The sequence below is a fragment of the Gossypium hirsutum genome, chromosome D03, assembly GCF_007990345.1.
Source record: "Gossypium hirsutum isolate 1008001.06 chromosome D03, Gossypium_hirsutum_v2.1, whole genome shotgun sequence".
Classification (NCBI taxonomy): domain Eukaryota; kingdom Viridiplantae; phylum Streptophyta; class Magnoliopsida; order Malvales; family Malvaceae; genus Gossypium; species Gossypium hirsutum.
Window position 1 is genome coordinate 42,675,183 of NC_053439.1, and position 72,089 is coordinate 42,747,271.

Here is a 72,089-nt window from a genome sequence, read left to right on the forward strand (position 1 = left end):
ACATCAACCAAATGAGATTTAAGTCAAATCCACATATATGTATACATATAGCTTCAAATGGTGAAACACCAACTTCAACTCAAAATATATCATGAATTCATTATTTAATTTATCACCTTGTTCACATTCACCATTCAAATTTGTATCATATACCCTTATCATAAACATTCATTTGCCAACATCAAGTTGCATATCTTCATATTTTCATCCTTTTACTTCTACTAGATGAAACATCGTAAAAGAACTCAATACACAGGTGAAAGTAATAGTGTCTAGTTACCAGTATGGGTTAAACCTACACAATATTTATCAATTTCTCATTTGAGCTAATCATGAATAATAGTGTCTAGTCACTCGTTCGGGTTGAACCTATACAACAAGTATCAATTACTCGTCCGAGCTAATCATAAACAATAATGCATGGTTACCCATTTGGGTTAAACCTACAGAAAAAGTAGCCTGGACAGGGCTTAATATACATGTACCTTCGAGTCTGCAACAAATGTTGAAGCTTGGTATGTACCATCAGGCATCAACTCGTAACCTCATATAGAAGACCTTTACTAAGTTCATCGGGATTTGACCTCAAATTATATCTAAATTCAAAAATATTAACAAACCACCATTTCATATTTAAGTATAAAAAAACAACAACATAATCTTAGTTATACAATATGAACTTACCTGACAAAACAATAGCCGTTTAGATGATAAGGATTATTCGATAATTTTCCTTTTTTCTCGTAAGTCCTTCGGTGGTTGTATTTCTTGATCTAAACCATAATTCAATTCAATATTCTATCCTAAATATATCTTAACAATATATTGAAGTTAAATAATAGCTCAATCCCATCTATGCAACATTTCTTTAACTTTTGCGTTTATTTCAATTTAGTCCCTAAAATTGAAAATACCATAACTTTCAAATTTGAGCTTCGATTTCAAAATAAGTCTCAATTCTATCCTCCAAAAGTCCAATAGAATTCATAATTTCAAAATTTTTATGCACACTTCAAATTTATTGCATTTTAGTCCCTAAGCTCAAGACTAATAACTTTTTGCTTTACAAACTAGTATCTTAATATATCTAAGCTTCAAAACTAACCAAATAACCACAAAAGATTCAATAAAAAATCAATGAAATCTTCTAAAAACTTTAAAATTTTCACGACATAGTCATTGGGCTAGCTAAATCAAGCTGTTGAGGTTTTAAAAATATAAAAATTACAAGAAACGAGCTAGGAACCATTTACCAAATTAGAGCTGAAGAGCTTGAAGTTGAAAAGAATGGTTGTTAAGTATTTTTTTGGTTAGGGACAGTGAGGAAGATGATAGAAAAAGAAAATAAAACCTTGTTTTTACCTTTTTACCTATTTGTTTATTATTTTAAACATAATTTTTTAACGTAAAAATTACTTAATAAACACATCCAACCGTGCACCCACTTTTAAAGTGGTCAAATTTCCACTTTGAACCCTAATGTAAATATAATTACCCTTATAATAGTTGAAAATCAATAGTGATAAACTTTTACAATTTTTATGATTTAGTCCCTATACTTAATTACCCATTCAATAACCCAAAATTAGCATATCAAAACTCAACTCAAACCTAATATAGAATCATTAATATTAAATAATATTATTAACTGACTCGATCATTGGAATACGGGGTTCCAAAACCACCATTTTTGATACCACTAAAATAGGGCTGTTACACATTTTTTTATATAGTACACCTTTTAACATGAATATCTAAAGGTGGTAGATTTAAATAATTTTAGCTAAGTGAAAGCTAGATAATTTTTAGGTACGAAAATGTATTAAATGTAAATAATAATGTCATACCTCGTTGTTTTATGTTGTATCTTGGTTAACTCTTTCTTTCTCAACTATTGACTTCCCCTTACAAGGCTTTTATAATGGGAGTCATCCATGTTTGTTCCTGATTTGAATCAAGTACCTGTTGGTTGTCGTAGCTTGGGGTGGCTCTATGCTCTAGAAAAATTTCCCTGATGGAGGATGCTAATTTGGATAAAGTGTAAGCCTTTGTATTTTTTGCCTTGGATAATTGTTGAACTTCTGCCTACAGTTCTCTAAGCCTTTGTATTTTTTGCCTTGGACAATTGTTGGACTTCCGCTTACAGTTCGCTAACTATGGCATGGTATCTCTTTAGACTAGGCTCTTTTACTTCGTATCCTTCGATCATTTGCTTCGCTACCAACTGAGAATGAGTGAATATTATCAATTCATTTGCTCCCAATTGTTTAGCTAACTGTAGTTTAGAAATTAGTGTTTGATACTCTGCCATGCTGTTCGACGGTTGGAAGCCAAATGAGAGTTCATATTTCCACTTGTTCTCATTAGGATCTATAAGGAGGACATCCATTCCAAATCCCTTCTTTGTTGTTGAACCATCTACATACACTATCTAACGTTTTGACTTCGCGGTTGGGCTATTTTGTCCTTGAGGTGAGCTAACAACTACATCTTGTATAATAAAAAAAATCAAATGCATATTAAAATGAAATATTGCGAGGAAAAGAGCATATTGTCATATAAAATTTCAATAAACACTGTGATATTTTAGTATATAATGCATGTAAGTCACGTAACCTCGAATTAGTAAGTTACCTACAGGGGTTGGTGATCTATCAAAAGAGCATTCTACCATAAAGTCAGCAAAAATTTGAGCTTTGATTGCCTTCCGCGAGGAATATTCTATTCCAAACTTTTCTAACTCAATTCCCCACTTTGTCATCCTACTGAAGTGTCCACTCTAGATAGGATGTGCTTAAATGGTTGATCTATTATGACCCTTACGTGATGGGTCTAGAAATATGGTCGTACCTTATGGGCTGCCACTACCAAAGAAAAAATTATCTTCATTGTCTTTTAATATCTTTGCTCGTCATTTTTTAATATCTTACCAACATAATAAACGGGAAACTGGCAAACTCCCTCTGTTTTGATTAGGACCGCTGCAATTGTTTCTTCAGATGTGGCCAAATAAAGAGAAAGAGTTTCCCTGTTCATGGTGACATCAAAAGTCACGGAGGAGTTAGATGCAATTTGAGTTGTTCAAAAGAAGCCTGACATTCCTCTATCAAACTAAAAGAAGTCCTTAATGCTTTGAAGAAATGTAAGCACTTATCTACTATTCTGGACACAAACCTATTTAGGGCTACCACTTTTCCTGTTAAGAGTTGAATGTCTTTGATTGTCTTCAGGGAAGGCATATCCAAAATAGCCTTAATCTTCTTAAGGTTCGCCTCGATACCTCTTTTTAAAACCATGAAACCTAGAAACTCGTCTTCTCTCACCCCAAAAACACACTTTTCTGGATTCAACCTCATATTGTAGGCTCACAAAATGGTAAAAGCTTCAGATAGATCTTCAATCCGCCCGTTTAAAGTACTACTCTTCACTAACATATCATCCACATAAACCTCGATGCTGTGACCAATCTTCTCCTTAAAAATCTTATTCATGAGTCACTGATATGTTGTTCCTGTATTTTTTAAACCAAAAGGCATAGCCCTATAACAAAACAAACCCTTTTTTGTAACAAAGATGGTCTTATCCTGGTTCTCTGATGCCATAAAAATCTGATTGTACCCTAAAAATACATCCATGAAACTCATGAACTTATGATTTGCTAAAGCATCCACTACCCTATCAATAGAGGGTAAAGGAAAACTATAATTTAGGCATGTTTTATTAAGACTGGTAAAATCAATACACATCCTTTATTTGTTGTTAGCCTTCTTTATCATAACCATATTTGAGACCCATTCAGGGTACGCCACCTTTCGAATAAACCCTGTCGAGAGTAACTTTCCTACTTCCTGTCTGATAGCCTTCACAACCTGTTAAGCGAACCTTCTTCGCTTTTGCTTAACTGGCTTAACATCAGGACATATGTTCAGCCGATGTACAATCACCTTTGGGTCCACAACAGATATATCTCCGTTGACTATACAAAGATATCTGAATTCTTTCTCAAACATCGTACTAAGTCCCTCCTCTCTTCCTCTATCAATGCTGACGAAATCCTGACAAATTTTTCTGTGTAATCATAAAATAATTACAGAGTCTCAATTACCTCCGCTTCTTCTGGTTTGTGAACCCTCTCTTCACTTCTCACATCCAAACTATCCAAGTCTAGAATCTGACTAACTACAACTTTTTGCTGCGAACTTTGGCCTTGTACTTCTTGCTTGTATGTCTACTTGACTGGCAATATGTGACATTGCCTAGGCAAACGTTGATCAGACTTAATCAACCCTACACCTATTTTGGTAGGAAATTTGAATTTCATGTAGAAAGTGGCGATCATTATCTTAGCTATCTGCATAATAAGGCTCCAAAAAATGGCGTTACAGGCCATAGGATGGTTTACCATAAAAAATTGGACATACTCCGTAGTAGTATGTTCACCATGTCCTAGAGTAATAAGTAAAGGGATACATCCTTTGACTTTGATCGGATGGTTGGTGAAGCCATACAGAGGGCTCGTCCTTTTCAAAGCCTGCTCCTTCAATCCTATCTTTTGGTGTACTTCCCAAGTCAGTACCTCAACATGTTGGAAATGTGTTCATATTGTAGTAAACATGTAATTGTTTTTTATGTATTTGAATGATGAATAAATAAGTTTCACATTTTACTGTTATGTCTTTTGTATTTCTGTATTTCATATTTGCATGCATAGCAAAATTGTGACAAGAAAATATTAGCTCATTGATTTTCTAAGTTCAAACTGATGATAAGTGGCATTGTAAGAACGTTATTGCGAGAAAGATAACTTGCTTTAGTAGATAATCTAAATGAGTCAGTAATCCCGTAAAAGAATCAAAGTGAGCATTTGATTCAAATATTGAGAAGGATTATTGTGTAGGTTACAATTCCAATTGAGGAGATGGCTAGTCTTGGCTATCAGAGCAGTTGACTCCACGGGTAGAGACATAAATGTATTCAGGGGAAGAATGATACATTGGACTAGACTTAAGATGAATTAATTTTGAATCCATTTGTGTTCACTTGTGACATTCATGGTGTGATTTACCTGAATCCTGAATTAGTCACTGACCATGCGTTTGTAACTCATGTGCTTTGATATAAATGGAAGCTTATGCTCTAAAGATGATCAAGCCGATAGTCGATATGTTGGGTACATCACTTGTGTATGACATGGCTTTACTTGCAACAGGAGTTAACTATATCCTCTTATTAGCATTGTGTGGATTGATAAATACAGAACGTGACCACGGGTTGCTTGTTCTCAAACGAACAATTTATCACATTCATTTGTTGACAGTGGTCGTATTGATCATTAAGAAGATACAATGGTGATAATAAGATAAAATAGGATTGTATTGAGTGAACGAATTTAACTCAAAGGAATTAAGGATATCATATGAGGATAACACACACATGACGAGGTCATTGGACAAAACAGTTGGATGAATTACTTTCGTAAAGAGTATACAATAATGAGTTTTCAAACATGGTACTTCTTGTGGACTGACTCCATGATTAAGTAATTGCAAATTATCAGAATGATGCTTCTGGATATAATTGCAATTACTAGAGCCTAATTGTATATGTCCGATTGGTCCCTTCGCTAGTTCATCAAAAGCTCAATCAGACTACATTTGGATTAAAAGAAAATTTAAGACTTTAGAAATAATTTAATTGAGTCAATTTGTTCGACATGGAATTAAATTGGACGGTTGTAAGAATTGTTCAACTAGAGAATTTAATTAAAGAATTTTCTTCAAAAATTAATTTGGAAAATTTAATTGATTTTTGGGAAAATTAATTTTGATCAAGTCAAATTAATTAAAATTAATATGATATTTTTTAAAATTAATTTTCAAGTCAAAAAATTGACCCAATGGGTAATTGAACTTGAAAATTGGACCTGAGATCGTAAATTGGGCCTGGGAGCCTAAAACCAATACCAAGACCCAAAAACTAGTCGAACCAGGCCTGGTATTTTAAACCGAGTTAACGGTCCAACCGGTGGTTAGATCGGATCAGTCGGGCCGTCATTAGTTCAGATCGAACAGGCAGAAACTGAACCAGCTTGAGGTGTTGGAGACTGTGATGGTGGCATTCCGGTGGCTAGAAAATGGTCGACAACGGTGAGTTTTCAGTGGTTGAGCAGCGGAAGAATTATACTCCTACTGGGACTCTATCCAAGAATTTGATTTCAGATTAGCTGTTCCAAAAATAATATTATTTTAATATGTTTAATATTAAATTTAATCTAATATTTATCTTGATAAGTATTATATTTAATATTAAAGTGATTAAGATTAATAATAGTTGAACTCTTTAAACTCTCCCTATATAAAGAGAGCCTTGGGTAATTATTTTACACACACTTAAATTTAAGAAAAAATTGTGGAGAGAAAATTCTCTAAAGAAATTATTTAATAAAATTTCTAGAAATGTTTTTCTTATTTACAACTTGGCCTAAAAGTTTAGAAAAATTGCGAAATTACCCTACTGACAATTTTTGTGAAAATTTTTCTAATTAAAAGCGAGCCCACACTAGGTAGACGTGAGCTTGAGGATAGTGGAGAAGACTATTCAGTCGAAACGTTCATCTTAGACGAATCGAAAAAGTATAATTTTGATTAAGTGTTTATTACTTTAGATATCACAACCAAGTTCTTATTTTGGAAATTTCTTTTAGAACTTTGATTTTTCCCTAAATTTATTTTTCGTTGCGCTTTCCAAACTTGATTTTCCAATAGGCCCTTGAATTAAACCTCAATTGCTCGCCACATAGGTGGTGGACTGGACAAAATTCCTAAGCTTCTCATTTTGTTAAGAATGTATGCACACAAAACATTTAAAAGGGTGTAAAATTCAAATTTTCTACGAGAACATACTTTCTCCTATGCTCACCCTTGGGCCTCTGAAATGCCTTGGATGACTCATTTTGCAAATAACTCACTTATTGTCCCCCACCTTGGACCCGTAGGTTTTGAGAAGAAGGACCTTGCTGGCCACGTGCACTCTGATGACTTCTAAACTGCCTATCATCCCTCTAAAAGGTACCACGAGTTGCTCTCTTAATTTTCTCAGCCTCGACAAACTTGTGTGTCCTCTCATATAAGTCTGCCAAACTGCGCAGTCTATTATCAATAAATGAGTATTGAACATGCTCATTTTGAACTCCTATAATGAAGGCATCAATAACACATTAATCTTCTAAATTCTTTGTGTTCAACATGGTTGCATGGAAGCGCTTAACGTAATCCTGGAAAGATTCTCCTTCCCTTTGCCGCATTGACATTAACCTCATTGGGGTGCTCATTATAACTCTATGGGTACATAACCTACCCAAAAACATTTGGCCCAACTGTGAGAAGCTTCGAATGGAACCTTGCAATAATGAGAAGCATCAATCCTTTGCACTTCCCCTAAGAGTTGTCGAGAAAGCCTTACACTTTGCCACACCAGAAGCTTCCAACACATTCATGTAATCGTTGTATTGCACGGGATGTGCTCTTAGGTCCCTTTTACCTTTAAACATCTTCTTTGGTACTTTGAATTTTGATGGTAACCCTACGACTGCGACCTTTGGAGCCAAAAGGTTGTTAGAACAAAACAACTAATCCATGTCCTACACTCGGGGTTCAATGCCTGTACGTCCCTACGTAAAGCGTCCATCTCAATTTTCCATGACTTGCACGAGCTCCAACAGCCTCCTCCTAGAGAGGTGCAACATTGTCCTGGAGATCAGAATGGTCGAATTGCATCTTTCTCCTTAATTCCTGATTTTGTCTTAACAGCTTCTGGTGAAACAACTACTATAGCTCGAACTTGATATTCTGCTTGTTCTTTCATTAGTCGTAGCTACTCTTGTAAAGCAAATAATTGCTATGGTGATACTCTCTAATTAGAGGGAAATGATGGCCATTGGCTAGAAAGAACATTGAGATCAAAGGAATTAGAAGCACCTCGTTGGCTTGAGTTACTTAAGTTTTCTAGTTGATCAGCAAACCAGCAAGCCAAGAGGTTCGTCCCTCTAGGTTGATTTCTGGTGTCAAAACCTCTAACTTGATCTGATGGGAAGTTGCTATGAAAATTCTCGTTAGGGTGAGTCATCTTTTCTCTGATTTTTTTTATGGTTGGAAGTCTGTTCACGCACATCGCACCAAATTGTTGAGTATTTCTGTGTCCTTCTCATGGGAGCCAATTTCCTATTTATATGGCACGGTTCCATGATTTGACGTACTAAAATTAGGTAGGCCCCCATACAAGGCAACACGTATCCTACTATAGTGTGAACACGTATCCTATTTATATATTAGTGAGCTAGACATGTTAGCTAAATTGTGGGTTGGTATGGAAACCGAATTAGTCCGAGAATCTAGTAGAAGTGAATACCCATTCTTAATAGCATCTTGTATAGCTAGCTTAGGTTATTTGATTGCGTTTTTCAGGAAATAAAATGTAAAAATAAGTAAGTCGACTTTATATTCTATATAAAATAATGTTGTAACAGAAAAGAGGATTAGATTTTGTAAAGATTATATAAGTAACTACTTTGAGTAGGAAATGGTTGCCCTAAGAAAATCATTGCTATAAATAAGAAGGATTTATATTAATGGCAATTGGAGTTGGAAACTGACCACAAACAACGCCGCTTTAAAGGAAGCTTGGATTTCCTAGATATCAACCCTGACTTTGTCTACTCTCTCCTCCATTACCCCAAGGTTTAATAACCAATTCTCTTTTTTAAATTTGCCAATTAATCTCTAGATTCGGGTACAGCTTTAGTTAGTAGCATATACTTTTACTTATAAGTTTTGATTGAACACAGTGAATTAATTGTAGAATTATAAACAGATATTAATTTGATAGGGATGAAATCAACGACCCATTACCGACCAACGACCACTTAGTCATAACTGAAAGTGACGACACACTCACACATGGCTAAGGCCCACCTTGTTACAGGTGTCAGCAATGCCTTCAACTTACCAAATTATATTAACCAATAAATCATACAAATCGCTGGTGAAGTTTACATAGAAAGGAGAGTATGGGAAATCCAAATTGAAGGTGTTTTCTTATGTTTCCTGATTCAACAACCGGGATTTTGATTTGCAAATCACATTTTGTCTCTATAAATAAACAAAAGCTATAAAAAGTTGTTTCCTTCACGTTCTCTGCGATTTCTTCTCCTGTTCAGGTGATTATAAATTTATGATCTTCTCCTTCTCCTTCTCTCTCGTCAACTCACGTTTTTTTTTGCTTCTTTTTTGGCCGGCGGGAAAGGTAAAATCAAGGCTCTCATTTAGTTTACTTCATTACGACGTCGTCAATTTCTTAACTCAGGCTTTCTTTACATTTCTTGAACAAGGAAATGGCGCGTTAAACTTTTTGTTGATTACCTTTTCTCTCTTTTCAACTTCTCTATTTCGCGGCGTGCGTTTGGCTTCATTTCTTCGTTGCTGTGTGATTTCCAGGTTTCTCAGCTTGGTGCACGGTTTTATTTTATGATTCTGTTTCGATCCTTGTTTGGCTTTTCTATGTAATGTCGTCCCGTTGATTGGCTCTTTTAAGTTATCGCCACTAATAATCTCTGCTTTTTCGAGTTTTTAAACAAATGTGGCATTATTATAATTCAAGACTTTATGTGGATGTCATAAATTTCAATCAAGTTCCTTTCCTTTCTTTTTCTTTAAAAAATGTAGGGTTTTTTTCTTTCTTTTTCTTTTTTTTTTTTTGTCAAAACCAATTTCCTTATATATATATATATATGGGTGGTTTTCTTGTTTTCTTTGAATAGATATATACATTTTCTTTTGTTTGGGTCAGATGTTTGCATGATTGGTTAGTTCAGTTTATTTTACTGCAAACAAATGCTGCCAATGTCTATTCCAATTTGCCCTTATACTTGTGTTTGGTTGTGCTGATGTAATATTCCCTTTCTTTTCTTTTTCTTTTTATGTATCTATTGTCAACCTCTCCCATTGCTATTATATGAATGTGGTTATTTTCAATAGTTGAATCTTCAAATCTTCCAAAAAAATAGAACGGCCCCGTCCATGACTTATCTGGTACTCATTGATGGGCAACATAAGCATGGTGGGATTTGTTTTCCAACACTGCTTTAATTCAATTACTGATTCCTAACGTGCTTGGGTCCATTGTGTTTTAGCTGTTTTTTCCATACCCGTTCTGTTTGGTTGCGTTTTTCGTGTTTTCGCTCTCCACTATGTGGGGGTATTAATGGCTTTTTTTATCAACACAACCACCATTTCCTTATTTTTCTATACCAATTATGCCAATTTCATTTTATGAATGGATGCTGCTGTTTCGATTTTCCTTTTGTGTATATTCAGGCTTTGCTACATTTTTGCTTGCTTAGTTTGACTCTGATGTAGGTGATTGTTAATCTTTTTTTCTCCCCTACACTTACGGATTTTGGTTTTGTGTAATTTCCTGGTGGTGATATCTTACTTCATGATGTCATCGATATCGAATCATGTATGTTTGTAGTTTCGTTTAAGCTTTATCAAATCTCTGTGCCGTTAACATGGCAATGTTGGCTTGTACAGTGATGTTTTCTGCATTCATGGAAAGATTGTAAGCACCAGTTCATGTATAAAATATTGGATTATGTGATGCATGTAGGCAACCGATGTTTTGAAAATTATATAAAGTCGGTGGTGTTTTTTAAGGCAAAAAATATTAAACTGCGTAGTGCTAGAATTAGATAAATCAGTAGGATTGATTGGATAAGACATTTCATTGGAAACAATGTGCCTTGAATCATAAGAATCAAGGTCTACCTAGATGTATACATGTTTTATCATGATGCTTCAGCGACATGCACTTCAACCAAAAATATCACAACAGCTTTCAACAGATTCGTATGCATATATTTGACTCCATTGGGGTCACAAGATTTCTTTCCCCCTGTGAATCTTTTGCCCCACTTATGTTTTTATGAAATTCATTGGTTGGTGAGGCATATTTCATACCGCGTGTTCATCATTTTGTGTAGTTTGGATAATTTTCTTTTTGTTTTACTGGTCACTGTTTCATTCTCACTCCTTACAGATGTTATTCCAGACATGAATCTTAACCATACCTCTTATTCCTATAATATGCAGATCTTGTTTACGCACACCGATTATAGCTGAGTAACCTAGAGAGATGAACAGGTTCAATTCAGATAAGAATATCTTTTGAAAACAAAATGATACGAACTTGAGCGTCATTGTGCCAATTCTAACATTTCCTTTTGATATCAGTATTCAGGACTTGTGTGCTTGATGGACTGCTTGCCGAACAACAGTGATAATAAAACATTGAAGAGGTGGTTTTTTATTAATAAAAGTGCTGGCTGAAAAGGGTTGTTGAGATCGAACATTGAAATTTGTTTCTTTGCACTTGAGTGGATTGTTTGTTAAAGGAATCTAATAGCTTTTACAGTTTAAGTAGTGATAGGAGGCTGGATTCAATGGACTTGAAATCCAACCACACTGCTCTTGTTCTTGCTGATCCTGCACCACTAAACAAGTCAACGCTTCGAGTATCTTCCGGTCTGTTGCCATACTCAGGAGCAACTCTCTCTCAGAATCTATTTCTAACTGTTCCTACGATGAAAGCTGGAATTCTTGATATTCGTGCCAGCAATTGTCTGGATTCTATGGAATCCTCATCCCCTCCTGATAAGAAATCTAGGGATTTCAATAATGACCTTGAATCAACTGATACAGATGTTGCATATTGTGCATGGCTGGTAGTAGATTTTCTTTGCTTATCTGACTTTATTTTTGATACAATCAGAGGGGTTATTAATCTACTCTACGTACTCTATCCTTTGCTTTGCAGCTTAAATATCCCTCTGCACTCGCATCTTTTGATCAAATTACAAATCCTGCAAAAGGCAAGAGAATAGCATTGTTTCTGGACTATGATGGGACTCTTTCACCAATTGTGGACAACCCGGATTGTGCCTTTATGTCTAATGATGTAAGAGTCGTTCTTAGTCAAGGATCTCACTTTTTCTTTCTTCTGTACTGATTACATACTAACCGAAACGGTTTTATTTAGATGCGAGCTGCAGTAAAAAATGTGGCGCAATTCTTTCCAACTGCAATAATTAGTGGCAGAAGCCGTGACAAGGTGATTTGAAGACCATGATTTAAAATAATTTTGACACCTTCGTTGGCGCTGTTTTTCATATTACTTGTTATATTGCCTCTTTGACAATATATATTTTATTCGTCTTTGTTTATTCAGGTATATGAGTTTGTAGGGCTATCAGAGCTCAATTATGCTGGAAGTCATGGAATGGACATCATGGGTCCTGTTAGGCAATCTTTTGATGACCACTCTAACTGCATTAGATCTACTGATAATCAGGTCTAGGGCTACAAATTTTCTATCCTTTTTTGCACAGTACCTTGTGTTTCTTTCCTACCATCCCTTGAGTATTTTTTTTTTCATCTTGTTTCTCTTTAATTTAGGGCAAAGAAGTTAATTTATTCCAGCCTGCTAGTGAATTCTTACCTATGATTGATGAGGTGTGTATCTTTCTTAAGAGTGCCATACATGCCCTGACCTTTCCATCTCTGTTCTAACGTAGAATTCTCGTCCGTCTCAGGTTTTTAACTCACTTATCAATAACACCAAGGATATCCGAGGAGCAAAAGTTGAAAACAATAAATTTTGTGTCTCTGTCCATTACCGAAACGTAGATGAGAAGGTGAGAGAGTAGTTGAAATTCCCTTAGCATTAGAGGCCTTTATTATTTTCTTCTGTTGTTGGTAATGGTTATGAAGAGCATTGAAGTACGTTTTCCTTACATAGTGATAAGTTAACTTGAAGGCATTTTCCTTTCAGGATTGGACAGTAGTTGCACAACGAGTCCATGATGTCATCAGAAACTACCCTCGTCTACGGTTGACTCATGGGCGGAAGGTGATCTTTAAAGACTAGGTTTCTTTTCTGCTTTGAGTTATTTAAAATATTATTCATTATTTTTCTTAAAATTATTTGCATAAATTAGGTTGTAGAGGTTCGGCCTGTGATCAACTGGGATAAGGGGAAAGCTGTTACATTTCTTCTTGAATCACTTGGTAAGTATGTCCTTTTAACCTATTGTCATGAGTATGTAGTATTTTCTATGGTTAAAAACATGAGACGAAGAATAATAAAAACGCTTTAGGGCTTAGCAATTGTGAGGATGTGCTTCCCATTTATGTTGGAGATGACCAGACAGATGAAGATGCGTTTAAGGTAAGATATAGATGGCGAAATTCTTGAGATTTCTTTTTGTATTAATACATATAGAGAGTTCATTGGTTTATACAGGTTCTTAGAGAGGGAAATTGTGGATATGGCATTTTAGTTTCATCCGTGCCCAAGGAGAGTAATGCATTTTTTTCCCTCAAGGATCCACAAGAGGTACTTCTGTTTTACTTTCTAGGACTAGAGGTGTTTGATTGTGTTATAGATGGTCATACACATACATCAAATTTCTTCAATCGACCATAGAATGGGAAGTAAAATTGCATGTGCCACAGTTTTTTTATTCCTCTACTAATTTATTGACTCGGTTGGGTTTTGAAGGTTATGGAGTTCCTCAAATCACTGGTGGTATGGAAGAAGACAAGTACCCTCTGCAACAAATAATATAGAGGAGAAGAAAATTTGTGTGATACATAGAATAAGATAGCCTAAGCTATTTATGTATTTCTTAGTTAACACACGAATGGGAATTGCACAGAGGAACTCCATTAGTCTCCAAGACTGTTTCTTTTCAATGCTGCCATGTCTTTAAGTGTATATTCCTGCCTTAACATATCTTTCTGATCTTCAGTTTTGGTCAGTCCTTCTAAATCTTTGTTTTTTCATTCTTTTCTTCTTTGAGAAATATAATAAACCCCTCTTGGCTCCTTCTCTATTATAATTTTACCATTTCTCTTTTGGGGTAATGCAAGTGCAAGGGCACATTGAGGTTTTCTGAAAGTAGTACATGTGTTGGGTGACCCAGCTTGTAAGTTAAAATGGCCGCCTTCCATCAGCTTAGTTCTGTTTCTATTTATAAGAGTAATGGAAAAATAAAATCAAAAACTGATTTGAATTTAGGTGTTTACACCATTTATAAAAATGCAGAGTTAAAAAATCGTGCATCAGAATCGAATTTTATTTTATTTATAATTAATTTAATTTTTATTTAAATAAGTGCAAATAAATTACAATGTTTATATATTTTTTTATATATAAGAGTGGTAAATTATTCTTTTATTTACTTGAAAAATTAATATTTTAAAAGTATTTATGAAAATACTTTAAGATTCTATCAAATAATGTGAAAAAAGTTATAAAATAAAGTCTGTTTTATCAGAATAAATACAACACTTAAAACACAAAATTACTATGGAAAAACAAAAAAAAATTGATTTCAACCCAACTCAACCCTAGAAACCGATCTCCGACCACTTATTGCTTCACGTTTGGCTTCGTAAGAAGAAATACCTTTGTTTTCATTTTGCAAAATGAGGAACCCATTAAAAAACACTTGTTTGATTGTAAAAACTGAACAAATATATTTTTTTGAAAAAAAAATTAATTATGAATTTCATCCCAATACAAATATTGATTAAAATCAAAATAAAAAATTAATTAAAATTAAATTAACTAAAATTGAGTTAAATTTCGCTTCGCCCTTCCATCTTCCCCCTTCCATATCTTAACCTAGAGCATTTTCCAAAGAAGCTGAAGGATGTCAAGGTGGAAGCTCAAAATATCTCATATTGGTTCAAGCAACGTTTACTGTTACTGTAAATTGAGGGCACCAATTTGTAGTTTCAATATGCCTTGGAGTAAATTTGGTTGTTCATATTTAATGTTTATTTGGGTTTTATATTTGAACTGAGAATTGGGTATTTATTTCATTGAAATTTGGATTTATGATTTTATCCCAAATTGTAGTTTCATTTTATTTTTTAAATTGTTTGAGGTTACAATTAATTTGTTAGTTTGTATTGGGATCGACTCGAGTAAACAACGAGCAACTAAAACAGAGAAGATCAAACACACAAATTTATGTGGAAAAATATTCCTCAAAAGAGAATAAAAATTCATGGGCAAAGGAGACTTCACACTAATAAGCAAAACTGAAATAGTACAAGATGAAGAATCAAAACAAATTCGAACCCAAAATAGAAATTTCTCACAAAATTCCCACAAAACTCTCTCTTAATATTTTTCTCTCCTTCTGTATTTTCTGTATATAAGTTTTAGTGTTACATGGCCTTTAAATAGGCTAAAATTCGTGACCTAGTATGACTAGAATTATGTTGGAGTAATTAGAGTTTAATTGGAAAAAGTAACCCTACTTTGTTGTAAAACACAGATGAGTTACTTGTGGAAAAAGTCGAGTCGTCCTAACATCGTATTCACCCTTGTCGTGACATCGGAAACATCTTCGTCGCGACGTTGTTGCCTGTTGGAGGTGTTGCGAATCTGACATCCTCATGTCGTGATATGGGTAACGGTAAGTGCTTGAAAGGGTTCGAAAATGCGAGACACACTTCACAGTTTATTTGAAATTGGTAAATTAAAGATAAGTTAGAGATTTTTTTGGGTTGATGATATAGAAGTAATATTATTTTTTTTCATGTTTGATTTCTATTTGATGTAAAGGAGTGGTTGTGAATTCTTTGAATGGATTAAAAAAGGATTAAGGGTATGAGAATGTTGTAGTGGATGAATTGAGAGGTCAACTTCAAATGGTATTAAATGAAAATCGAGAAATTCATATTAAAAACGCTGAGTTGAAGAAAATGTTGAAGTTGAACGAGCTCCAAACTTTTTTGAAGGTTGACAAAAAAAAGGGACAAATTAAGAGCATAGAAGCTCATAATGGTAAAGAGTAGGAGAAAAGCATTATTTTATAAGAGTGTCATGGATTGTTTTCGTTGTAATAATATTTTTACTTTAATTTCTTAGATCACTGTCAATTTATGTCATGAAAAATTGTCATAAAAGCAGTTGAAAAGGAAATATATGTTATCAATTTATGTTGTTGTGTATAATTTGACTTGGTGGATTATTATTAGATGTTGTTATCAACTGTTATGAATTGTCCTAATTGATTATAGAGTTCCAGAAATAAATGAACTCCAAATGATGACAACTCTAACCTCAATAAATAATTTAAATGAACTTTCCTTTTTCATTCCCTTGTATATGCAAGTCATAAATGAGAAAGAAGCTTTCTAACTTCAATCCAAAACAGTTCACAAAATAGAAATGGCAAAAACACACATATTTCCTAAATTTCTTTCAAACTTGTCAATTGTTCCCATGCACACAAAAAATTGAATCCAACAAAGACATGTGACAAACATAACAAGTTCATATAATTACAATCTCTACATGGTTGCTTTAGGGATTGTATTTATTGGAGTAAGCTTTGAGGCTCTACCCAATCTATCATCTAGTTGAGATGATGGTGGATGAACCTTAAGTCATTGTAACAGGCTTAGTAGTGGTAGGAAGCAAACTGGTTGCAAGAATCTGAGTGGTTGCATGCTAGTTTAGGGCCCTAATTATTGATGCATGAGGCTTAGTAGTGGCAGGAGACAAATTGGTTGTAAGAGTTTGGGTGGTTACTTGCTGGTTTAAGGCCTTAGTGGTTGATGCAAGAAGCTTAATGGTGGTAGGAGGCCGATTGGTTGTAGGAGTTTGAGTGATTGCTTGCTGGTTTAGGGCCTCAATTGTTGCTACACGAGGCTTAGTGGTGGTAGGAGGCAAATTGGTTGCAAGAATTTGAGTGGTTGCTTGTCGGCTTGTTTAGGGTTTTAACAGTGGTAGGTGGCATACTGGTTGCATGCTGAGCTTGCTTTGCCACTTCTTGCTTGGTGTGAGGTTGATTGCTCATTAATTCTTACTTAAAACAACTTAAATATTTCATAATTTAAAGCATGACAAACAGCAAGGTTATTTGTTTTAAGTATTCCCAGGATCATTCCTCCATAGGGAGTGACAATGTATTGTGATTTAATCGATTACTTCACTTCTAAGTAACTACCAACTTTCTCAAATTTTGAATTATTAGTGCAACCGATTTAAAGATCACAAGAACTAAGCTACACCACTTAATGCTTACACTACCTATAATTTGCTCTCTTTTCCATTTTAGAAAAATGTAATGAATAAAACAATGGTCAATTGGTTAATTAGTTTCTAAGATCATTAATATGCATGATTCAATTCAATTGATTGCTACTCATAAGTGAGAATCTCCTCTAAGTCTCATCCTAGCTTATATTTTTATTATTTAATGGAATATATATATTTCATATATATATTTGAAGACGAATTACTACAACACTTATTGTGAGCTTAAATAATACTTACCGTGAACTTAAATAAAGGTAAAAGAATAACTCTATCTTGAAAATTTATGTAAAAATCTTAAAGATTGAATTTAAAAAAAAATTAAGTAAATATCTTAAAAATTGAATTCAAAACTAATTATGATTTTAATGTATTAAAATTATTGAATTAACTATTAATTTTTAAATTTAATATTAAAGCATTAATTATAGTTTTTAGTTTTAATATTTAATTTTTTTCAACATTTTATATTTTAAATATTTTCCTATTCTAAAACCAAATAACAACGTTAGTAATTAAAAAAAGAAAAATTGAAATTGTATTAAATATAATCAAATTAAATTTTATGAATCTTATTCAAAATTAACTTATATAATTGGGATGACATTATTATAATATATATTTCAATTTTATAATAGTTTATGGAAGTTCTTAAATGATACTTGCAATCAAATTCGAGTAGTGCCAAAAGTAGTGCTTAAGACTAGTGCCAATTGCTTTAGGCACTAAGTATGAACACGGTTGAAAATAAAGAACACACGATATACTTACCTAGTTCAGTTTCTCTGAGTCTACAAGGTCTTATCCAAAAAGATAATTCACTATCTCAGCAACAAGTCCAACAAGTGATTACAACATTTAACACTTACCTAATTATACTTCCCACTTTTGTACCTAAGATCTAGACAACTCTCCTCTAAGTTTTTCCTTTGAAAACTTAGGACATTAACCAAGTAACACACTTGATTTTTCAATCAATGCACTCACGAGAAACATTCCTTAATGAACAACAATAAGTGCTTTCAAATTAGTACATTATTTATACTAGTCTCCTTAATTTATAAGAAATCGAGATTAGCTAACATACTATATCAATTACAATCAATCTTCCCACAAAACCAACAAGATAATAAGCATAAATAATATCTTCAATGAGCTCAGGATAAGACTTGAATCTTCAATTTATGCATCCAAGCTTTTACCTAATTCGATCCAATCTCGTTAAAGTTGGGAAGTTGATTTCCTTTATCCAAATCCAAACCAATCCCTAAGATCTGTTACTATATGTAGTTTGGATCCAAAGGATGGGTTTGTGGTTGCCAAAAATATCAGCAAATTTTAAACAAAATCGTTCTAGGAGAACATACTTAAAAGATCCAAATGCTCCCCCTAAGTAACTTCCCCTTAATCAATCATACTTAACTATTCTATATTAATATTGATGTTTTGGTAAATAAATTTAAATAAAATAGTTTTTATTATTTAATTTGAAATTAGATCAAGCAAACCCAATCCATGACAAAATTATATATTTTAAGCTAAAGGGGTATATAAGCTCCTAAACTTTGATGAAAAAAATCAATTAAGTTTCTTACCAAAAACATGCTCAATTAAGCACTCAAACTCTCAAATTGCATAAATTAAACCCTTTGACTAATGTTTTCTATATTTGAGCATTACAACATTGATGTGACTATTAATGACGCTGATGTGGCACTCTAAGTGAGCTACAGTTGTTGATGTAGTACCCTATAATCAAAAATAAAAAATTCAAATTTTTAAAAAATTATTTTTTTACAATTTTTACTAGAATAAACCTAAACAAATGGTCATCTAGGTTGATTCATTTGAAACTTATTTTTTTTAAAATTATAAAAAATATTTTTTTTAAATATCTTTAAAAAATTTTATAGGGAATCTAATCTTTTACATTATTACAAAAATCACACAATTATTACATTTCAGACTATTATTACAATTGCAGAGAATATATTCTCTTATTACAAAACTTTTGCAGAGAATCTTCACTCTTAATCTCCGTCTTTTCTTTGCAGATAATCTTTACTATTGATCTCCATCTTTTCTTTGCAGAGAATCTTTATTGTTGATTAGACCTGTCCATGGGCGGGGCGGCCCAGCCCGACGGCCCGCCCGAAATATGGGAGGGTTCGGGTAAAAATATAGGCCCGAAATATGGGCTTGGGCAAAAAAACGATGCCCGTTTAAAAAACAGACCAAGCATCGGGCACCACTTTTTTGGCCTGGGCCTGGCCCGGCCCGAATATAATAAATATATATTTTTTATTTTTATTTTTTAATTTTAAAATACTTTTAAATTTTTTATTTTTTTATTTTTAAAATAATTTTTTAATGTTTATTAAAAAACGGGCCGGGTCGGGCCGGGCTCGGGCTTATGATATTTTTCCCGGGCCGGGCCTGGGAAAAATTCCAGGCCCATATTTCGGGCTGGGCTGAGCCCGAGCCTAGGAGGCGGGCCGAAAATTTTTTTCGGGCTCGGCCTGGCCCATGGACAGGTCTATTGTTGATCTCCATTTTTTCTTTGCTTGTCTTGGCTTTGCAAGGAACCACCCCAGTTCATTTCTATCTTTACTTTGCAAGGAATGACCCTTATTTATCTTCATCTTTGCTTTGTTGCAAAACAATTCATTTTTTTTTCTTTTTTTTTGTATTCCATTAAGCTGTGTAGTTGAATCATGAGTTTTTTGTATTCCTTTTTTTGTTTTGGCTTGAGCCAACAATGCATTGGCATTTGATTTGGGTTGAAGAGATTTTGCAATACTGTGGTCCGAGACAATTGAGCTGTATAATCTTGGGTGTTAAAAAAAATCATCCAAATACTTGAAATTACATTTTTCATCATTAAATTTGTTTCACCATTTTGTTCTAAAATTTCGAACTAACAATGAGATTATCATATATGGATCCTATTCATAAGAATAATTACAGGAAACAATCTAAAAAATACACAATTTTGAGAAGAAATGGATAGTTCGGCGGATGTGTTTTTGATTCGATTTTGGCTGGAATTTGTCGAAGAACTTGGGTTATAAATTTTGAATTTTTGTTGGTAGGATATCGAAAGAAGATGGTTCATACCAATTCCACTAATCTTGAAACGAATTTGGGAATTTGAATTGGGAGTCATACTTAAAATAGATATGAGCCAAGAATGTCTCATATGTTAATTGTTAATAAGGAAAGAGTTGTATCAGGTTGTTTGATAATCCCAATATGTAAAATATGGGTGGTAGTTTGTTTTGGTGGTAAATTTGGCTGGGAATTTCTTTGGAGAGTTTGGTTTTTCACCCTAATCTATTGGTCTAAGAATTTTAATTATTTGGACTGTCAAATGGGTAATAAAATTAGGATCTTTTGGATTTGTGTAATGTTTGAACAATACTGATCCAATTTGAATCAGTATGTTTTCATAATATTGTTAGGTTTTTTAGGAGTCTAATGGCTTAAAATGTCATCATTTGAAAAATTCTTTGATAATAATATGTGGAGGTTTTTAAAAAAATTCTTCCTCCATAGCAAATTTTTTTTTGAAACATTTGTTTGAAAAATATTGTAAGGATTTTTGTGTAGCAGTCTGTGAAAATGTTACTTCTTTTGAAAAAACCTCTTAAAAAGATGTTTCTTTTGAAATATTTTTGAGAGATTTTGATTTGTGTAAAACAATTTTTCTATTTTTTTTCGAAATTTTGGTTGCTTCAACAACAATTTGTTTGAGAGGAGTTTCCTCTTTTGATAGGTGCATTTGTCTTAGTTAGATTTTTAGTTAGTTTACGACGCATCAATTAGTGAAACCATAAAATTTGAATAACAATTAAAATGTATTGGGCCTGTAAAAAATTATAAAAAATTGTAAATGAAATTCATAAAGTTCAAAAATTAAAAATTAATAAAAAAAACCTATTTAAAAGTTAAGGATCTAGACAAATAGTTTTCCAAATTTAAACCAAATGTCAAGATTCATGGAAGATAGTTTTTCTAAATTATATAAAGTTTAAAAAATATTAAAAACTACTTTTCTTTAAAAATATGATATATGTATAGATGTTTCAAATCTATTGGTACCTTTTAGGATATACAAAAAATTAAAAATAGAAAATAAATAAATAAATAAAAATAAATTTTAATTTTATTAATTTTACATGTAAAGTTTTTTTTAAAGTGTGAATATAGTTATATTTATTTATAGAAAATTTAAAAATAAATTTAAAATGGTTTTTATTAATTTAAATTTTTTTTGAAAACTTTGAAATTTATTTAATATTTTTTTTTATAAATTTTAATAATGTTTTACAAATTTATAAAAAAATATTTTTTTATAATTTTTAAAAAATTAAATTTGAAATGAATGAACGGTTGATTCCGGTAAATATATTTTTTATTTTTAATAAATTTAAGTTTTTTTACTAATGTGGCAACAACATAGCATTGCCACATCAAAATTGTAGTTAATGCGGAGTGCCATGCCAGCGTTATTAATGGTCACATCAACATTGCAACGGTTAAAGACAAAATGTTGACCAATGAGTTCAATTGAAAGTATTTTTTCGAAGAGGAATTAATTAAAAATTATATCAAAGTTCAAGAAGTTATATACCTTTAGCCTATATTTTACAAAATTAGAACATGTAAATCCATAAACCAATTGATGTTTATGAAGTAAAACTTAAAATTAATTCAATTTGAAACAATATTTTGGCAATATAAAACTAAGGTGTCAAGTTTATTAGATGAGGGATCACAAGGAGCGGGTGATTGGGTTCAAAGGAAAAGGAAGGATGGTTGGTTGTGTGCGAAAACCATTTCGGCATGACACAACCCTAATTTACTCCGCTTTTAATTGGCTGCCTGCAATTTGATTGTCAACCACCCAATTTATTGGTCACCAATTAATGTCCCCTTTCAATTCATCCATGCTCCTCTCTCCTCACCCACTTCATCTTCTCTGAGTTGTTTATGTTACATTAAAATCCTTAATTATGCCTGTGATACAAAATTAAGTGAGTATTAAAGTGTTATGAAAATAATGTGTAGATATTATAAGTTGTATTTATAATTTGATGAAGGGCCAAATTATAAATGCTCAAAATTGATTTAATAATCAACTATTTAAAGAGGTAATGGTCTCCAAGAAATATGATTATCTCATATGTCTTTTCCATCCCCATCAGAAAATTATACTAAGAGAAAAATTATTTTTTTGAAAGATCAAAATTTTCTGGGCAATCTCCAACAATGGATTCAGGTACGCTTACGCATATAGTCTTGTTCTTGATTATCTAACATGACAGATCTTGATTTTATTAAGTTTTGTATCAAGATCTTGTTTTACGATTCTAACCGTCTATCCATTGATTTTTTGTACGTTAATAATCTTCATTACAATCATTACCCATTAAGTGAGGATTCATCTATAAGTTATGCACATTAAATTTAGGATTTTTTTTTAGATGGACGTTTATTTTTAGTGTAATGTGTTTATCTTTTCTTTTGTCTCATATTACAATACTAATATAATATCTAATTTCACTGTTAACCGTTATTTTTATACTAGCCATAAATACCGTCCATCAAAAAAGGTGTTAAAGAATTGCAATTCAATTTGTATTGAATTAATGATAAGTTGAGCCAACTCTATTTGTTGTTATCCTCTCTCTCCATTTATGATGCATAATTTATATAAGAAAATTTCACCTTTCCTAATCCAATTTGATTTAAATTAAATTTTAATTTTTTTTCCCTCATATAAGATTTATAAATTATATATATGATTGAAAATGATATTTTAATTAATAAAATATTTTTATTTAATTTCAATATTGAGATTAGTTAAAATATATTAAAGAACAAATATGGGTTAAAGCCAACATTTTTGGACACTAAATTTAGTTCATCATTGGTAAAGACAACAAAACAAATAATAGTATAGGTAAATTAGATTATATCACGTTGAAGATGTGAGTGAAAAAAAAATATTTTATGTAAAAAGTAATTTAACAATAATTATAGGTGGAGTGATAAAAAAAATTGTATATAACTCTTATTAAACATGTGTTGGATTCTTAGGTGTTTTATGGCAAAACCTGAAATTCAGTATTAAAAGGAGGGAGATTTTTGCTTAAAAAGATTTAAATTAAATACATTATAATTGAGAGGGAGTAAAGTTGGTATTATTCCATTTAATTAAGGGGCTCCATCGATATTCCTAACACTAAACTGTCAAGTTCACAAGCATTTCAAACGATCTACTCTAGGTTTGGTTTTTTTTTTTATGGTAAACATTTTTGTTTTCTTTTCTCAAAAAATGATTAAATATTAAAATGGTAACAAAGAAGATATAAAAATATTAAAACCAAATTATGTTGCTACATAGGTCAAAACATTAAAATACATCTCAACTCTTTCAAAATTTACAATTTTCAATTTTTAATTTTATTTTCAAGAATTTTTTTTCAGATATCAAAATTCACATCTAAATATTAACACAATTAATTTTTTTTATAAAATCAAATTTATTATAACGTCGTTATGCAATTACATGGCTATTAAATGAGTATTTTTTTAATTTTAAAATGTCACATCAACAAATTTAACAAAAAATAATATTAGTGTTAACAATTGAACTTGAATTTTAAAATTTGAAAACTATAGAGATTCAATTCTTAAAAATAAAAATACAGGGACTAAATTTTAAATTTTTTAAAAAGTATAGGGAGTTATGGTATATTTTAACATATATATATTTCCATAAAAAAGTACCCTTCGAGAAAAAAGTGAAGTATTGGGGAGAAGAGTTATGATAGTGAATAGTTTTAAGAAATAATATTTAATGATTAATTGATGCTTAAATCTCATACATTATTAGTGAATAGTAACATGACACTTCATCATTAACAGAATGTTGTTCATAGAAAATGATATACGAAAAATATTTTCAGCATTTTCCTATGTATGTTTCATGGAAGAATGCTTGGTCAATGAGGAATAACTAATAGCTCAACAGAATTGACTTTTCATTTTGAAAAACACAAGTCATTTTTGAAAAGAATTTCTTTGTTAATTATCTTGAATCAAGCCTAAAATTATTATATTAATGATAACTTTTTTGTTTTAATTTTTAAAATATTGTGAAATATTAGAATTGTCAATATTATTAAATATACATACTTAATTATTTATATTTAATAATATAATAAAATTGTAACACCCTTAATTCATTTCTATTGCTAGATTAAGGTTACGGGATATTACAACATTTAACAAAACTGATAATATCTCAAAATAGTTCAAAAATCAATTTAAATATCAATAATCAATATCCAATCATTATTCATAGCATCTATGCGAAAACAGAACTTAAATCAAGCCTACGAAACCTAAAAATCAATCCGGAAACAAGTAGGGATTAATATGAAACAAAACAAAAAAATGTGGAAAAATTGTAAACAGGGGTCACACGGCTGTGTAGCCAGGCTGTGTAGCGAGGCCACACACCCTTGTCCTCAAACCATGTATAACTCGATGTTGTGAAATATAGGGTCACACAGTTGTGTCGCCAGGCTGTGTAACAAACTGGGACTGTGTGAAACATCCTACACCTAAAATCAAACAGACCACACGGTTGTGTGGGGTAACCGTGTGTGACACATAATCGTGTGGTAAATCGTGTCACAGGTAATGTGTACCTAAAAGTGCCTTCAAAACCAAACAATTTCAATCCAAAACATTTGGCCACTAGTCATACCATTTCCATCTCTTAAACCTACCTAAAATACACCAAAACATGCCAAAATATACCATATAACATTCAACCTAAGTGCCTAACCAATGTGCTCTCATTGAAACCACAATTCAAACATTTAAAATCCAATTCACATACATCATTTACCAAATAAAAAAACATGTAACCAAGCATATCAAGAGCATGAATCATAACATTTATGTATACTTAACTATACCAAAACAAAAGTATCTATCAGGTAGTACCTTAACCATTTTTATAAAGTTAAACATACATAATATGGTTATATACATTTATACTTATAAACTCTTAGTACATGCCATTTATAACCTAAACCAAAATGATCATTCCATAATAAATGATCAAGATAGGCATCAAGTGATAAGCTACCAAATTCAAGTCACCAAAACACCAAAAACGTGATTTCATCTCAAAAGGTACAAAACATCCCAAGATACCTATTAACATAAACATATCAAAATAACTATTCAAAATACATTTAGATTCCTAATCATGGATTAACCATCACACACCACAACCAACCAAAATACCAATTAGAATTCACATCAATACACATACTCTATACTTCAAATGGCACAAAATATAACCATAGTGCTTATAACAGATATAACCAAAACCTTATTTACATGTCACTTATAACTAGTCCAAAATGAACAATTAATTACTGAATAAGATGTCGGATAATGTGATCTCTAAAACCAATCCAATTGACAGCTCGAATCCGACGATTTACAAGGAAGAAAAACTAGCATGAGGTAAGCTTATGTAAAGCTTAGTAAGTTCGTATTAAATATAAACTTTAACTTACTGTAACGGTTGTAACTTAAACATTTCTCAACTAAATACCATAACAAGATCAATAGTTCATTATTAACCTATAGATATCACAAGTCTCACAAGGTTGGTGAGTTCATATAAATATAACATGAAATTTTCTTATCATGTCATATAACATTACAACTGAACACATTTAAGACTTAATTCAACCATCACCTATTCATTTAACAATTCACATTTCATTTCAAATATCCATATCCAATGTCCCAATTCATACATCTATTTCCATATAACCAATTCATATAACCATTTCATGTAATCATTTCATATAACCATTTCATTCACACATTTAACACGTAATCATTCTGTATATCACATTTCGTTTCAATAATTCATGTAAAATTTTCCATTCAATGTCTAATTCCATGTAACTATTTCATATATTTCATTTCATTTTATACATTTAACACCTGATGAACTAAATAAAATAACATCAGATATGCGAGAAAGATGCTCACACAAGTTGTAACTGTAATTGCTCTCACGAGCCATATTTGTAAATACTCACACAAGCAGTGAAATGGGCCTGCTCACACGAGCTGTGGGCTAGGATGTTAGGCTACACAATGCTGCTTACATGAGCTATGGAGAATCTGCAACAAACACAAGACCTCAACTATCGGTAAGACATCCAATACCGACACTCGAAACAATAAATAACCTTAATGACATGCCATTTGTATCCTAAGCATTCACAAAGTTCCTACAGGTCATGTTTCATATCTATATCAGTTAATTATATACACATTATTTCATTTATGTGGTTTCCCATTTTCAAACATAATCTTTAACTTAATTAATAATGCAACTTAATTCATTTCATTGCTTACCATTTATCAAGCAAATGAACTCAATCACAACATACGTAAATGAATATTTAATCAAAAAAAGAACAAATAAATTTTTTTAATTTAATTTTTATGAACTTACCTAAATCGATTCTGCAGCAAGCACGACTCCAAAGACTAATCAGTAATTTTTTCTTTTCTGTGTTTGTCTATCGATTGATCAATTTATTGATCTATATAATAATTTTATTCAATTATCCAATTAAAATAATTTTAAATACAAAAATTCACATATTTGACCTTTTATCAATATTTTATACCTTTACCCTAAACTTTTACCTTTTATTTAATTTAGTCCCTAAATCTGAAACTTTCAAATTGAACACATTTAATCCCAAACCATACTAGCCGAATTTCATATAGTCCTTGTACAACCCATATTTAACACATTTTCACAAGAATTTCATACAACTTTACTATTTTAACAATTTAGTCCCTAAATACAAAATTAACAAAATTTACTTAATCAAATAGACCTTAAATATTTCATAGCTTCCAAATCTAACAATTTCTATATATATATATATAAGACATCTAATATTCATCAATGACAAATTTTAAAATCTTTAATAATTTTGAAATTAGAAATACAGGTTAGTTGGACTTAGTTACAACGATGTCAAAAATATAAAATTTACCGAAAAAACATTAACAAAGGCTTACCATGCATAAACAAAATCAAGTCCGAAACTTTAAACTTCATAACCATGGAGGTTGGGTGGAAGAAAATTAAAATGAAAGAGATGATGCTTTTCTTTTATGTTTCCTTTTTTTTTAAGTTTTATTTAGTTTATTAACCTTATTTAATAATTTAAAAAATATATATTTTAATATAAGCTAAAATCTAACCGGGCACTAACATAAATATGGTTAAATTGCTATTTTAAACTTTTTAAATATGCTTTTATAATCAATTTACACTATTAAACTCATAGCAATTGATTTTTTGTAGTTTTTATGATTTAGTCTTTTTTTCTTAATTAACTATCCAAACGTCAAAATTTATGGGTCAAGATTCAATACCCCTATTTAATCACTCCGTAAATATTTTTCTTAAATAGTTACAGGCTCGGTTTATAGAAACGAGGCCCCAATACCTCATTTTTTAAAACCACTTGACTTTAGAACAAACCATTTGTACTTAACTATTCGTTCAATTAGAAAAAAAATCATCAACAAAATTATCAAATCAAAATTTAATATAATACTATATTTGACTCGTAAATATTAATTAATAATATTTACGGACTCACTCGTAGGATTCGTGGCCCTGAAACCACTATTTTCGACACCACTGAAAAATAGGTTGTTACAAAAATATTAATATAATTTATTATCTAATAAATTATTTAATGTTACAATTTTAGTCTAATAATAAATTTTTAACATTACTAATAATATTAAAATTTACACAATATTCTTTGTTTTTATTGAAAATTATTTATATTAATATATTAATAATAAATACAAATTGTAATTTATAAATATTTAATAATTACTATTTAATAAAATATGAATAATTTAATAACATAAATATGAGTATTTACTTTAATCATGCTTAACTTCATTTATTCCTTCTATATCCAATGTGTCACTATCCACTCTCATATAATATATATATTCAATTTAAGTTTTAACTAGGCATAGTTTATTATGAAGTTTATATAAGATATAAAATATTATCTTATTATAAAATAAACTTCGGCTGTGAAAAGGCAATACTTCTATAATATTTCGTGACAAATATAATTTTGTTGTGTTTGTTTCATTAAGAAAAACTTACCAGAAAATGAAAAGTATTTTGTGCAAAATCATCCAACACCAGAAAATACTAACTTTTTCCAAAAAATCAATCCACTTTTCAGAAATCATTGTTCGAAAGTTGTTTCCAGTGAAACAAACACAACTTATAAATAAATATTAATAGCCTTGGTCCTTGGTTTTAATTTAGAGTTTAGGGTTTTAATATTTATTTAAAAGTCTTCTACTATTTTTGTTTTTATTTAATGATGGTGTATCCTGTAATAGTTTTTTTGGTACAAAGGTGATTCTAATCTAGGGAAGATGAACCTACAGTATAACAATGCTATATCATCTAGTATTATTCTTTAATAAATGGTGTTGATAATAATTTATAGTAATATGGTTTGACATTTGGGGTCAACGAAATTAACAAGGATAGTATCGTGCCTTAAATGAACAGATTGGTGATGACCGTAACATGCACACGCATACGTAAGCAGGCATTGCTGAATTATATTTTTCTTCTTTTATGAATAACAACCTATTTCATCCTCCTGTTTTTTAGGGTAAATTATGAAAGTAGTCATTTTTGTTTGTTTTAAGTTACACTTTAGTCACTTATGTTTAAAATGTTATGTTTTAGTCACTTACGTTATCGTTTTATTACGAAATAGTCACTCTACCATTAAAATCTGTTACCTCCCAAACGATAGTCCGACGTGGCAGTTAAAATGAATTTTAAATGCCAACGTAGATGTCTAACCAAGTTAATTAATTAATTAAAATTTCTAAATTAATTAAAGTAAAATGTTAATTTGTTTTCTCAAAATAATCAAAACCAATGCATTAAATTAATCTTTGAACTGGAAAAAGAGGACTTTTGGTCTCCTTTTTCTTTTAGTTTTTGTTTCCATTTTGACTGAAAAACCATCGATTTTCATAGTCATCTTTGTTGAATCGAAATAGTAGAAATCAAATTAAGTGCTCCATCAATCGATTGGATTTTTTTATTCAAAATGGATGAACAAATGACCAATTCAATGAAGGGTCCAGGCATGGACTACGGTAAGTAATGGGTTTGTTTTTGTTCTTTACTTGGGTTTTAGTTTCAGATATAATGATTTTTTTTTCAAAAAAGTGGTCCATCTTTTCATGTTTTTATGTATATGTGATAGACAAAAATGACATGCTTCATCTTTGTTTATTTGTGTATTGTGGGCAACCACAATAGCAAGCATGTATAGAGGTTGGTGCGTCCGTTTCTTTTTCTTCTCTGTCTTTCTACTCTTCTCTTCTTTGATAGTAACAAAAAAAACCCAATTGTTTCTTTTTTTTTTAAACCAGAGAAAATTGGGTTTCAGGGTAAAATTTTGTATTCTATTTTCATAAAAAGAAAATTAAACTTTTCTCATCCCAGTTGGACATTCACGTTGACATTTAAACCCATTTTAACTGTCATGTCAGACTGTCGTTTGGGAGGTAATAGATCTTAACGACAGAATGACCATTTTGTTACAAAACAATAACGTAAGTGACTAAAATGTAACATTTCAAATATAAGTGACTAGAATGTAACCTGAGGCAAACGAAAGTGACTATTTTGGCAGTTCACCTTTTCTTTTATTAGATATATATGGCTCTATTTAAATACTATTGGTATTTTATATGGAATTCACTTCAAATTATATATTTTTGATTGGATAAATGAATGATCTGATTTTATAGTAAAGGTAAATTACAATTTTGAATTTTGGCTTGTAGATTTGTGATATCTAAAACTATTTCAAGAGAGAAAAAAACTATACTATAAAAGAGAAAGGGCAATGAGAGCTTTCGAAAAGTTTTGAATAGTTTAATGACCAAAGTGTAACTTTTTTTTAGTTAAATAACCAAAATGAAAACTTATCCATAATTTAATGACTGATGATGCAATTTACCCTATATTTAAAAAAATAGTGGTAAAAGACTGGTCTTAATTCAATTTAAGAATCAGATACTGTTATATAATGTGGTTTGACTAGAACTCTACAAACCAGCAGGTAGGAAACAAAAGAAAAAGTCACACAAATTTTCAACATCAAAATCAAAACAAAAATGGTTTTGAATTTTTTACGTATAGAAATAAATAGTTGAAAATTCAATCCGCCAAATCAGATACGAAACATTTAGGCATTTCACCTGCCCTCTTTGTTCCGTTTCCCTGCACGAAACACGAGATCAGCCACCCGTTCTCCATCTTTCTTTTTTATTTAAAATTTCACCAACTAAATTGGAGAACCACCGATTCATTACCTCTTTCTTCTTTCTCATTGCCTAAGCTCTCTCCATCTATTAACTGTCATGGAGGCCTCCTACGACCCCGAACAAAACCCACCACTCCATGCTCCCTTGCTAGACCGGTCCTCACCCCGGACTAGACGTTTTGCAGCCATCTTTGCCTGCCTCGTTTCCTTGCTCTTGCTCCTGGCATTAATCATTAACCAAGCCCAACAACCGTTTGAGAAAGTGCAGCCAAGAGGGGTGGCTGAAGGTGTGTCAGCCAAGTCAAATCCATCTTTATTGAACCAAGTTCCCTTTAATTGGACTAACGCTATGTTTTCTTGGCAAAGAAGTGCTTACCATTTTCAGCCCCAAAAGAATTGGATGAATGGTAGTGGATATATATATTTGTTTTCATGTCTTTGTGATTAAATTTATTTGTTTGGTTTCTAATGTAATGATTTTGGTTTCTGTTTCTATCAACGTTTGGATATTCTGCTTCAGATCCTAACGGTGAGTTTTCACAACCGCATTCTTTTAGTTTATCCCATGTGTGTTGCATCTCAATCTACCATTTTGGGTTGTTTACCACTATTATGCCTCCAAATTTAAACTGTTTCATCTCTCATAAAACTGCAAATCACTTTTTACCTCTTTTTTATCATTTTGTGTGGCAAATATGTTTTATTTAAAGATGATTAGTTTCATTGTGTCATAAAGTAAGGCATACATGATTTGAATGTGTGTACCGGTAGACGCTCCAGTTCCGGTAGACATTCAAGTCCAGTCCTTTTTATCAAACCTCACGCCACAAAATGAAACCATTTTAATGCCTATTAATTTAGAAGCCGAGATTGAGGGAGGGCCTAGAGAGGACTCGTGACTGAAAATGTAATGATAGGAAAGAATGCTTAATAGTGGATTCCCTGTGGCTGTACTCGTTTCATCCTTGTCCTCACTCCTCACCTTTTGGCGTTAGCCGACTCCACCTTTCACCCAAATTTAACATGTGATTATTTTAGGATTACGATTTCAAAAAAATCATTTTAATTTTCTATTTAGTTTTGCCTACTTTTTAATTTTTTTAATTTATATTTTTAATTAAATCACTCTAAAATAGATGAAAAATAATCATATTTGTTGATGTGACATACACAGATTATCGCCCAGATATGTCAACATTTAATTAATTTTTAAAATTTTAAAAAATAATTAAATATTGATATATCATTCACATTAATTAAATTAAAAAATATTAATTTTTTTATCCATTTTGAAATAATTTATCAAAATCACAATTTTAAAAGTTAAAGAAAAAGAATTAGATGAAAGGTTGAAATGAAATTTTTTTGTAAAGTTAGAATGAAAAAGAAAAATTATGCATTGTTTATTTTATTGTTTGGAGCTAAGAATGGCATGTGTTTTTATATTGTTATTGCAGGTCCATTGTATCATAAGGGATGGTACCATCTTTTCTATCAATACAACCCTTATTCAGCTATATGGGGTAACATCACATGGGGTCATGCCGTATCGAGGGATCTCATTCATTGGCTCTATCTTCCACTAGCCCTGGTCCCAGATCACTGGTACGATATCAAAGGTGTATGGACGGGTTCTGCTACTATCTTGGCAGATGGTCAAATCATAATGCTTTACACTGGCGAAACCAACGAGTCTGTGCAGGTACAAAATCTTGCATATCCTGCCAACGTGTCTGATCCCCTCCTCCTTCACTGGTTAAAATACCCGGGCAACCCTGTTATGGTTCCCCCACCCGGTGTTAAACCCGATGATTTCCGGGACCCAACAACGGCTTGGCTTGGACCCGATGGTACCTGGCGTCTCACCATGGGCTCAAAGTTTGATACCACCATTGGAATCTCCCTCGTTTATCATACCACAAACTTTAGGGATTATGAACTATTAGATGGGGTTTTACATGCGGTTCCGGGTACGGGTATGTGGGAATGCGTGGATTTCTATCCTGTTGCAATAAACGGCTCGGTGGCATTGGACACGTCCTCACTCGGGCCTGGAATTAAGCATGTGTTAAAGGCTAGCTTGGATAATACAAAGGTTGACCATTATGCCATCGGCACTTATGACCCGATAACGGATAAATGGACACCCGATAACCCGGAAGAGGATGTGGGTATCGGGTTGAAAGTGGATTACGGCAGATACTATGCCTCAAAGACATTTTTCGATCAGCATAAACAAAGGAGGGTCCTTTGGGGTTGGATTAATGAAACTGATACTGAAACTGCTGACCTCAAAAAAGGATGGGCTTCCCTTCAGGTACCTTATAATGCTATTGCTAGCTATAAAAAGACAAATCCATATGATAAGTCTAAATTCTAAACATGCAATTATTCAAATATTAAATTAAGAAAAAAGGATGGGATTCCCCACTGTAAGTTATTTCTGTATTTTACAGACAATTCCCAGGACTGTTTTATATGACAACAAGACTGGAACCAATTTACTTCAATGGCCAGTGGAAGAAGTAGAGAGCTTGAGATTGAACAGTACAATGTTTAAGGAGGTGCTAGTTGAACCTGGATCTGTTGTGCCCCTTGACATAGGCACCACCACTCAGGTTTTTGTTTAGCACTCCATATAAATCCTTTAGCTACGTCCATGTTATTGTAGTAACTCTTAACTCTCCACTATCCTTCTTGAAAAAAATATTGCAGTTGGATATACTAGCAGAGTTTGAAATAGAGCCATTGATACCTAGTACTACGAATGAAATCGATAATTGCGGTGATGGTGCAGTTGATAGGAGCACTTACGGACCATTTGGCCTCCTGGTTATTGCTGATGCTTCACTTTCGGAGCTGACTCCTATATATTTCCGTCCTCTCAATGCATCTGATGGTAGTCTCAAGACTTACTTTTGTTCCGACGAAACAAGGTTTGCTTTACTTTATTTAGTGTTTACATTCTTGTTCTGCAGTTTTACGTTAACAAGCATAATGTGAGCCAATAAATTGTATGGTTCAGGTCTTCTAAAGCTTCCGATGTCTTCAAACAAGTATATGGAGGCAAAGTTCCTGTGCTTGATGATGAGAACTACAATATGAGGGTATTGGTAAGCAATATTTCTACCAATCTGATATGGGGGTGAAAAACCTAAGTACGTAAAGATCTAAATTTGAGATAAAACAAAAAAAATGTTGATTCAGGTGGATCATTCAATTGTGGAAAGCTTTGCTCAAGGAGGGAGGACAGTGATATCATCAAGAATTTATCCAACGGAAGCCATCTATGGAGCAGCCAGGTTGTTCTTGTTCAACAATGCAACTGGAGTAAATGTGAAGGCCACACTCAAAATATGGGAATTGAATTCTGCCTTTATTCGTCCTTTCCCCTTCGAAAGAGATAGTGTATAGAAATGAATGCTTCAATATCCTTGATCTGTGAGGGTGGGATAAATATGTCTTGGTTGCCTCTGTGGCAGGGAAAGAGATTTCTAGTGTTTCCTATTTTTCTGTTTGGGCTGCCATTGAAATTATTTTGTATTACATTGGTTTCATTCCGGAAATTAAATTAATTAAATTTTAGATTCTTAATTTGATCCTCAACTACGTTTATCTTTGTCGACCTGTACAATAAAATTGTCCGACTTATTTCATCCCTTAAATTATACGAGTTAAAGCTTATAAATGATGATTGAATTTATATAGGATAATACATAGATATAGACGGTAGAAAATTGATTAATATTTAGAGAAATAAAACAAAGAAAATGATAAATAATATAATGGAAAGAGAAATAATTTTTTTATGGAAGAAAGAAACACCATTTCTAATAAATTTTTATTTCACTCACTCTTAAAAATTCTTCATCACATACAACTCTTTATATAGGAGTTGTAAATGACTATTTATCTACATCAGGAGTTGTGACTATTCATTTACATAACTTAAATGCTATAGGAGTTGTAACTATTCATACATGTGTGTAACTTTTTATCTTCAAGTCTCTTCACTCTTCATATTCAAGTCTCTTCACATTTCTAACTTTTCATAATTTATTTTGTGCAAGATTAATTTAATTATGTGCCAACAATGCCTCCCTTAAATTAAACTTGCTTCGAACTCCCAACCTTTCAACATTTTTCTTGAAGACTTGTCCACTTAGCGGCTTTGTGAAGATATCAGCCATCTGATCTTCCGTCTTGCAATATTCAACTTGAATATCACCATTATTCACTAGTTCCCTCAAGAAGTGATACCGACTGCGAATGTGTTTTGTCCTTCTATGAAGAACTGGATCTTTTGTGACCGAAATAGTAGAACTATTGTCACAAAACAAAATCGTTGACTTACTTTGCTTCTACTTAAGACTCTCCAAAATTCCACGTAACCAAATCAATTTACATCCTACATAAGATGCAGCGATATATTCAGCTTCTGTAGCCGAAAGCGCCACAACTGATTGTTTCTTTGAGCTCCATGAAATTGCACCACTACCAAGGTGAAAAACATAACCAGAAGTGCTTCTGCTATCATCAATGCTTCCTGCTAAATCACTATCCGTATAACCAATGAGATCAACTAATGTATTAGCTTTATAGAAAATTCCATAATCAATGGTTCCCTTCACATATCTCAATATTCTTTTGGCAACCTCCCAGTGATTGGAGTAAGGTTTCTCCATGAATCTACTCACCAAGCTAACAGCATACACGATGTCAGGCCTTGTCGAAGTCAGATACATTAACTTCCCAACCAAACTTCTAAATATGGTGGAATTGACAAGCTTTCCTTCACCCTCTTTAGATAACTTTAGACCTGTGATGCATGGAGTAGAAACTGGATTAGCATTTTCAATCTTGAACTTTTTTAGAACTTCCTTTGCGTTGCTCTCTTGTGAAATAAAAATTTCTTTCTCGGATTGATGAACTTCAATGCCAAGAAAATGATGAAGTTCTCCCAAATCTGTCATTTCAAATTCTGCCATCATTGAGTGCTGAAATTCTTTCAACATTTTCACATCATTTCCTGTGAAAATAAGATCATCAACGTAGAGACTTACAACCATAAATCTTCCTTTAGAATTGCCTTTGATGTAGAGAGTATGCTCATATGGACATTTCTGGAATCCACACTTCTGAAAATAAGAATCGATGCGGCTGTACCAAGCTCGGGGTGATTGCTTCAACCCGTACAAAGCTTTCTTCAACTTGTAAACTTTTTCTTCTTCTCCTTTTTTGACAAACCCAGGTGGTTGATCAACATAGACTTCTTCTTTGAGAACACCATTCAAAAATGCAGATTTTACGTCCATTTGGAACATTTTCCAATTATTTTGGGCAGCAAGAGAAATAAGTAACGGAACTATCTCAAGTCTTAAAACTGGAGCAAATACCTCTGTAAAATCTTCTCATTCCTTTTGCTTGTATCCTTTTGCAACCAGTCTTGCATTGTACTTGTTGATAGAGCCATTCGGATTCATCTTTGCCTTGTACACCCATTTGACTCCAATTAAATTCTTGTGCGGCGGCAAATCTGTGAGCTCCCATGTATCATTGTCTTCAATTGAGCAAATCTCTTCTTTCATGGCTGTCCTCCATATTTCTTCTTGATATGCATCATCAAAAGAAATTGGATCTTCTCCTGCAAAGAAGGAAAAGAATACAACATCATTTTGCACAACTTCATCAGTTACATCATATAACTCTTGGATGCTTTTCGTTTTTCGGATTGGGCTGGATGAAGAAAAATATGATGAAGAACTTGGGGAAGCAGGAGGATTTCTTGCTTGAGCATCATCTTTAGCATTCTCAATTACTGCCTCTTCTTCTTCTTCAAGTTCAAAAGGAAAAATTGGCAAATTTTCCTTTTCAACTTCCATATATTCAAACATGGAATTTTCATCAAACTGAACATCTCGGCTTATCACAATCTTCTTTGTCACCAGATTGTACAACTTGTATGCCTTACTTCTTTCACTATAGCCAATGAAAATGCATTTTTCTGACTTGTCATCCAACTTGCTTCTCATTGCATCTGGAATATGAGAGTAAGCAACACTCCCAAATACTCTAAGATGACAAACACTATGCTTTGTACCATACCACACCTCATGTGGTGTGCAATTCTCCAAGCTTCTTGTCAGTGATCTGTTTATAAGATAAACTGCACAGGAAATAACTTCAGCCCAAAATCTTCTTGATAACCTATTCTTCTTAAGAAGACATCTAGCTATTTCTATAATTGTTCTGTTCTTTCTTTCACACACACCATTTTGCTAAGGTGTATGACGGACTGTCATTTCATGCCGGATGCCACTATCTCGGTAATATTTCTCAAATTCTTTTAAAAAATATTCACCTCCACGATCTGTCCGCAAGGTGTTAATTTTCAGCCCAGTAAAGTTCTCCACTTCTGCCTTGAAATCTTTGAATCTCTGAAAAGCCTCTGATTTTTCTTTGACACAATACACCTATAACTTTCTTGAGTAATCATCAATGAAAGAGATAAAGTAACGATTACCTCCCAAAGATGAAACTGTCATTGGACCACAAAGATCCAAGTGAATAAGTTGCAATGGTCTTCTTGCTTTCCACAAGGATTAAGAAGGAAAAGCAATTTTGTGTTGCTTTCCAAGCTGACATGCTTTACAAACACCATCAAGCCGATCGATTTTTGGTAAACCTCTGACCATCATCTTCCTTGAAAGCATCTTTAAATTTCCATAGTTCAAATGTCCATATCTATCATACCATAACTTTGAAACTCCTTTATGAGCACCAATAAAGCAAGACATATTCTGATTTTGAAGGGTGAGAGAGAAAATATTATTTGATGCTACTCCAACTCTAGCAACAACCTGATTTTTCTTTGACAAATAGGAAGCCATGTCACGGAAATGAATATCATACCCCTTCTTCAATAGATGCCTAATGCTAAGCAGATTATTTTTAAGACCAGGAACAAAATAAACTTCAGACATTTTCTTACCCTTCCTTGCTTTGTTTTGAACTCCAACTCACCAACACCGCTAACTTTGTAAGCTTTGCCATCTCCTACTTTTACTTCTCCACAATCAGATTCAAAGAACTCCGAAAATAAATTTTTGTTACCTGTCATATGCTTGCTAGCACCATTGTCTATGTTCCAGACATCATCAATCTCTCCACCATGAGACACGAGCAACAAAGTTTCTTGCTTTTGCTCTTAATTATTTTGTACTATATTTGCTTCATTTTTCTCTTCTTTCTTGTACCAGCATTCTCTTGCCAAATGACCAGGTTTGCGACAATGATAATATTCAAAATAGCCACGACCTCTTCCTCTTTGATTTCCACGTCTACGTCCTCTTTGTGATCCTCTAAAATTCTGACTTTGGTTGGCTTCTTTCTATCCATTCTCTGTGTTTGCATCTTCACCTCTTTCACGAGCATTTGAGCCTTTTCCTCTAAAATTTCTTCCTCTTCCACGACCATGATCTCTCCCTCTTTGATTTTTAAAATCTCCCTTCTTCTCATTTAGAGACAACTTTGACTAAAGTGCTTGATCTAGATCTACTTCCTTCTTCTTCTTGTTTAATCTTTCTTCATGGGCTTGCAACGAACCTGTGAGTTCATCAATAGTCATGGTACTTAAGTCCTTTGATTCTTCAATGGCTACCACAATATAGTCAAATCTGGAATCCAAAGAACGGAGGATTTTCTCAACACCAGGAATATCATCCATAGTTTCACCATTTCTTTTTAATTGGTTGACTATGGACAAAACCCGTGAACAGTAATCAGAAACTGATTCTGACTCTATTTTTTGCAATCTTTCAAACTCTCCTCGAAGAGTTTGCAACCGAACTCTTTTCACCATTTCATCTCATTTGAATGAATTTTGTGAAATCTCCCATGCTTGTTTTGTCGTGGTGGTACAAGCTATTTTTTTCCTAAGCCGCTTCATATGATTGAACTCCTTGATATATCCAAAATAAGGCTTGCTGATTTTTCTTCCTTGATTTTCTTAAACTCTCTTTTTGAACTTGTGTTCATCCTTCCTCCTCTTCGGCCTCAACTTCATTATATCATTTTTCAACAATCTTCCAAACTTCTAGAGATCTAAGAAGAGCCTTCATTTGGATACTCCATTTGCCATAATTTTCTTTGGTTAATTGGGGAATGGAAGAAGGAGGAATAGAATTGTTCATTTCGATCGAACAAGGCTTTGATACCAATTTGTAAAAAATTGATTAATATTTAGAGAAATAAAACAAAGAAAATGATAAAGAATATAATGAAAAGAGAAATAATTTTTTTATGGAAGAAAGTAAACACCCTTTCTAATAAATTTTTATTTCACTCACTCTTAAAAATTCTTCATCACATACAACTCTTTATATAGGAGTTGTAAGTGACTATTCATCTACATCAAGAGTTGTGACTATTCATGCATGTGTGTAACTTTTTATCTTCAAGTCTCTTCACTCTTCATATTCAAGTCTCTTCACATTTCTAACTTTTCATAATTTATTTTGTGCAAGATTAATTTAATTATGTGCCAACATAGACAACTAGTTCTTAGATATTACCGCTTTGAATAATAACTGTCAGGTAGCAGCATTTCCCTACATGAATACTTCTTAGCAGCACTTGTTAATAACTTTGCCTCGCAAGTGGAATATAACAAAATTGGTTCTAATATGTTGTTCCTGCAATATCAAGCATCTTAACACTAGTAATGAAAATTCCAACTATCAATATCTTCAACTATGTCAACATCGTCTGTTGGAACATTTTCAAATATTTATAGTGTTTTAATAACTATAAATGAAAGGGTTTAATTAATCAAAAGTTATCTTTTGGTTATTTATCAAGGGTTATATCACTTAATTTTTGACAAAAAATTATAACTATTCAAGTGATATTACTTGAATAGTTATGTTTATTTAAGAGATATTAATTGAATAATTATGTCTCTTTTAAAGATGTGATTATTCATAATAGAAACCTATTGAAAGTTATATCTCTATGAAGAGACATGATAATTTCTATGAATAGGAGTGAGATTTCATTTGGAAAACATACCAAATTCTCAAAAGTTCTTTCTATCACTCTTCCATCTTCTACCATTCTTAGATTGTTTTATAAAGATTTATTGCAGAAATCATTTATAGAAATTGATTTTCTTGTTATACTCTGCTTAGTGCTTAGTGGACTATTTTCATCACTATGAAATGCAAATAGTCACTAGATTTCATTGTATCCTCGAGATTTATTTGCTTGAAACTCATTTGCACACCGAGTATAGGTAGGGGTGAATAGAACCTTAAAGATAGCGACTTGATACATGCCTTGAAGCCTTGTCCTATTACTTCATTTTTTATTTAAGTTGCTGTTCGTGTTTCGTTCATGTGTTTGAGATTTCCTTATTGAAGTTCCACATTAACAATTTTAAGGTTCATACTTGTTTTCGTGATGACTACTACAACATATGAAAGTGGAACACTAAGAGAGTTGGTTTCCAACTTTGTCAAGCTTGATTTGTTTGATGGTGTCAATTTTTGATGATGGAAGAAAAAGATGCACTTCTTACTATCAACTTTGAAGATAACTTAACTCCAAAACTGGAAGAGAATAAAAATGAATCTGTTGTTGCAACCCAAGTAAGGCAAAAATGAGACAATGCTTATTACATATGCATAGGCCACATATTGAATGGTTTATCCGATAGTTTGTTCGATACCTACCAAAAACGAGATCACCATTAAGGAATTATGAGACAAATTGGAAACAAGATACATGACCAAAGATGCTACAAGTAAGAAATCTAACACCCCTTACTTAGAATGAACCAATATATCACGAGCAAGGGATGCTGATAGGTGCTAAAAGTAACATGTTTTAATCTTATTCTTAATCTGTTTTTGGGTGATTATTCAATGTTAATGGTGAATATTATGTTCCTAATCTTTTAAATTTATATTTTTATACTTATGAGATCATTTGGGAGAAAAAAGAACAAAAAACAAACGAAAACTAAAAAATTAGAGCAAGTTACATAAGCCACATGGGTTAGACCATTTCACATGGCTTGGACTCACGACCATGTGAGCTACACAAGCTGCTACATGGCCATGTGGCAAGCCATGTCAATTTCGCGAATTACACCCAAACAACAAAAAAAATACGATTTTCAGGGTTTTTCGAACATTCTAAGACCTATATATGACAAAAATAAAAAGATAGGAGGGAGTCGTCATAGAATATTTAAGAAAACAACTTGAAAAACACCATTGAAGCCGATTCTGAAGCAAATTTTTATCAAGTTTGAAAACTCCTAGTTGATTTCTTAGGAGATTATAATGAGTTTCTTTATTTCTTTCAGTTATATTGCTTCTTGGCTATTTTTACTTTCAAGCATGAACTAATTTTCTAACTACCTAAGGGAGATGAACCCTATGATGGATTCTGTCATTTGATTTTTATTTTATGCAATGAATATTTAGATCTTGTTCTCAGTTATGTGTGCTTAATTCTTGGTTTGATATTTCTAGATTATTGATCTATGTTTGATGTCTTTAAATTAGAGGAGAAATAGACCTTTTTTGAGAGTAGATCTTGCGTAATTGATTAGAGGAGTTTTTTCACGTAAATTTGTGTGCCCAATTTTCTCTTTTCATTCTTTCTCATTGTTTATATGCGTTAATCCCTAACAAACTAGTATCAGAGCTTGGTTAGGGTTTCGCAATTGAGTCATTCAAAGATGGCGACAATAAAATTTAAAATTGAAAAGTTCGATAGTATCACAAGTTTCAATTTGTGACAAGCTCGGATGACAAAAATTCTGGTTCAAAACGACCTGAAAAAGATCATTACATGGCAAAACCCCCATATTCGAATTAGTCGACATGGGAATAGCTTGATGAGAAGGCCCTATTTGCAATTCAATTGTGCCTCACGAATAATGTATTGCAGGAGGTGTTGATGGAGAAAACGAATAATGTCGAGGTGCTAATCAATTAGTGTTGAAACAACGCCTGTACATGTTTCGTATGACTAAATGTGTGTCTATAAGTTAATTCGTTACTCTCTTGAATTATCTAAAGAATGTCGAGGCTTATATAGATGTTGAAGATTAGACTATGCTATTATTATGCTCTTTACCCTTTTCATATAAAATTTTTAGGGATACCTTAATTTATGGTAGAGATAAACTCTTGTTTGAGGATATGAAGGGAAATTTTTTAAGTAAAAACAAACTCGACAATGATTTAGTTTCAAATAGCAAGTCAGGTGAACAAGCCACATTTTTGGTTGTGAGAAGCAAGACTAGATCAAAGTCGAGGAATCAATACAAGACTTGTGGCTACTGTAAGAATTTAGGTCACATTAAGGTAGAATGTTATAAGCTGTAAAATAAGAATAGAAGGGTTGCTGAGAGCAACGAGAAAGGAAAGCAAAAGGCTGAGGTAGCTAATGCTAGTGTGGTCGAATATAAGGGTGATGATTAGTTGCTGGTGTCTACGACTGAAAGGTTTAAGCTTACGTCCAATTAGATCTTGAAATCGGGGTGTTCTTACCATATGTGTCCCAACAAGGAATGGTTCTCCATAGATAGCCTAGTTGAAGGTAGAGTTATGTTCACAAAGAATAATTGACCCTGTAAGATAATTGATATTGATACTGTTTAGATCAGGATGTATGACGGGATTATCAGGACATTGTCAGGTGTCAGACATATGCCTGTTTTAAAGAAAAACCTCATCTTCCTAGGTGTTTTAGAATCGAATGATTATAGAATCACCATCAAGTCAAGTGGCATTAAGGTATCTCGTTGAGCTCTTATTTTGATGAAAGGTTAGAAAATCGACAGCCTATATATTCTGCAAGGTTCAACAGTGACTAGTGCAACAATAATTTCCTCGTACATGACGGACTTGGAGTCAACTCAGTTGTGGCATATGCGACTTGATCATATGAGTGAGAAAATTATGACCGTTTTGAATAAGAGTCTTGTAATTTCCAAGTTCAAGCACCGCTTGGACTTGGTTAGTATCCTGCAAAGGCTGATCTAGGCCCATGACAGGGCCCGACAAAGGATGCATGTTAAAATATGAGTCAAAATGGAGATTTGTGGAGTGTGTCTCGCATTTTTAGGTCAAACTAGAGTCAAAGTAGAGGCAACATCGTGACGAGGAGCCTAGGATGTCACGACAAATTCCAAACTTAAAGCAATTATATATTAGACTCTCAACAGGGTTACTTTTCTCAGTTAAACTCTGATTACACTAGAGATACATAGTCATATTAGAACTCTAAGCTTAACCTATGTAATGCCCTCAACCTGACCTGAATCACCGGATCCGGATCTCGGGTATTACTGCACATTTTACTTAGCAAAATTTCAAAACAGTTGACGGGTACTCTTTACTTGAAACATTTTTCTTATCAATTTATTTAACAGTTCAATATTAAAAAAATAAAAAAAAGGTATTTAAAAATAAAATAAAATAATACATTAGACTAGTTACAATTTATTACAACATTAAAAGTTTGCTAAGATAGACTCAAGGCGTAATCCTACAATACGTCACTCACCAAAGATGTTCACTGTATGCATAATAACACGAATTGCCGCTACCTTGGCTTATTCCTGGTGTAGTCCCTCTTGGCGAACTCATTCTTCCAATAATACCTGAAACATAAACATAACACTTATAAGTTACAGGAGCTTAGTAAGTTTGAAGTACAAATTACCTTTAAACCTTTCATGCTGAATTTTCATCCTGATTATTTATATTACCCACTTCTGTCTTTGGCTGATACCTTCACATTGTTGGATAAATACATGCTTATACGCCATATAATTCCTAATCATGTCATCTTTCAAGTAACTATATGGCTGACTCTAGATCTTACCAGACCATACTACATTTTCTCTTCTTTTTAAACAACTATCTTTGGTTATTCCAGAATAGTTAATCACATGTACTATTCTCTTGGCAAATACTACTTGTTGATCTTACCTTTGGTGGATTCCCATGATGAGTTTGTTAAACCAAATCATCAAACAAATCATACCCTGATTCAACGCAATATATATACTCATATTGATGAGGAACACTCCAAGTCATTCAGAAGAAATCCAAACCTTTATATTTCACAGCATAAGAATACCAAATTTATTGAAAACTTAGATTCCAACTATCCTCAAATAAGACATGATACTACTCAAATGTGATAGATATCATATAATTCATATTTCAATCTTTCATAACGTAGTCCAAATTCGTACTAATAAACACTTATACCTTTTGTAATTTGAATACGCCCATATTCTAATATGATAGACTATTATGACGAATTCTCTTTAGAAGTATAAATGCAATTTCTCATTCAGAATATATCTCGTACGACTTATCAAACTTTACTACCAGATCGAATAACCCAATATATTTTCGAGCTCGTCAAATACTTATCATAGAACTAACTATCAAAGAAAACTTACCTAAATATTAACAAAAGGGCGAGTAACCTAACTATTCATACACATACATATCACTGAATACGCCATATAAACATATTGGGACTCACCACAGAGGCAATTCAGATTATGCCACAAAGGCTTGTGGCTCACGCCTCATAGGTACCGTTCATAATCACGTGTTTACTATCTCGACAGACTTTCACAAAAGGTGCCATCGGTTTCTCTATCATGGATTTATACATAACTTCATGTCGTAATCTACCAGTTCGATCTACACATTATCGAAGGAATCACCATGAACATTCATATCTTGCCATGGGTCTCAACCAAATGGGCTTACACATTCTCATGTCGTGATCTGCCAGTTCAGCCTTCATCCTACTAGAGGCATCACCATAAGTGTTTTCATATCATACATTGCCATGAGTCTCAACCATATGGTATTGCACTTATTTTCATATCGTGATCTGCCAGTCTAGTTAGCAATATACCTGCCTTACTAAAGGCATCACAAATGACATTTTACCCAGAATTTACTTACCCAGATTTGCTCATACATATGGTTGATTCATACTTTTACTTATCAAACTTTACCTGCATAATCACCACTTACTTTTAATCCAGATAATACTTCTTACATATAACCATCACACATCTAAAACTTTTACCAAACATTATTTACACCATTACGCATTATCTGTATTTTATTAGCATATATATGCTTCTACTAGAACATTACACATGTAGGAGTCAAGATAAAGACTCACATAGTACTCAGATAAACTGTAGCTCAAAGCTCCAGACTTGGACATCCACTTTGACCCAGTATCAACATTGTTTAAAGAAAATAAAACCACCATTAGAACCCTTTACAAACAACTAACTAACAATTTGACTACAAACAACCCTCATTTAGAATCTTTTTTTTCACAACTCATTGTTCATATGTTTCTTAATACACTTATTCTCTCAAAAAATTTAACATGCAAAGCTATCAGACTTACTAGGAAGTAGATCTTCCCCTCATCAATTTAAAAACTTTAGCTTCTAGCTTAATAAAGAAAAAAACTAAAGAACAAAATTGTAGGAAGAAGAACTAGCCCCCCAACCAACCTTTTTCACCATACATATATATGTCTAGTTCTCTTAGTGAAACTTGACAAGTCAATTATTTCCAGAGCTTTTCCTTATAAATGGCCTGCATAGTTCGAGAGAAGTATAAATGAATATCCTGTACAAATATTATTTGATCAGTCAATTTATTTGGCTCTTAACTAGTTCACATTACGAAACCAAACTAGTACAGTGCCTAGACAAACTTGCCGTACTATGCATTTGGTGGTATCCCTTACCAAACTTACTCTTCGCTTAACATACTTTCTTAAATAGCAGAATAATCTGAGATAGAATCTTTGATTACTTATGCGGTGGTTACCTTACGTTAATTCGTATTCGCCATGTAACAACCCATTTTCAGTGAAATCAGAATAGTGTTTTCGGGACCACAAATCCTAGTTCAGAAGAAAATTTATTTTAATATTATTGCATGGTCTGCATTATGATAGGAATGTTGTATGAAAATATCGTTAAGAAAATTTTACCGATTACATGTTTAATTAGATAGAAATGACCAAATTGCATAAAATGTAAAAGTTGAATTCTAGTAGCTAAAGGGATCAAATAGCTATGGAATTCAAAATTGGAGGTCCTTATATGGTAAATAGACCATTAAGATGAGTTATTAGATAAGTATGATAATTCATCCATGAAAATTTAAGAAAAGAAAAGGACTAAATTGGAAAGTAAATAAATAAAAGATAATATATAAAATAAATATATAATATTATCATTTTATATCATCTTTCCCAATTAAAAGACATGGAAACCCTAGTTTTGGGGTGTTAAGTTCAAGCAAGTTGTTTTGGCTCAATTAGGTATGAATTCTTGTCCCGTTTTTAGTAATTTTTATGTTTCCGAGATCTTAAAAACTTAATTTAACTATCTCAGGGATTAATTTGTAAAATTATCAAAGTACTAGGATTTTGTCATGGATGAATATGCATGAATTATGAAATTTATGGTAGAAAATAAAAGGTTGTTGATAGATAAACAACTTTTATAAAGTGAATTTTTATGAAATTGTGATTTAGGGACTAAATTGTAAAGATATAAAATTCACGGAAAAATTCTAAATTTTATGAAATACATTGGCTGTTAATGTTACATGTAAAAATTGGTTAGGCTTGGAATAAGGATTAAATTGCAGGAATTTCATTTTTCGAGCCTAGGGACAAAATCATCATTAATTAAAAGTATAAGGGCAAAATGATAATTTTGCCTAAGATGTGAATTGAATATGAATTTTATTGAATATGAAAGAGAGTCTCGTTGTTATCTTTTATGAGCATCCCAATATTTGGCCCTCTCGAGCTTTCCGTTATATAGTTATTGCGAGCTCCTCGTTAATAGCTCTTCGGAGCATCTCGATTGGTTGTGAATCTGCATGTGTTGTAGACACACCACAGCTCTTATGAACGTCCCGATATATGGCTCTTCGTGAGCTTCCCGATTAAATGCTTTTTGTGAGCTTCCTGATTAATGGCTCCCCGAAGCTTCCCGATATGGCTCGCTTGAACTTCCCGATTAATGGCTCTTTGGAGCTATTTGTTATTGGCTTGCATGAGCTTCCCAGTTATAGCTCTTATGAGCTTCCCGTTATACAGCCCGGGTAAGCTTCCCGTTATACAACTCACATAAGCTCCCTGTTATATGGCTCAAGAGAGGGAGCTTCCCGATTATGTGTTCGTATGAGCATTCCCGAATACGAATTGATGAATCTCAGATTTGTACGCTTCATGTGTACTACCCTTGTATCCATCGATATTTTAAATGATTCAACAAGCAAAATTTCGATATAAGATGATATGAATTCAAGATGAATTACTATAAGAAATACTTGAAATACAAGAATATATTTTACTCATGATATATGGACATGTAATGTGAAAAGCATGAGTATATAGAAATATGTTTATTGTTGAGCTCACACATGTTTCTTGATGTTTATATGAAACACATGTCTAACAATGTTGATGAGGATATATGTTAGGGCTTTTGGCCAAATTGCTTGAGTATGCTTTGAATACTTACCTTAATTGAAATTGAATGGTAAGTCAATTTCCTATTATATGAACTTACTAAGCATAAAATGCTTACTTTGTTTTATTTCTCTGTTTTATAGTAGCTTGGAAGCTCGTTAAGGTTAGAAGCTGGTCGGAGACACATCACACTATCCATTGGCCTAATTCGGTATAAATAGTAAATTACTTTTGGTTATAATGGCATGTATAGGTTAATTAGCCAATGTTGGCATATACATGTTTGGTTGTAACTAGCCATTTGATATGGCTTGTGATTGACATATTTTGGTGTATATATGTGTCTTTATCTAGTTAATGTGTATGGTAAAATGATTGAAGTTGAAGTGAGAGTGGATTATGCATATGAATATTTGATCAAATAGGTAAGTAAGTAAGTTTGTATACTTAGTTATATGAGGTATTATATAATGCATAAGACTTGGATTTGGCTTGGTTTAAATGTCTTTGATTGGCTTGTAAATGTGATAAAGTGTTAATATAGGTGGAAGACCAATTGGGTGAGAAATATGGCTTAGAAATTGCCTTATTTCGTCCACACAGGCAGAGACACGGGCGTGTATCTCAACCGTGTGTGACACACGGCCTAGCACATAGGCGTGTGTTTTGGCCGTGTGTCCCCCTGCATCTTTAAAATTTAAAATAGAATGCTCATGATTTTTCACATGGCCTGGCACACGGGCATGTGGCTTGGCCGTGTGACCCTTACACCTACACACGGCCCAACACACGGGCGTGTGACTTGGCCGTGTGACCTAAGTCAGAGAGTTACACAGGTACAAACACAGGCTAGGATACGGCCTTGTGCCCCATTTCGAATGCCCACACATGGCCTGATCACACGGGTGTGTGACCCTTGCACCTTGGAAAATTTTAAAATTTTATGAAAAATTCTCTGAGTACCCGGTTTAGCCCCAACTTGTTTCTAATGTGTATTTTGGACCTCGAGGGTCCATATAAGAGACTTATTGATTGATTTATGATATAAATATTCTATAAGGTGAAATATATGTTTAATTGATCTGTAAATTCCGGTAATGCTTTGTAACCCTATTCTGGCAACATATATGGATTAGGGGTGCTACACGTCAAAAGACCATAAACGAGCGGACTACACTACAAATAAATAATTTCACACTTACACGCCTTCTAATCGGGTCCGCCAGATCTGGTGCGTGACAACCTATTTAAAGGGCCTTAGTGACCCTAGAAAAAAGACAAACATAACACAACATTAGAAAGAAGATCAAGAGAGAGTTTTGAAGGAATTTTGTGTTTTAGCCAGAGAGCTTTGTATTTAGGGTTAAGGTTTGTTTTGAATTTCTCCATCTTGAACTCTTCGATTGTTTGCTCATTAGTGAAGTCTCCTTTACCCGTGGTTTTTTATCCTCTTGATTGGAGGAGTTTTTTCTCGTAAATTTGTGTGTCTAAATTTCTCTATTCCTTTTTTCTCGTTGTTTAAACGGATCAATCCTCAACACTAACAATGAAAAAGAAGTAAATAATAATACACAATAGAAGAAACCTACCCAGCCCACCACTTAACTTCCATTAATGTTTTAGGTTGATATTGAACTATTTGAGTGCCTTGTACGCTTAAAAAGTATTTATACGCACGCATTTGTATATGCCCCATTTGCCAAACTTTCCAGCAAAGCATTCAAGTAATCATTTCGTGATTTCATATCCTGCAATACTGTTTTTTTTTTTCATATTCTTTCCTTCAAGTTTGGATGATATTTTATAACAGCTTAGACATTTATTGTGGTCCCTTTCCCATGAGACATTTGTTCAATACATATTATCATATCAAATCAGACAAACATCTTAAGGGTTTTGAATAGTAATTAGAAAGCATCAGCCTGCATGCATGCTTGCTGCAATATTACATCTGCCTGCACAGATTTATTTTTATAATTTTATTTATCCTTAATTGAAACAAACATTAATCTTGGATGTAATATAAAAGTCTAAACAAAAGGCAAATGAAAGTTTTTCTAACACTATTTCATTAACATAAACATATGTATACATATATGATCAACCGCCGGGTCGATCAATAAGCAACAATGTTTCGGGCTGTTATGCATAACCCATATGCCACAATAAAAAAATGCTTTACTTGCATAAGACAATTAAAGCTGCAATCAACTTAATTCCTCAAGGCAACACTCCACCTAGCCACATATGACATTAATTTAGTACTACTAGGGAAGATCTAGGAGTTCAACAATTAATGTTAAGGTGTGTTTTGTTCGTATAGTTTTATTATGTACAGAGGATTAAAGCATTACTTACTTCCCTTTTTTATTCAGCGAAGAATGAAGACAGTGCATTTGAGTAATTACTTTGATTGGCGATATATCTCTTCTTCTTGACTAAGCTGAGAAGCAACAAGGGTGTCAAGGAGGCGCCAATCAGTGGCTTGATCCACCGCTTGCTCATTGCTGTGGTTCCCAAAGAGTGCATTCAAGTGTTGGTGATGAGTTTGTTGAATATGATGGGCCTGTGTGAAGGATGAGCACTGGCCAAATGCAGCCATTGGATTGCAGCTTAGGGGATCCCGTGACTGGAGGTAATGGTCATGGGGAACTTGGTACTGCAAATCAAGCTCTTTCTTGCAGGAATAGGGAAGGTGGTGGTAAGCGTTATTAGATAGGGATGTTTGGTTTGGGGAATCTAGATCGGGAATGAACGAGACTTGATCATCATACCAACACGAAGATTCATGTTCACCGACTTTGCGCATAGCTGTTATTCTCTTCTTGAATACCCTACATACAACCCATCCTTCGTCCTGCATTAATCAGTTTTAGAAAAACATAATTTTGCAGAAAATTTCATCTCAAAATAGAATAAGTGAATAGCTACATATATCTATGAATTTGGCACTTTATTACTGTTACAATAGCCAAAAGGAGGGTTTCTTGCATGTCTTCCTCATGACTAATAAGTATATCTCTACTATTTTCACATGTATATCTAGGAAATTATGTTTTAGAATAATATTTATTTTTATTAGTAAATTTTTTATCATTAAAATATGTTCTTATTAAAACTAAAATTACACTTTGGATCGCTTTATTACTATATATATGTAAATTATTTAGTTTTGCATTACACTTTTACATTGAATTTAGATATTTTCCTTCAATTAGTAGCTTCAAATTTCATTATTATTTTTATTATAATGATCAAATTAATTAAATTTTTTTAATTATGTTTAAAAATTTAAATAATATTAATTTTGAAATAAAATTTTTTTTTTAATGAATTACATAAAATAATGGAGTAGGAAGGTGATGAAAATGGTTATACTTTTCAGGGGGTTAAATTATATCTCTTCATAATTGTATATGAAGGTATAAAAAAGAAGCGTGTGGTATGTCTATATACATACATAATTAGCGAGAAGAAATTGAAGTAGTAAAAAGGAAGACTTGCCTGTGGAGTCCCATTTTCATAAGTTTCAAGGCGATACTCATGCATAATCCAGTCAGACTTTTGTCCATTTGGGGCTCGACCTTTATAAAACACTAATGTTTTCCTCATCCCAATCAAGTCATGCTTAGAATAAATAGCCTTGTCTCTGCCCGTTGCTTTCCAAAACCCAGCTGCCGTGGCTCTATTTGTGCGACTTCCTGTTGGATATTTCTTATCCTTATGGCTGAAGAAATACCATTCATTTTGCTCTTCTCTCCCTATTCTGCATATCTCTGCTCAAAACACAATATAAGCATAAAGATTTTGAAAAAGCATAAAGAAAAAAAGGGTTAGATACCTTGAAGATCCCAAGGCTCAATTTTATAGAGATCAACATCTTTAATTACATCTAGGTCAATCCTTCTTAAAGAGATTTTCTTTCTAAGGTAATAATCAACCAGTTCTTCTTCTGTGGGATGGAAGCGAAAGCCTGGTGGAACTTGTGGAAGTACATTCATTTTCTTTTTCTCAAGCCTGCAAAGCCAAGAGATCGTAGTGCTTATCAGCACCTTATAATTTTAACACATATTAAACGATTGAATGAGCATGAATATGTATTTAACATAATGCACAAGTTACAAGTACATTATTTTGTTATGACTGACAACGAATTTCATTAAAAACTATTAAAAAACAAATATTTCCTTCTCTTTGGTAACGTAAGAATGGAACTACTTATAAATCATATAAGCAGTACATATTTTATTTTATAATCAATGACGTGCCCTCAAAACTTCAAAATTCAATTCTAATTAACATCCTTCATGCATTGAATTTCTTATTTGAATGTAGAATAATTCCTTATAATTAATCATACTTTGAAACCATCTTTGCAATAGATCAATGTGGCAATTTTAAAATGGTTCTGTTTTTAGAATGAATCAACATATGACTAGTCTCAAAGTTTGATAAATCCTTAAAACTGAAATTAGAATAGCAAGAACAGTTGATGAAGTTGCAAGGTTTCCATGAATCAAATGAGTAGATAGTTAGCAAAAGATATTTTCTCTCTTGGGTTATTCTAAAGTTCATCTAATAAAAATATGAGAATAGGAATGCAATGATGGAAATTTTGCATGTAATAATCATGATAGAATCAAATAGTTGAAGCTTAAGAAAGAAAATGAAGTTAGCTTTCTTCTTTTTCTTCAGCTTCCTTTGAAAGAAGAAAAACAAACTTGAAAATCATGGGATTAATGCATATTTTTTACGCATCTGAAAATGGTATCAACATGCAGTCATGATCAAATGTATTAAAGTTCCACCTTTTATTAATTATCAGCGCAGAAAAATCTTGTAGATCTGCAGCTCAAACAAGTATTTAAATGTAAAAACAAACAAAAATAATCCATACATCTAAAGGAAAAAAAACATATTAGTAGAATTGTCATGGAAAAAATGGAGACAATGAGCTCACAGTTCAAATACAGATCTGGGGTGATTGAATCTTCTCTTCCAGCAAAAATCAAGAGTTGGATCGAACAACCCTGTTTACTTTTTTCTCCCAAATATGACGGCAGTATTAGAAGCTTTTATTCCAAATTTGGACAAGAAGACGACAAAAATATAAAGAAACAGGCAAGTATGTTTTAAGCCTGCCTGAAAGGGGAGTTGTCGGATCGAATCCCGATAAATAAAAAACAGAAGAAAGGCCACAAAAAGGGAAAGGGTTTGAGACTTTAGAAGAATGGGAGGATGGAGAAGGAGAAGGGTTAAATAGGAAGCAAAAGAAAATGAAAGAGAGAGAGAGGAACCCTAATGATCAAAGAATGGGTATGATCTATCTATCTTAATAAGCTAATCTTTTCATTATCATAAGCTTACGTTGTCTATCTTTCACTGCCGGTTTGGAGCTAAATTGGTGCAAAAGCTTAAAAAAAGTGGCGCAATATCGGCTAAGACAAACACACAGAGAGAACTTCCTCTATTGCCATCTCCACCTGCTGCAACTGATAGAGACCTAGGTCTTGTATTGTAAGCAGGTGTTTTGTTTTTCTTTTTTTTCAATTTAAAGGTGGTTTATATTATAGAGAAATCCCCGTTCAACAGCATGCCAATATAAAAAAAAAACCAGAAAGGTAAAAGGTCTACTCTAGACTGTGGCTGAAAGTGGGTTGGTGGCCCTTTATTAGCCCCAAACTCCATTCCTAGTCCCTACCATTTCCTCCCTTATTTTCAAATCTTAACTGTAATAAAATCGCAATGATAATGCTGGAGTCATGTTGGATTAAGCCATTCATTTTCCATCACTTTTTTTATTTTTGTTTTGTATTGCGGTCTGGTTGCATGGAGATATTGGTGTGATTTTCAGTCTTGATTTGGCTAAACAACGAACCAAGGAGTGCAAAAGTTGGTGGCTTCACCTTCATCATTGTCACAAATTTAGGCAAGACATATGCATTATGGCAATGACCAAACAATACAAACTAACTGTCTTTAATACACTTCAAAAGCCATGTGAATGATTAAGCTAGCTAGCGTCCAAACCATTTTTGTCAAATTTCTGCTCGTGACTCATAAGTTTCTTCACTGTCATAATGATGGAGTCTTTACATTAAAGCTTTAATTAAAGAATAAGCTCTTTATCTCAACCGTTTGATTATTATTAGTACCACATCAATATTTATGGTTTTAGAAGTTGTTTTAAAGTGGTCCATGCAGAATTACTGATTAACCAGATTAAAAAGCTTCGTTTAACTGATATCCGAAATTTTTTTAAGTAAATCATTAAGTGAATATCCATAGAAGTGAATATAAATTTGATATATATATTAAGATTTTAATGTTGATTAAAAATAGACTACAAATATAGGTTTTTGGAGAAACATTATAAACATCCCAACGATCGAGAAAATTCATATATTCTCTTTTGATCTCTCTATTTCTTTTTTTTTATTTTCTTTTATCTTTATTTCTGTTAAAGAATCAAGAATAGTATTTTCATCATATCATTGAATGCATAGCCAGTGCATGCATTTATACACATGCATTTGTACACGTGGGTTCTAACTGACGTAAATCAAATAATTGTTGTTTAACTAATACCAGCTTTAACAAACTAACCACTTTTGCATGTAGTTACAACTGCATTACTCTTAACATTCCCCTAGTTGGTCGATTTTTGAGCTTTAAGCTCATCAGGTGACAAAACCCTAAGAGCATATTGAAACATAGAAAACATCTTAGGTGTAATTGGTTTAGTTAGAACATCTGCAATTTGTTGATCAGATGGCACAAAGTTGACTTGTAAATGACCTGCAAGAATTTTTTCCCTGACAAAATGATGATCTATTTCAACATGCTTCATTTTAGCATGATGTGTGGGATTCTCAACCACAGAGACTGCAGAGGAATTGTCGCACCAAACAACTGGCACTTTTGAGGGAGAAATGCCTACTTCAGCCAACAGTTGTTGTCGCACCAAACAGCTGCTTCTTTGAGCACCAAGCGACCAGATTTGAGCCTAGGAACACAACATACCCGGAGGTCGATCGACGATCTTCAATGGATGATGCCCAGTCTGCGTCAGAGTAACACACTAGTTCGAGCTGACCAGGTGTAAGAAACAGATCATGATCCATGGTACCGGCTAGATATCTTAAAACTCGTTTGATCGCCCTCCAATGAGCTTCACTTGGAGCATTCATGAACTGGCTGAGTTTATTGACACTAAATGACAGATCCGGCCGTGTAATACGCACATATTGCAGCATCCCTATAACATTTCTGTACAAGTGAGCATCTGTCAATGGAGGACTGCCATCCGAAGCAGCTAACTTTGGGCTACTTACCATAGGTGTTGGTGTGGGAGTGGCCTCGGCTAGTCTATTTTTTTAAGTAAGTCGATAATATACTTCTTCTAACTGAGTAGAATTCCCTGTTTAGTGTGCTGTACATCAATTCCCAGAAAAAAAATTGAGTTCTCCCATATCCTTGAGAGCAAACTTTTTATGAAGATGCAGTACAACAGCTGCTATTTCTTGATCTGAACTGCCTGTGAGGACAATGTCATCAACATAGACCATGAGTAGTAGACTCTTTCCAGCAGATGCCCGAATAAACAAAGAAGAGTCAGCTTTGGATGTTTGAAAACCCAGCTGATTAACAAGGTATTGCTTAAGGGTTTGAAACCATGCACGTGGCGCTTGTCGCAGGCCATAGAGAGCTTTGTGCAACTTACGAACGAGCTTCTGACCCGAGGAATCACACACTTCAAAACCAGGAGGTTGTTCCATGTACAACTCATCAGTCATTTCACCATTGAGGAAGGCATTATTAATGTCGACTTGTCTCAATGACCACCCATTTATAACAGCAAGAGTAAGAACCGTGCGAATAGTGGAGGCTCGAACCACTGGACTGAACGTGTCACGAAAGTCAAGTCCTACATGTTGAGAGAAGCCTTTTGCTACCAATCGAGCTTTGTATCTGTCCACTGATCCATCGACCTTTTTTTTTATCTTAAACAGCCACTTGCATCCGACTGCCCTTCGATTGCTTGGCAGTGAGCAAAGTGTCCAAGTGTTATTGCGAGTCAATGCCTGTAACTCATCATGAACGGCTATCTTCCATTCTGGAAATGTCATTGCATCGTGAATATCAGAAGGAACCTCGACTGAAGAACATTGTACTGTGCTCATATACATCTTGGGTTTGAAAGTTCCAACCTTGCTCCTGGTAACCATGGGATGTATGTTGAGAGAAGCCGAATGTGAAGCTTGTAACGGTTGAGGTGTAGATGGCCTGGATGAGGTAGTTGACGTAGAGGAGACAGGTGTTAATGGTTGAGGTGTAAGTAAACTAGGTGAGATAGTGAGGTTGGGTTGTTGTACGGTTTGGTGGTCAGATTGTGAAAAAGGTGTTGTAGGTGAGGGACTAGGTGGTGTAGGGTGATTATGAAAAGAAATGATGGTAGGCGGGGTAGGATGGAGTTCTTTTCTGAGAGGTAAGACAAAGAGCTTTGCACTAGTCTGAGACACTGGGATAGACGAGACAGGTGATGGGAAAAAATCTTTGTATGGAATGTGCTCTCATAAAATGTGACATGACGTGTAACATAGGTTTTACCAGTTGTATCCTAGCATTTGTAGCCTTTATGCAATGGAGAGTAACCTAGGAACACACAGGGTGAAGACCGAAACTGGAATTTAATTTTGTTAAAATGGTCGGAGATTTGGAAAACACAGGCAACCAAAGATTCGAAGAAAAGTATAATCTGGATTTGTTTTAAATATCTTCTCATAAGGTGATATATCTCCCAAAGTTTGAGAGGGTAACCTGTTGATCAGGAAGACAGCACTGCAAAAAGCTTCATTCCAAAATTTTAAAGGCATGGTAGCATGAGCTAGCATGGACAGACCTGTTTCAACAACCTGTCTGTGTTTGCGTTCGACAATGTCATTCTGTGCAGAGGTGTATGGACAAGAGAGACGCTGGACAATCCCTTGCTGAGCTAGATAGGGCTTTAATGCTTGAAACTCTCCACCCCCATCCGTTTGTAGCACTTGGAGTTTTACACCAAGCACTCGTTCAGCTTGACGATGGGACTGAGGAAAAACATTAACCTCTGACTTGCTCTTCAAGAAGTAAAGCCATGTATAACGGGAGTAGGCATCAGTGAAGGCAACGTAGTAACAAAACCCGTTGGACACAATTGGGGCCGACCCCCAAACATCAGCAACTATCAACTTTAAAGGAGAGCTGTATGTAGTAGTTGACTTGGAGAAAAGAAGTTTATGCTCTTTACCCAAATGGCAAGCAACACACTCAACAAGCTTATTATTATCAGTAAACTGAATGTTACAATGTGAAAGAGCTTTTGTAAGAATAGCACGACAGGGGTGCCCTAGCCGAGAATGCCAAACATTTAAAGGGAGCATTTTGCTAACTGTAAGACATTGAGCATGCTTAGAAGACAGTCCACCTTCAGGCAGTTTTTTTTTGAGATGGAGTCTGTATAAGCCATGATGCACAGAACCCTTCAGGAGAACCTCTCTAGTCTGCAAGTCACGCACCTGACACTGAGTGGGAAAAAACTCAAACATCACCCTGTTATCTTTAGCAAACTTTGACACAGACAAAAGATTTTTAGTAATGCCAGGCACAAGCAACAATGATCTCATGTACAATGGTCGAGATCGAGTAATAAGTGACGATTGCCCTGTAGATAGAATAGGGAGAGCTGAACCATTTCCAACAAACACTTTACCTGGTCCTTTGTGTGAGTCACTGTCACCAAGAGAAGTAACTGAATTTGTAAGGTGATGTGTGGCACCTGAGTCTGGGTACCAGGAGTTATCAGCCACTGTTTCAGGAGTGGCCACATAAGCCTGAGATTGTGCTACGCCAGAGGACGGTATGCTGACTTGTTGAGACGGGCTACCAACAAACGAGTTAAGCCAGATACATGAAGAGGGAGTTAGAGAACACCAACCTGGTGGAAACCACTGAATATTTTGTTGAGGAGGTGATGACCACGATACTATAGCGGACCGGAGTTGACCATACAAACGTTTGCTTGAGGGGGAGGTCGATAATTACTACTTTTGTAGGAGGAGTCAAACCGATAGTAGCAGCGGTCGACTAGATGCCCAGGTTTTCCACATAGCTGGCATTGAATCCTTGAGCTAGAGAAACGCCCTCGACCACGTCCCCGAGAAGGAGTCGACGATTTATAAGCAGGTACAGAATATTATCAACAATAGTTGTTTCTGAATTCCAATGAGACACCATATTGGCCGAGCTAAAGATATCAGAAATCACAACCTGCTGCCGAGTTTCAGTATCAAGAAGCATGGACGTGACTCCTTGAACTGTGTAGGGCACCTGACTTGCTGTAACAATAGAAATTACAGATTCGTATTCAGCAGAAAGACCATTAAGAATTGCTGTAACATGCTCGCGCTCGCTGATAACTTCACCGCAACTGGCCAAAGCATCACAACAACTTTTAACCTTCATCAAGAACTCATTCATACTCAAGTCACCTTTGCGTTGGGAGTGCAGAGATCTTCGATAGAACATCAATTTAGAGGTTGTTCGCGTACCATCTAAAGCAACAACAACATTCTAGATCTTAGCACTAGTGTCCATACCGATGAGATGAGGAAGGACAGTTGGACTAATCGAAGACAACAACCACGATGCAAGCGCACTGTCTTGCTGCTCAAACCGCTCAAACTCTGGATTTGCCTGAAAACCACCGTTATCATCTGAAATAAACTGGACAGGAGTTTGCTGTGAATCCAAGAACCCTTGAAGCTTATGCGCTTTTAGTGCCAAGAGAACCTGTTGCCTCCACAGCAAATAGGTATTATCATCAAGAAGAATACTAATCTTCTTTGTAGAAAATAACCTATTGTCAACAACACCATCAGCAGCAGCACAATCCATTGCAACAAAAACAACAAAAAAATTAACACAGCGGACGACCCAGGAGAAAAAAAAACCTTAATCTGATACCATGTTAAAGAATCAAGAATAGTATTTTCATCATATCATTGAATGCATAGTCATTGCATGCATTTATACACATGCATTTGTACACGTGGGTTCTAACTGACGTAAACCAAATAACTGCTGTTTAACTAATACCAGCTTTAACAAACTAACCACTTTTGCATGCAGTTACAACTGCATTACTCTTAACAATTTCATAACACATCCCAATTTCTTTGTTCCAAATTCTAATTTTTCATTTGGACTCCAGCTCTTTACCCCAAACAAAAAGTACGTTTATGTTTAGTCAAGAAATTTATACAAATGATAGCTGCGAAGAGAAGAAAAGAAGTTTAAAATTATCAACAGGAACCAAACCTATACCCAAAGAAAGAAGTCATTGGCCGTATATGTTATGAAATTTATAAAAATATTTTATTCATATCTAATCAGATTTATTCAATCCACGATTGAAGATCAAATTTATTTTTTGTAATCATGGACAACAAGACATAGAAATTTTCAAGAAATTTCTTTTATTTAATTTAATAATTTAATTAGTTAATTCATGATTAACTATAGTTATGTTGATTAATTTATTTTATCTCTATGTTCATAAGGATGGTGAAGGAACCGTTGTCTTCTTAAATTTTCTTAAAAACAGATTACAAAAAGAGAAAAAATTGGACCAAAGAAAAAAAATGGCTTAAAATAAGGCTCATTAAAAGCTGATGCCCACGAAACCAACTAAAAACCTAACTAAGGCAAATGCACCTATTAATTAATAGTATAGTTATGGTGAATAAAGATATCGTTCCCACGAATACTAAAAGTATTAGTAATTACCGTCTTTCTATTATTTAACTGATAAATTCGAGTGATCAGTTAAAACTAAAATTAACTAATTTAATGAACTAACGAACACGATAAAGAACAAATCAGGAAAATAATCGAGTAAACAACCAAGAAGCGAAACAATACCCAGGAAAGAATTCACTTAAATTTCATCTGTTATTATCAATCTAAATTACACAAATTTTTCACTTAGTATCTTAATCCGTAGAAATCCCTAAATTATGCTAATATCTCTCTTCAAGAATAAGAGCAACTAACTCTAGGTTGATTAATTGAATTTTTTTAATTAAAACCCCTATTATCGCATTAACTCGATCTATGGATTCTTCTATTAGATTTGACTCTAATTCGGTAGATTTATGTTGCTCTCTTTCTAGGATTGTATACAAGTCCACTCATTTACACTAGATCTACTCTTAAATAAGGTATATTTCTCCTCTAATTGAAGCACATTAAACATGAATCAATAGTTTAGAAATATCAAACCAAAAATTAAGCACACATAATTGAGAACAAGATCTAAGTCTTTATTGCGTAAAATAGAAATCAAATGATAGAATTCATCATAGGGTTCGTCTCCCTAGTTATCTAGAAAATTAGTTCATGCTGGCAAATAAAAACATTCAAAATACAGTATAACCACAAGAAACAAAGAAACTCATGATAATCTCTAAGGAAATCAAATGGGAACCTTCAATCTTGATGGAAATCTGATTCATAATCCGCTTCAATGGTGTTTTTTGAGTTGTTTTCTTGAATATTTTATGACAGCTCTCTCCTATCTTCTTATTTTTGTCATATATAGGTCTTAGAATGTCCAAAAAAACCCTGAAAATCACGTTTTTTTGTTGTTCGGAGTGCAATTTGCGAAATCGACACGACCTGACACATGGCTATGTGGCAGTCTGTGTGGAATGGTCTAGCCCATGTGGCTCTTGTAACTTGCTCTGATTTCCCAATTTTTGCTCGTTTTTCGCTCCTATTGCTCCTAAATGCACTCCCAAGTGTAAAAAAATGAATTTAAAGGATTATAAGCATAAAATTCACCATTTATATCGAAGAATAACCCAAAAACGCATTAAGAACGGGATTAAAACATGTTACTTTTAGCACCTATCAAATATCCCCACACTTAAGTATTTACTTGTCCTCAAGCAAAATCCTCAACGGACATTTAAGTTAACTTCTCTCAATTTATTATTTCCACCGATAATGTCTTAGGATAATTTATAGATAATTATTCATTGGAAATTTACACTAAAATGACCATAAACAGTACAAGCAATCCAAGTAGAGAATTTTAAGCTTTAAAAACATTAGGCATCTCCCCTATCTCAATAATGATTTGAAATTCAAACTAAAAAAAAAGTAACATCTTCACTAAAGATTCACTCAAAGTACTCAAAGTGTTTAAGGTTCAAATAATGTGCACTCAACAGTCAAACAAGAAATGTTATTGCCATAGACTTGCTTGAAAATCAAATCTCCACCACTATAAATGAGATGGTACACCAATCAAGAGGTCTTTACAAGGTTACAATGGGGTTTAGGTTAAGGGTATGAAAAAATTCAGAAAAGTTGGTTATAATCGAGAGTCGAGTTGATAAGTTACCAAACTAGAAAAAAAATCAGTTGCTGAATTAAAAGAATTTACATCAACAAGAAATAAAGAATAAAAATAATCTTTTCAACACAATATGAAACTAACGATTCAAGCTAAATCAAAATTTTTTTCTTTTCTTTTCTCTGTCTCTTTTTTTAGCAAAGTAAAGTTCAGCAATAAAAGTGATGAAATATAGTCAGGCCACTAACCAAATAAAATCTCGAAAAAAAGGGGTCAATAAAAAGGATAATTTTACAAAAGTAATATGGGTTACAGGTTAATATTAACGGGTTAAAAAATGTGTTAGGATCAACGAGATCTACTAAGAGTTAGTTCAACGGGTAAGCTATTTAAAGTTTAAACGAGTTAAATCCTAAGTGCCTCTATCATCTCAGTATATCAAATCAATAATGTGGTCTCGACATATATAATCAAAGCAAATTATAGAATAAAAAAAATCAAGTTTACATACTCATAACCAAAAGTAAAATGAGCACAAATAAATAAAATATATGCTCTATAGGTTCAAAAGCTCACAAAAAATTATGGTTTTGATGTTAAACTTGTAAATTTAAAATTTCAAGATAATACTTCAATTCAAGGAGACAACCTAAAATAATATTTCTGAAAAATAGCTTATAATGCTTGACTCTCTCGTGACGTAAAATATAAATCAACCAATGCATAAAAATCTACAAATTATTCCAAAACAAAAATAATACAAACTCTAAAGTAAAAAAAAATTAACTTCAATGATAGGTGTGAGAAAATTACGCAAACACACTAAAATTCAGAGATTTTATCGTATACAAAATATAAACAACCTCACCACACTTAAAATGTACATTGTCCTCAATGTACAAACATATATAAACAGAATAAACATAATATCAAAAGGGAGGGAGAGAACTGAAACTACCCTGAACTTAGATGAATTCACCAGAATAGTGAAAAAAGGAATCGTAGGCGAATCTAAATAAAGTACATGTTTCTGAGCAAACTAATAATAAAATAAACAAAAATAAATAAGATAAAGAAATTACAAACTAGAAAAAACAATTGAAAAAACGCATAATAAAAAAACATAATAAAATAAAATAAAATAAAAGATATAAATTTAGAAAATAAAAGATAAATAAAGAAACTAAAAATATATAAATCTAGAAAATAAAAAATAAAATAAAAAATAAAAATAGGGCTTGGGATAAAGAGGAACAAAAGAATAAAAAGACAAAAGAAAAAAAGCTTTAAAGAGGAAAAAAAAAGGTAAATGGCCATGTGAGTCATATGATCGTATGGCCAGGCCATGTGTGCCACACGGTTCTATGGATATGCCGTGTGGAATCAACCAAACTGTGTGATTAAAAAATAGGTAAAAATAAGCCATGTATCCACACGACCATGTGCCAGGCCGTGTGGGTTACACAGTTTACCACACACCCATGTGCTAGGCTGTGTGTCTTACACGACCATGTCTCCAGGCCATGTAACTCTCTGTGCCCGTGTGGGTTAAAATAAAATTGAAAAAAATAGCTCCAATATGTACACAGCTTGGGACACACCTGATCTGTCGTAATTTGGTGAAGCAGATTAAACTAGTTTTCACACTTAAGGAGCTTGAATACAAGAATTTTCATTACATTTTAGTTAAGTTTCTTTAGTTTTATTTACATTCAATAAAATGTGCAAATGGAGTCTTTTATTGACCTTAAGGGTTGAATGAGACCTAAGGGACAGCTAACGTACTTTGTGAGTGTGCAGGAAATCATTAGAAGGCATTGTAGGGTGATATTGGATGCTATATGGCAACATGGAAGGTCTGATGTGGCAACATAGGGAGCATAATAAAGAAAAATTAAGTCTGTCTTCGATGTCGCGACAAACTGAGGGTGTCGCGATGTACCCCTAAAGATGACTACAAAGGAGCATACTAGTTGCTATGTCACGACATAGGTCCTGGTGTGTTGCGACATCGACTCTTAAACAAAAATTAAACACGAAATAAATGCACTTTGGTTTGCATAACCAAACTAAAAGCTCAAGAACGTCAGCTAACCTAGGGTTAAGGATGACGGCAACCTGAAGGCTATAAATAGGCTCATTTGGCACATGTTATAGACACCTTTCTATTAACTTAGCTTCTCTCTTTAGATTTAGTTTCGTTTTCATTCTTTTTTAGTTTTCTAGAGTTTAAGTTTTTTGAAGTGATTGATTGTAATAATTGGGATCTCTGTTGGGTTGCAATTGCTTCACATTGTAAGTATAGTGATGCGGAACCCCGGATCTAGACACAAGAGAAACACAAATTAGAAATAAAAACGAGAATAAATAAAATTAGTTAAATAATAATAATAAAAGGATAGATTTGCCTTATGTAACCCTTGGTTAACTTGCAACCAAAAACGCCAATGATTGAGCGGCTCCCTACGAAACCCTTAGAAGAAGAACCTCTACGAACACCGATGAACGGGAAAGAAATTTGAATATTTGTAACTCTGAAATACCCTCGAAAGTAACAAACTCTAAACTAAATAGCAAGAGAAGAATCACTCTACTCTCAAAAATTTGTCTCACAAAAATTTGAAAGAAAACAAATACTCTCTTTTTCATATATCCTTTTTCAATGTGTAGAAAGCAAGCCTATTTATAGGCAAATTACAAGAGTAATTGAATCCAAATAAAACTTTTTCAAGAATAATTGAATCCTAATAAACTCTTTAAAATTATCTAAGAAAATAAAATAAATAATAACCTAACCAATAAAATTACTTAACTCATAAGTGATGTGTCCCAACCAATGAGAATTAAGTAAATAATAATAATAAGATACATAAAAGATTAATACACCAATTTATGGGCTTTCACTATTCCAAGATTGGTCCAGTGAATTGCATTCCCGTATTTGTCAACGTCACGAACATGATGACTTAAATTTGTAGCAACAAAGTCTTGGACAAAAGCATTCATCTTTGATTTTAATTGTCGTGCCTTGCTTCGAGTGATTGGACCACTAGGAAAAACAACCCCTTGAGTGTCACCTCCTTGGCTCGTATCATTCTCCCCCTCTTCAAGAAGATTCGTCCTCGAATCTGAACCTACATCAAATTCAAAAGGAGAAAGATCAAAAACATTGAAAGTAGCACTAACACTATACTCACTAGGAAGATCAATGCGATAAGTATTGTCATTTATTTTCTCGAGTAATTGGAATGGTCCATCTCCTCGTGCATCAAGTTTATTCTTTCTCTTAGAAGGAAATCGTTCTTTTCTCATATGCACCCATACCCAATTTCCAGGTTCAAACAAGACTTACTTTCGCCCTTTATTAGCTCGATGTGCATTGGACTCATTCGTTGCTTTACGAGCCTTCTCATGGATCTTTTTCACTAAATCAGCTTTCCTTTCACCATCTAAATTAGCAATGTCATTCAAAGGTAAAGGAAGCAAATCTAAAATAGTAAGTGGATTAAAGCCATATACAATCTCAAAAGGAGTAAAACCTGATAAAGAATGAACATAACGATTATAAGCAAACTCAACATTGGGTATCCATTCTTCCCAAGATTTAACATTCTTACCTATTATGGCTCTAAGTAAAGATCCCAAAACTAGATTTACCACCTCGGTTTGACCATCAGTTTGAGGGTGGCATGTAGTAGAGTAAAGTAGTTTAGTACCTAACTTACCCCATAACACCTTCCAAAAGTGACTAAGAAATTTTGCATCTCTATCGGAAATGATAGTCATTGGGATTCCATGTAATCTCACAACTTCACGGAAAAATAGATCAGCAACATGGGTTGCATCATCAGTCTTATGGCATGGAATGAAATGAGCCATTTTAGAAAATCGATCCACAACCACAAAGATGCTATCTCGTCCATGCTTTGTAATTGGTAAACCTATTACAAAATCCATTGAAATGTCAATCCAAGGTGAACTAGGAACAAGAAGAGGAGTATATAGACCATGAGGCATCACAGTGGATTGAGCTTGTTTACAAGTAATGCAAGTAGAACAAATTTTCTCAACAAGTTTTTGCATGTTAGGCTAATAAAAATGCTCATGTAAAACATCAAAAGTCTTAGTGACTCCAAAATGACCCATAAGACCACCACTATGAGCCTCTCGAACCAACAATTCTCGCATTGAACACTTTGGTAAGCATAGTCTATTATTTCGAAAAAGATAGCCATCATGCTTATAAAATTTGTGAAATGCACCATGTTCACATGCGTCATAAATGCTTGCAAAATCAGAATCAGTGGCATATAAATCTTTGAGATACTCAAAACCTAATAACTTAGTATGCAAAGTACTAAGTAAAGTGTACCTCCTTGATAGAGCATCAGCCACAATATTATCTTTACCTTTCTTATACTGTATAACATAAGGAAAAGATTCAATGAATTCAACCCACCTCGCATGTCGCTTGTTCAACTTACCTTGTCCCTTTAAGTGCTTAAGTGATTCATGGTCTGTGTGAATCACAAACTCCTTTGGTAAAAGGTAATGTTGCCAAACTTCTAATTCCCTTACCAAGACATACAACTCTTTATCATAGGTCGAATAGTTCAAATGTGCTCCACCAAGTTTCTCACTAAAGTAGGCTAGTGGTTTACTATCTTGCATGAGGACGGCACCTATACCTACACCAGAAGCATCACATTCAATCTCAAAGGTCTTTTAAAAATTAGGTAAAACAAGAATAGGAGCATTACACAATTTATCTTTAAGTTCATTAAATGCTAATTCTTGCTTATCTGTCCAATGAAAAGATACATCCTTTTAATAAGTGCAGTCAAAGGCGAAGCAATTGTGGAAAAGTTACGAACAAACCTGTGGTAGAAACTGGCTAACCCAAGGAAAGACCTTACCTCAGAAACAGTTTTAGGGATAAGCCATTCTTTAATTGCCTTTACCTTCTCCTCATCCACATGGATTCCTGTAGAACTTATCACAAAACCCAAAAAAACAAGCTTATCCATACAAAATGTGCATTTTTCAAGATTAGCAGAGAGTCGTTCATGCCTTAACACATCCAATACTAATTTAACATGCCCAACAAGATCATTCAAAGTTTTGCTATAAATCAGTATGTCATCAAAATACACAACGATAAATTTTCCTAAAAAAGGTCTAAGTATGTGGTTCATTAATCTCATGAATGTGCTAGGAGCATTAGTTAAGCCAAATGGCATGACTAACCACTCATACAGGCCATACTTAGTCTTAAAAGCAGTTTTCCATTCATTACATTGTTTCATTCTTATTTGATGGTAACCACTTTTTAAGTCAATTTTAGAGAAAATGCATGCACCATTAAGCTCATCCAACATATCATCTAATCGAGGAATTGGATATCGATACTTTACCGTAATCTTGTTGACAGCATGACAATCAACACACATTCTCCAAGAACCATCTTTTTTTGGGATGAGAAGTACAGGGACCGCACAAGGGCTTAGACTCTCACGAATCAACCCTTTCTCTAAGAGATCTTCAACTTGCCTTTGCAACTCCTTAGTTTCTTCAGGATTGCTTCGATAGACTGGTCTATTCAGAATACTCGAACTAGGCACAAAGTTAATTTGATGTTCAATCCCTCGTAAAAGAGGTAATCCCTTAGGCATTTCAGAAGGAAATACATCCTCAAAATCCTGCAAAAGATCAACAAAACAACTAGGCAAATGTGTATTAGGGTTAGTCAAAACAAATTTTTCTCTAAACCTAATAATTACAAATGTTTGTTTTGTACAAAGAGAAAATTTGATATCTCGAAACCTAGCAAATAAACTCACTCTCTCATCTCGTGACTTGTGTGTGCAATCACTTACCAATATTGGGCCTTTAAGTTGGCTTTTAACACTAAGGGTCTCTTTACTCTCAGCCTTTTTCAATGATTTGACCTCACTTCCCTTACCCATCTCACTAGCAAGTTTGAGTTGATCATTGTAGACTTCTTGAGGAGGAAGTGGAGCCAAAGTAAACTTATTTCCAAGGAACACAAAGGTATATTGGTTAAGGAAACCATCATGATTTACTCGTCGATCAAACTGCCATGGCCGTCCAAGTAATATGTGCCCAGCTTGCATTGGAACAACATCACACAAAACTTTATCAAAGTATCTACCAATGGAAAATGAAACTAAGCATTGTTTAGTTACTTTTACCTCCCCACTATCATTCAGCCATTGCAAGCGGTATGACCTTGAATGCTTCACACAAGGTAGGCCAAGTTTCTCAACAAGGGAAGAACTCACCACATTGGTGCAACTTCCACTATCGATGATCAATGAACTAGGTTGTCCACCAATCAAACATTTCGTGTGGAAAATGTTATCTCTTTGTTCGCGCCCTTCCTCTTTAAACTGGACATTTAAAGCCCTTCGAGCAACAAGTGCTTTCTCACCATACTCCAAGTATTCTTCATACTCATCATGAGTATGTACATCATCAGCATCTTCCAAAGGAGGCATCTCATCTTCGTTATCAGACTCAAAATCAACCTCACCATCTTCTCGAATCACCAATGACTTTTTATTAGGGCATTCTCGAGCATAGTGACCCCTTCCTTGGCATTTGAAACAAGTAATATCTTTTGGCTGCTTAATGGCACTAGGAGAAGTAGAAGAAGAAGATGGAGCTCAATTAGGAGAAGTAGAACCTTTAAATGAATTAGGCATACCTCTATCTTTGGAGTAAGTTCTAGGCTCATTTGGCTTGAACCGTGCATCCCTCCCATTCCATAATCTATCATCTTGTTTTTGCCAATTTCCTCTCCAAGCAGGATTAGAAACTGAACTAGCACCCCTCGTTGTCCCTTTCTTTCATAATTGCTTTTCAATGGTGAGTGCGGTTTGAAGCATCTTTTTAACATCCATGTAGTGTTGTAACTCAACTCGATATGCAATCTCAAGCTTTAGGCCGGTAAGGAATCTAGCCATAGTCACCTCAGCCTCTTCAACAAGATTGGCTCTAATCTGAATAGTCTTCATCTCTTTGTAGTAGTCATCCACAGATCTATCTCCTTGAACAAGATGTTGGAGTCTTTGATAGAGTTCTCGATAATAGTATGGTGGAATAAACCGTTTTCGTAAGATGCTCTTCATTTCAACCCAAGTAGTAACAGGTTGCTCTCTATAAAGAATCCTGCTTTTACATAATTGATTCCACTATGTTAGTGCATAATCAATGAACTCAGCGACAGCGTATGTTACCTTTTTCTCATTAGAGTAGTTGTAACAAGCAAAGACTGCTTCCATCTTTTCCTCCCAATCAAGGTAAGCATCAGGATCATTCTTCCCTGAGAAAGAAGGAAATTTTGGTTTGGGGGTGTCATTGTTTCGTTCCAACCTTTCTCTAGGTACATACTCGTTCTCAAAGTCATCATAAAAAATATGGTCCTCCCTTCGTTTAAAAGTTCGATCGCGCGAATTTGATCGACTTATAAAGGCTTCGTTCAACTTCTTGTAATTATCGGTAATGTATCTCTCTTGAGTTGTAAGTTTTGCATCAAGATACTCCCTTTGCTCTTGTAACATCTGGGTCATGCGATGTTCGAATTGAGTTTGCAACTTTTTCATCTCTTTTTGTAACAACTCGACCAAAGGATCGTTCTCTCTTTTTTGCTCATCCTCTTCATTTTTACTAGTTTGGGATCTAGTGAACGGCATGGTATCTGTGAAAGATCAAACAAACAAGAACAAGAAAGAAAAATAATAATAACCTCACTTGTTAGCTCTCAAAAGAATAACTCTCTGAATGATTCAAAACTTGTAAATATGTTTGGAGAGGGTTACTAATCAAGATCAAATAACGGAGGTGCAAACTTCAAGGAAACAATGAAGACCCTAATTGCTCTAAGAGGCCAATAAACTTGACGAGGCAATTTGTAATGGAGGCTACACGGATGGAGGAATTGTGCGTGCCTTTAATATCTGCTAACACAAGAAGAAATAAAGTGTTAAAAAGCGTAAGAGAAACAAAAAAAACGTAGACCTGCAACGATCCCTAACTCTAGAGTCAAAGAAAAGCTTTAATAAGAAGAAAACTTAAGAAAACTCTACCCAAATTAAAAAAAAACAAAAATCGGAAATGTTTGGTTTCTTAAGATTTTCAAAAATTGAAACTTTAATTATACTTGAGTCAAGAAAAGAAGAAGGAAAAAAATTCAATTTTGGGAAAAATAAAAATAAAAATAATAACAATAATAGGAAAAGAAGAAACCTACGTATGAAAGGTATGCAACTTTTTTTGCGCTTTTTGGTTTTTTTTGCGCTTTTTGCTTTTTTCTGTTTTTTAAAGAATAAGAGGAGAATAAACACTAACTTCAAAAAAAAGAGAATCGACGAAACCGATGAAAAGTGTTTTTGGTATTTTGACTTGTTTCGGATTTGATTTTAGCTTCAAAAATAACACCGAATGGCCTAAAACTGATACCAACTGATGCGGAACCCCGGATCTAGACATAAGAGAAACACAAATTAGAAATAAAAATGAGAATAAATAAAATTAGTTAAATAATAATAATAATAAAAGGATAGATTTGCCCTATGGAATCCTTGGTTAACTTGCAACCAAAAACGCCAATGATTGAGTGGCTCCCTACGAAACCCCTAGAAGAAGAACCTCTAGAAACACCGATGAGCGGGAAAGAAATTTGAATATTTGTAACTCCGAAATACCCTTGAAAGTAACAAACTTCAAACTAAATAGCAAGAGAAGAATCAATCTACTCTCAAAAATTTGCCTCACACAAATTTGAAAGAAAACAAATACTCTCTTTTTCATATATCCTTTTTCAATGTGTAGAAAGCAAGCCTATTTATAGGCAAATTACAAGAGTAATTGAATCCAAATAAAACTCTTTCAAGAGTAATTGAATCCTAATAAAACTCTTTAAAATTATCTAAGAAAATAAAATAAATAATAACCTAACCAATAAAATTACTTAACTCATAAGTGATGTGTCACAACCAATGAGAATTAAGTAAATAATAATAATAAGATACATAAAAGATTAATCCACCAATTTATGGGCTTTCACTATTCCAAGATTGGTCCAATGAATTGCATTCCCGTATTTGTCAACGTCACGAACATGATGACTTAAATTTGTAGCAACAAAGTCTTGGACAAAAGCATTCATCTTTGATTTTAATTGTCGTGCCTTGCTTCGAGTGATTGGACCACTAGGAAAAACAACATCTTGAGTGTCACCTCCTTGGCTCGTATCATATAGATTGAGTTTTAACGAATAGAATTTTGAATCCATTGTTTGAATAAATCATTCATTGAATAAAATTTGTGGAGTAAGATTGTCATTCAAACTACATTAACAAATCTCATCTATCATTTTCTTTTTTGCTTCACTCACTTAAATATTGTTGTTAATATGTTTTATTTAACATTAATTGGGACATTGAATTAGGAAAGTAAAAATTCTTTTAAAACCAATTAAAAACAATTTTGTCCAGATCAACGATAGCCACTTTCAACCATTACAACAACACTCAGGGTGGATTTGGATGGGCGGTGCGTTTATCTGCGGTTGGTGTAAAAACAACGGTGATGGTGAGATTAGATACTGTAGCGTGAGACAAAAAGTAAGCTAAATACACCGCATTAAACCCACCGTCCATCCAAACCCACACTCAATCAGTGAAGATAGTAGCAAATAGTAGAGGAATTTGTACGGCTAAGGAAAGAAAGGAAGATTTAGTGATTGAGGACCTATGATGCAAGGGGGCTCCTCTTCTACACTAAGTTAATCTAGTAATTTAATTCAATCTAGAAGTGTAAATTATTATCTTCATAAATTTAATTAATCTAAGTTAAATAAAATCTATTAATTAAAACTCTAATTATCCAAAAATATCTCTAATAAGAATCATAATAGAATAAAAAAAATCATAATATAGTTAAACACAACATTCACCCCACCATCTTTTTGTTAACCAAGTTATCTAAGGGCTAGTTACAAGATTAGTCCCACATTAATTATTGAAGATCGAATTTAATACTAAAATCAAAATTCAATTTAGTTTAAAAATTATATTCATAAAAATACTAAAAATCTAAAATTTATGTTTTTATCCGAGATTTATCAAGTCCAAAATCAGATTTTAAGCCCAAAAAGCCGATTTAATAGCCCACTCTTAAAATGGAAAAAGGGCAGAGTATGGTAGCAGAAAACCCTGCGAGTAACGACCCCAGGGTTTTAAACTAACACAACTGGAGCCTCAGCGCTTTTTGTTCGTTCGGCCTCAGCGCTCTACTTCTTCTTCTTCCCATTTCTTTCTGCAGTCTCTTTGGGCCAATCATACTAAGAAAACGGGACAATTTTGTCTTCCAAAAGTTTCTGTTATGCCTACTTGTTCCTTCTTCTTACTAGTGCTTTAAACAAAACTCCCATCCACCGTTTCTAAACATGACGAATAAGAGAGTTCTTTCACGTCACCTCTTCTTCAAATCCAGAAGAGCAGTAACAACCTCAGCTGCTCTTCCATTAGACCCCTCCTACGCCACCGTTTCATCCATCCCCGCCGACCATTTTTCCCTTTGCCTCTCCTTCTCAGAGCAACTCATTAATCGTGGCTTACTATCCTCTGCTCGGAAACTCTTTCAGTGTGTCGTTTCTAACTCTTCTCCTGTCTCTGATGCATTATCAACCGTTGATTTCGTCACTTCCCGTGGCTTGGACCTTGATTTATCCACATACGCTGTTCTCATTAAGAAGCTTGTGCAATCAGGGCATCTCCCGTTGGCCTACTCTTTTTACTCCGATTATATTATTGGTAGAGGTATTATTCCTGACTCCTCTATTGCTAATTCTATAGTCATTTGTTTGTGTAAGTTAGGGAAGTTAGAGGAAGCTACAATTCTTTTTGATCGGCTTGTAACGGACAATTCTTGTGAAAAGCCTGCCTTTAATGCTCTCGTTAGGCTGCTATGCTCGCAAGAAAGATTTTTGGATGCATTTGATTACTTTATTAAAATGATTAATATTAATGTTAATTTGGGTTGCTGGTATTATAATGTGTTGATTGATGGACTATGTCAGAAAGGGTATTTGGAAGAAGCGATTCAAATGTTTGATTTAATGCCTGAAAGAACAGAATCGTTACCTACGCTTCATTTGTACAAGTCTTTGTTTTATGGTCTTTGCAAACAAGGGTGGGTTGTGGAGGCTGAGTCTTTGTTTGGAAAAATGGAGTCGCAGGGTTTCTTTGTGGACAAGACGATGTACACTTCATTGATAAATGTATACTGTAAGGGTAGGAAGATGAAAATGGCCCTGAGAGTTTACTATAGGATGCTCAAGATGGGTTGTAGGCCGGATAGTTATACTTATAACACATTGATCCATGGGTTTGTTAAGATGGGTTTGTTTGATTACGGTTGGGTGTTATTCAACCAGATGATGGAACAGGGACTGCAGC

At 33.6% G+C, this 72,089-nt stretch overlaps 4 protein-coding genes across 16 annotated transcripts in view; 3 read left to right on the forward strand and 1 right to left on the reverse strand.

Annotated features, from left to right (window-relative positions):
- The first annotated feature begins 8,790 nt into the window (after window positions 1-8,790).
- Window positions 8,791-14,003, forward strand: LOC107949665 (trehalose-phosphate phosphatase A). Of its 3 annotated transcripts, XM_041090151.1 has the most exons (15): window positions 8,791-9,214; window positions 9,386-9,491; window positions 11,145-11,195; window positions 11,286-11,350; window positions 11,467-11,776; window positions 11,869-12,009; window positions 12,091-12,162; window positions 12,280-12,402; window positions 12,507-12,563; window positions 12,644-12,745; window positions 12,883-12,960; window positions 13,049-13,118; window positions 13,208-13,278; window positions 13,354-13,446; window positions 13,612-14,003. In XM_041090151.1, the coding sequence occupies exons 4-15, from the start codon at window positions 11,307-11,309 to the stop codon at window positions 13,672-13,674; spliced, it is 1,224 nt and encodes a 407-aa protein (XP_040946085.1). In that variant the 5' UTR covers window positions 8,791-9,214; window positions 9,386-9,491; window positions 11,145-11,195; window positions 11,286-11,306; the 3' UTR covers window positions 13,675-14,003. The 3 variants fall into 3 exon arrangements, with proteins under 3 accessions (XP_040946085.1, XP_040946086.1, XP_040946084.1); XM_041090152.1 differs by lacking the exon at window positions 9,386-9,491 and having other exon boundaries at window positions 8,791-9,300; XM_041090150.1 differs by lacking the exon at window positions 9,386-9,491.
- Window positions 14,004-30,666: 16,663 nt separating this feature from the next.
- On the forward strand, window positions 30,667-34,100 carry LOC107949664 (beta-fructofuranosidase, soluble isoenzyme I-like). Its single transcript, NM_001327560.1, is given in 7 exon segments — window positions 30,667-31,045; window positions 31,159-31,167; window positions 32,096-32,955; window positions 33,095-33,256; window positions 33,354-33,574; window positions 33,664-33,751; window positions 33,846-34,100. Coding segments are annotated over 7 exon segments (1,857 nt in total). The 5' UTR covers window positions 30,667-30,735; the 3' UTR covers window positions 34,053-34,100.
- Window positions 34,101-49,256: 15,156 nt separating this feature from the next.
- On the reverse strand, window positions 49,257-52,802 carry LOC107949663 (NAC domain-containing protein 7). Its single transcript, XM_016884391.2, has 4 exons — window positions 52,168-52,802; window positions 51,049-51,224; window positions 50,712-50,983; window positions 49,257-50,064 (listed from the first exon to the last, which is right to left on the reverse strand). The coding sequence occupies exons 2-4, from the start codon at window positions 51,206-51,208 to the stop codon at window positions 49,612-49,614; spliced, it is 885 nt and encodes a 294-aa protein (XP_016739880.1). The 5' UTR covers window positions 51,209-51,224; window positions 52,168-52,802; the 3' UTR covers window positions 49,257-49,611.
- An 18,042-nt stretch (window positions 52,803-70,844) lies between these two features.
- Window positions 70,845-72,089, forward strand: part of LOC107949660 (pentatricopeptide repeat-containing protein At5g62370) — a 6,680-nt gene continuing 5,435 nt past the window's right edge. For 9 of the 11 annotated variants that reach the window (XM_041090153.1, XM_041090154.1, XM_016884388.2 and 6 more), the window contains exon 1: window positions 70,846-72,089. This exon is cut by the window's right edge. In XM_041090153.1, coding sequence (XP_040946087.1) covers window positions 71,078-72,089 — 1,012 coding nt within the window. In that variant the 5' untranslated portion in view covers window positions 70,846-71,077. The other 2 variants (XM_041090158.1, XM_041090155.1) reach the window with 2 other exon arrangements.

Bases quoted from the DNA above. Each gene is read 5' to 3' on its own strand.
- LOC107949663 (XM_016884391.2), bottom strand. From the start codon at position 51,208: ATGAATGTACTTCCACAAGTTCCACCAGGCTTTCGCTTCCATCCCACA. The intron at 50,984-51,048 runs GTATCTAACCCT...TGTTTTGAGCAG, and splicing joins TGAGCCTTGGGATCTTCAAG to AGATATGCAGAATAGGGAGA. The intron at 50,065-50,711 runs GCAAGTCTTCCT...TGATTAATGCAG, and splicing joins ATGAAAATGGGACTCCACAG to GACGAAGGATGGGTTGTATG.
- LOC107949665 (XM_041090152.1), top strand. From the start codon at position 11,307: ATGGACTGCTTGCCGAACAACAGTGATAATAAAACATTGAAGAG. The intron at 12,746-12,882 runs GTGAGAGAGTAG...TTTTCCTTTCAG, and splicing joins ACCGAAACGTAGATGAGAAG to GATTGGACAGTAGTTGCACA. The intron at 13,279-13,353 runs GTAAGATATAGA...TGGTTTATACAG, and splicing joins CAGATGAAGATGCGTTTAAG to GTTCTTAGAGAGGGAAATTG.